This window comes from Equus asinus, chromosome 4, assembly GCF_041296235.1.
Source record: "Equus asinus isolate D_3611 breed Donkey chromosome 4, EquAss-T2T_v2, whole genome shotgun sequence".
Taxonomy (NCBI): domain Eukaryota; kingdom Metazoa; phylum Chordata; class Mammalia; order Perissodactyla; family Equidae; genus Equus; species Equus asinus.
Window position 1 is genome coordinate 58,219,485 of NC_091793.1, and position 70,309 is coordinate 58,289,793.

A 70,309-nucleotide genomic window follows, 5' to 3' on the forward strand; every position below is an offset into this window, starting at 1 on the left:
CCCTTCTCATTAAAGGCATTTCAGTATTTAATGAGACTATTCCTGCTTAACTATCGTTAAGGGCTTCTTGAGTAAATTTAGTCAGATCTTCCATATGTAATAATGACATCTTTTAGCTCCAAAGGAGCAAATATGGCTGCAAATACAGCCATACTAGTGGAGCACTGAACAAGCCCATCCGGCCTTAAAGAGAGGGAGATTGGCAACAGGTTTTAACTCAGCCTGACTCCTTCCCTGCTTTTAAAGGAAACTCGGGGTGCAATGTTTTAGCCATCCAGGCAGTAGCCAAGGCCAAAGATTTGTTCCACATAACCACTGAGTTCCATTAGGAGTCACTCGATAAATTCCTGGCCTTCAAGACCAGTCTGTTCCAAATTAATCACTTTAAGTATGATAGGATTCCAAACAATTATAAAATAGGTATACAGTTTAAGCATAACAAAGGTTTAAATGAGGAGATATAAGGTTGGGAATACAGGCCTGGTCCGGAGTCTTGGGACAGCTGTCTACAACAGATGTCGTCTTCTTCTCCTCCTGGTATTGTCCTTTTCAACAGGGCTGCAAAGAGTCTTATTTGATGTCTCTTTCAATAAATAAATTCTTCAGGTTACAGTCCATGATCCTAAAGTTCTGGGACTTCTCTGTGAAAGAATCAGCTACAAATCTTTCATTTCTTTTAAGCACCACAATAAGACCATGAAAACAATGTAATACATCCCTTAAGCAAACCTGGTTTATATATTTCTTCATTTAATTGCATAGGCTGTTGTATTATTTAAAAAGGAGACAGCCGATGTTTACAAAAAGTATAGATCTAAGATTAAAGAGCACTAGCATAAGAGCTTTTGGCCGTGAGAGAGTAAATGTTTCTGAAAGCTTGCCAATTAACTTTTGGTTGTGCCATTAGTTCCTTTTACCAATACTGAGGATTGAGGATGGTAGGCACAGTAGAAATGCTGCAATATTGGCCAAACGTTACAAATAGATTTGAGTTTCCCCAGTCACTGTGTAACTCGGGAGGAATTCCTCAAACAGGAATTTATTCTTTTTGATAATAATTTACCTAAAGCCATCGCTCTTCTGCTAGGAAAGGCCTCAAAACAATGTGAGAACATACAGATCATTACAAGATATGTTTATCCTTGAGATGGTGGCATTTGGACAAAGTCCAATTGTCATACCTCAAAGGGTCCCTTAGGAAGGGAAAGTGGCCTTGTGACCCATGGAGTGGGTTTCTTATTGGGCCCGAACCACATCTGCGAGGGGGTGTCAAAAATTCCCCCTTTTGACTGCCACATCTGTTTCTCTTGTTCTGTGGCAATTTCTTGAGCCTGTAGAAGGAAATCTTTTACTGGGTTAGCAGAGTTAACAGAAAGTAGCAGGCATTCTTGAGGCTGGACAGTGGAACATCCTCACCTACACTTAAGTAAGACTCATTTGTAAACCAAATTAAACAATAGAATGCAGTCGTGGTCTTCTCTCCCTTGTGATGTTGGAAGGTAACAAGGTTAATGGTTGGAGCAAATTATAAATTTGTTCCTGCGTCCAGGGGGCAGGCAGTCAAGAAGACTTCTAGATGTCAGAGTCAAAGCATCTTTTTGCAGCTTGAAATGTCTGATGATGTCATCGGGCATTCAGGTATCTTTTTGAGTGGCTTACAGCTTACACAGCAACAGACAGGAATCTCTCTTAAGTTTCTATCAAGTTGTTCAGCTTCAGTTTGCAAGGTTTCAGGAAAAAGAGCATGATCAATTCTCAATGATTCCAGATGAAAATGAGGTAAAAATTGAAAACATTAGTTTGGAAGTTTGTAACCAGATATTTCAGTAGAATTCAGGACGCAGTTCAGTTCACAGGTAGAAAAAGGCTCAAAGACAATTAACAGAACTAGGATCTAATATCCACAAATGCGTATTATAATTTTTCACTGAAACAATTCTTCTCTCTAAAATCACCCTCATTTTTACCAAAGATAGTCAAGTTAAGACTAATTGGTTTGCCAAAATAAGTTTAGTTTCAAGAAACTTGGCCCAATTATTTACATAAGTGCAGCAAGAATAGCAATTGATCATATAGGTTCTTAAATCTGCTTTGCTGGAATTTTTCATGAGGAATCTCAGATTGAACTTTAAAGACTTCTTGAGGCCAGAAAAGCCAAGCCAAGGATTTGTGCCATGAGGCCTTGCCTGCAATACCTTAGATTTGGGTGACTTCTCTCCTTTCTTGAGATTCCCCAGAATATTTGAAGTTCATTGCACCTGCCAGATAAGCAAGCTTCCTTACTTACCAGGTAAGATTGCTGGAATCTCTCTCTGTAAAGCAAGGTACCAGGCCCATATTTCCAAGTGGCTTTATTTCCAGAAAGTCAACCTTATTCCTCAAAGGCAGTATTGTCATATCTGAGTCTGTATCTTTCTCTCAAACATGACATTCCAGTCAAAGTTTTGGTAAGATAACAAATGTGTACTGTTAAAGGAGAACAGATTCTTATTGAACTTATGCAAATAACTATATTGCCAAGAAATAGCCATACTCACTCACAAAGAGTTTCCAAATTCTGGAGGGATCAGGTAGGGAGAAAAAGACAAATGTTTCAGTTTTGCTCACAAAGGTATAATTTCACTGATTGCTATAAGACATGGTTAGCATAAGAGAAAAGATTTCCTTAAATCTGAGAAAACAAAACAACACATCAAAAACAATATTCCAAACAAAAGTTGTAAAAAAAATTATAATCATCCTCAGTTCATTCAGTCCTGTATAACTGGTTCTTGATCTTAATCTGTTAGCAGATTTGTTTTTTAACATTAAAACTCATTTGCTTAATTGGATTTACTTTAATCTCAGTCTATGTGACCAAGCATAAAACTCCTTTCAGAATTTCTCCTTCACAAACCTTCTACAACTTTCTTTTTGCCTTCAGAATTTGTCCCATGCTTTCTTTCTTCTCTTCTAGTACATTAGGACAAATTTATCTTTCTTAACCAACCAAACAAAAATATTTCCATTCTTTATACCTTCTTTACTGAAAACTTACATTTTAACTTTCCTTGAATGCAGAGCTGTTTTCCTTATTAATTTCCAATGGCTTTAATTACATATGTTAATTAGAACTTTTAACCATTAACAGACAAAAGGTAAGCAATTATGAATTGTCCTTTATATCAGCATTCTAAACACTTCATAATTTCTAGGAACACATCACTTTACAGTTAAAAACCCATAGACTTTAGCATCTCTGCAATAAAAACCAAAAGCAGATAAACTTAGATGTTTAGCAACGTTGGTTCTATCCAATCCAAAAATTACCCAGATACTCAGATTTTTATCATTTAACTTGACTTGGCAAAACCAAAAAGAATTTCAAAGGTGTTTTTTTTTTCCAAGTATACAGACCATAAAACAGTTATTGTACCCACTTTTATCTATTTAAACCGTTTGTTTCCAACACTTATGTTCAGATTACCTATGAAAACCTCATGAGACGTGAGACAAAACTGGTCCTCATTTAAAGCTATTATTTTGCTAACGAATTTCTAACAGACAACATGAACTTATTTGACTAGTAAACCCAGGCTGCTTGCCTGCATCGTTATGCAAATACCGACAACTCTGACAACAAGACTATTTTCAATCAAACCAACAAACTTAAACAAGCTTTCATTTACCAAAGGTTAATTCACAAGACGTTAACTTTGAAAGATACTGGGTTAATTTCTACTACATTTAGAATTTATGTAAGCACTTACTTTAAGCCAAAACTCTTGATTTCTCAGAAACTGGGTTTTAACTCAAATTACATTCCAGGTTGATCTACCTGTCCAACTGCATCACAAAGGCACAGAGAAACCCAAGTTTTCGATTTTACAGAAGGTCCAGTTTCTGGTCAGGTCCAGCCTGAACTTAACCTCGACTTGGTGACAACAGAAGAGATGATGAGCAAAACAGACAAAGAAAAGAAGAGATGAGATCAGACCTCGCCCTCATGGCCTCTTCCAGAGGGTTATCAAGATAAGAGTGACACAACAGTTCCCATGCTGGGCACACAACCCCAGCAGGACAGTTCACAGAATAAATCACAGGTCTCCTACCCTTATAACTGACTCAGTAGGTGACTAAAATACTCAATGAGTCAACTGTCAAGAGAGGGCACCCCACTTAGGGTTGCTGGGGTGATCAGGCCCAGAAACCCAAAGTTGGGGCTCCCAGGGGTGGAGCTTTTTACTCCTTAAAGATTTGTTTCCCGGTTGCAAAGCTAAAAAGGAGGCGAAAATGGCCATTGTAACTCTGAGAGAGATGAAGACATTTGGGTTAGTTCTATTCAGAAAAACTTTTTGTAAGCGCTTACTTTAATAGAAGGAATAGAGCTCTTTAGAAAAGAAGGAGATGAGCTCTGAGATTCCAAAGGCAGCTGCAGAGGAGATGGAAGGGATAAACGGAGTGGGACAGTTTCTGAATTCTTATCCTTTTTTAATTCAGTTACAGTCTCTGCCAATTTACGGTTAGTCTCCTGTAAAGAATTCACTTTCTCATTATTACGTTTTGAAGCCTCTAAATGCCAATCATAATAAGCTTCCCATTCTTTTGCTTTAGTTTTAGAGCCGGCTCTTTCTACTCGTGCGCACAAATACAGTTTTGAGATATCGAACGTTCCCCACTTTGGCCACTTAAGTCATTCTTAGTTAATCCTTCCCATTTTGTTAGATACTTGCAAGCATTGTTTCCATACAGCAAACCAGCTGGAGTTCCATTGGGAGGTCATCCATCCGGGAGCTGGCCGGCTTTAAAAAGCACGGTTTTCCCATTTTCTTTTTGCTTGTCTGTTTTTTTTTTTTTTAATAAAGTCTGAACAACTTCTAAGGACAGTGTAGTGGGTCAGAAGTGTGCTGCTTGTGAGTGTTACTCCCCATAGAAAGGTCATAAACACTCTTACGTGCCTCGGTTTTTCCCTCCGGCCGCCTAATACTGCCGTGGGAGCTCGGAGCGCAGGTGACCAGCCCTTATGTGCGCGTCCCCGGACAAGCCTGTAATTAATTACCGTGAATGAGAGTGGAGTTCCCTATGGGACCGCTGCACGTCGCGAGGATTGATCCTCTGACACTCCCGCTGAGGTCCTTAGTCACCTAAGGGCGCCTTTTGGTAAAGGCTGGGAGGAGCAAGTGTCCCTTTTCTTCGGAGCTGAAGACATTCAGTCTCTCATTTCTCTATCAAGCAGTTTGTTCAGACTCTATAAACACAATTCTTTCAAATTCAAAGCCAAATTAAAAGGACAACCAACCCAGCTCACTCCAAGCTCCTCTAAGCCCCTGAGGCTTAGGAATTCTCTCTAGGTTTTTCTCCACCTAGGAACTGTACCGGTACCCCTCAAAACCTCTAGTCTTAAGACCTTACCCAGCTCATATAAACTCTTGGACCATCGACTTAAAATAAGGAGGTCCGGGATTCAGGAGAACTCACCAAGGTCACCTGAAGAATGCAGTGATCCGGGGGGCTCAATGGGCCCTCATTGGTACCGAATGCCGGTTCAGTGTAGATTCCAGGTGGCCTCCGGTGGGTTTCTCTGAAATCCTGCCGCGACTACGCCAAGAACTGTCGACGAAAATAATCCATAACCAATCTATAAATGAAAATTTGGGTGAGTTTATTCTGAGCTTAAATCTGAGGATTATAACCCGGGAGAGTCTTTCCACAAAGGAACAGAGCACTCCAAAGAAGTGGGGGTATAAGGGTGGTTATATACCCTCAAAGAGGGTGTTTCACATATGATTGAAATGTCCCTCCCACAACAGTCACAAGACTGCCCTGTCGGCACAGCGATTGATGGAAATAGCAGGTAGGTCTTCTGTCTCTGTGAACACAGCCGGGTGGCAGTCTGTTGTCTCCAGCTGGGTGGTCACAGGTGAGCTGGGAGGTGAGTGCAGCAATCAGTTCCTAGCCTAAGGAAAAATGCTTATCCCTAAGGAAATGCTAATGTGGGGGAAAGTTGCACCTTTATCTCAAGGGCCTTTGTTCTGGCCATAGGAAATGTCTAAGTAGATATGCAATGCGTGCTCAATAGCCACAGTCAGGCCCTTTTGGAAAAAAAAAAAGTCAGGCCGAATTAGGTTTATACCAAATGGCTTCCTCATATACTCCAATATATCCTATTGCTTGCCATTTTTATTTGTCATTTCCCCCTTTTGATCTCTAATCTTTCGATAGAAAGCATTGATGATCAAAATATTGTCCCTCGGCGCCAGGGTGGTTGCTGCCTGCCCTGGGTCCATCATGTCCCTCGGTGCTAGGCTTTTATTTCATTTATTTGCCTAGTTGTCCACGTTGGGGGGAAATAGTGGACAAGCATGGAAGTATATTTATTAACAGAGGAAGCATTTCATATGTTATGTAATTAATTTAGATTGTTGCACAAACATTGCATATGCGCTTTTCTATGACACCTTGCATTTACATTGTATATGATTATAGAACAAGTACAGTAACGATAATAACAGCATTTTTGAAAGGATTAGTCTGAAATGCATTCTTAGTCATAGTCTCTAGCAGAAAAGGAAATTTGTCCAGGGTTATAAGACAGATCAACCATCTCAAGCCGTCGAGCAATCATTACTCTAGTTTCTATGCTACTCTTACAACACTGAGTAAAGAAAATAACAATTAGTTTGAATATTATGCTAGTACAAGAATTCCAAGAAGTAGTAGAAATAGGAATTCCAATCTGGATTGGAAAAGGGAACTGATACCGGAAGGGAGCTAACCAAACAACTCAAGACTGGGTGTTGGATCGCATAAGGCATCCACTTGCTTCTTCAGAGATGACACATTGGAAGATTCATGACGTATAAAAGCACAGCATTCAGTCTGAATGATTGTCTATGTACCACCTTGGGATGCAGTAAGAATATCTAAAGCCATTCTGTTTTGAATGACAGCCCTTCTCATTAAAGGCATTTCAGTATTTAATGAGACTATTCCTGCTTAACTATCGTTAAGGGCTTCTTGAGTAAATTTAGTCAGATCTTCCATATGTAATAATGACATCTTTTAGCTCCAAAGGAGCAAATATGGCTGCAAATACAGCCATACTAGTGGAGCACTGAACAAGCCCATCCGGCCTTAAAGAGAGGGAGATTGGCAACAGGTTTTAACTCAGCCTGACTCCTTCCCTGCTTTTAAAGGAAACTCGGGGTGCAATGTTTTAGCCATCCAGGCAGTAGCCAAGGCCAAAGATTTGTTCCACATAACCACTGAGTTCCATTAGGAGTCACTCGATAAATTCCTGGCCTTCAAGACCAGTCTGTTCCAAATTAATCACTTTAAGTATGATAGGATTCCAAACAATTATAAAATAGGTATACAGTTTAAGCATAACAAAGGTTTAAATGAGGAGATATAAGGTTGGGAATACAGGCCTGGTCCGGAGTCTTGGGACAGCTGTCTACAACAGATGTCGTCTTCTTCTCCTCCTGGTATTGTCCTTTTCAACAGGGCTGCAAAGAGTCTTATTTGATGTCTCTTTCAATAAATAAATTCTTCAGGTTACAGTCCATGATCCTAAAGTTCTGGGACTTCTCTGTGAAAGAATCAGCTACAAATCTTTCATTTCTTTTAAGCACCACAATAAGACCATGAAAACAATGTAATACATCCCTTAAGCAAACCTGGTTTATATATTTCTTCATTTAATTGCATAGGCTGTTGTATTATTTAAAAAGGAGACAGCCGATGTTTACAAAAAGTATAGATCTAAGATTAAAGAGCACTAGCATAAGAGCTTTTGGCCGTGAGAGAGTAAATGTTTCTGAAAGCTTGCCAATTAACTTTTGGTTGTGCCATTAGTTCCTTTTACCAATACTGAGGATTGAGGATGGTAGGCACAGTAGAAATGCTGCAATATTGGCCAAACGTTACAAATAGATTTGAGTTTCCCCAGTCACTGTGTAACTCGGGAGGAATTCCTCAAACAGGAATTTATTCTTTTTGATAATAATTTACCTAAAGCCATCGCTCTTCTGCTAGGAAAGGCCTCAAAACAATGTGAGAACATACAGATCATTACAAGATATGTTTATCCTTGAGATGGTGGCATTTGGACAAAGTCCAATTGTCATACCTCAAAGGGTCCCTTAGGAAGGGAAAGTGGCCTTGTGACCCATGGAGTGGGTTTCTTATTGGGCCCGAACCACATCTGCGAGGGGGTGTCAAAAATTCCCCCTTTTGACTGCCACATCTGTTTCTCTTGTTCTGTGGCAATTTCTTGAGCCTGTAGAAGGAAATCTTTTACTGGGTTAGCAGAGTTAACAGAAAGTAGCAGGCATTCTTGAGGCTGGACAGTGGAACATCCTCACCTACACTTAAGTAAGACTCATTTGTAAACCAAATTAAACAATAGAATGCAGTCGTGGTCTTCTCTCCCTTGTGATGTTGGAAGGTAACAAGGTTAATGGTTGGAGCAAATTATAAATTTGTTCCTGCGTCCAGGGGGCAGGCAGTCAAGAAGACTTCTAGATGTCAGAGTCAAAGCATCTTTTTGCAGCTTGAAATGTCTGATGATGTCATCGGGCATTCAGGTATCTTTTTGAGTGGCTTACAGCTTACACAGCAACAGACAGGAATCTCTCTTAAGTTTCTATCAAGTTGTTCAGCTTCAGTTTGCAAGGTTTCAGGAAAAAGAGCATGATCAATTCTCAATGATTCCAGATGAAAATGAGGTAAAAATTGAAAACATTAGTTTGGAAGTTTGTAACCAGATATTTCAGTAGAATTCAGGACGCAGTTCAGTTCACAGGTAGAAAAAGGCTCAAAGACAATTAACAGAACTAGGATCTAATATCCACAAATGCGTATTATAATTTTTCACTGAAACAATTCTTCTCTCTAAAATCACCCTCATTTTTACCAAAGATAGTCAAGTTAAGACTAATTGGTTTGCCAAAATAAGTTTAGTTTCAAGAAACTTGGCCCAATTATTTACATAAGTGCAGCAAGAATAGCAATTGATCATATAGGTTCTTAAATCTGCTTTGCTGGAATTTTTCATGAGGAATCTCAGATTGAACTTTAAAGACTTCTTGAGGCCAGAAAAGCCAAGCCAAGGATTTGTGCCATGAGGCCTTGCCTGCAATACCTTAGATTTGGGTGACTTCTCTCCTTTCTTGAGATTCCCCAGAATATTTGAAGTTCATTGCACCTGCCAGATAAGCAAGCTTCCTTACTTACCAGGTAAGATTGCTGGAATCTCTCTCTGTAAAGCAAGGTACCAGGCCCATATTTCCAAGTGGCTTTATTTCCAGAAAGTCAACCTTATTCCTCAAAGGCAGTATTGTCATATCTGAGTCTGTATCTTTCTCTCAAACATGACATTCCAGTCAAAGTTTTGGTAAGATAACAAATGTGTACTGTTAAAGGAGAACAGATTCTTATTGAACTTATGCAAATAACTATATTGCCAAGAAATAGCCATACTCACTCACAAAGAGTTTCCAAATTCTGGAGGGATCAGGTAGGGAGAAAAAGACAAATGTTTCAGTTTTGCTCACAAAGGTATAATTTCACTGATTGCTATAAGACATGGTTAGCATAAGAGAAAAGATTTCCTTAAATCTGAGAAAACAAAACAACACATCAAAAACAATATTCCAAACAAAAGTTGTAAAAAAAATTATAATCATCCTCAGTTCATTCAGTCCTGTATAACTGGTTCTTGATCTTAATCTGTTAGCAGATTTGTTTTTTAACATTAAAACTCATTTGCTTAATTGGATTTACTTTAATCTCAGTCTATGTGACCAAGCATAAAACTCCTTTCAGAATTTCTCCTTCACAAACCTTCTACAACTTTCTTTTTGCCTTCAGAATTTGTCCCATGCTTTCTTTCTTCTCTTCTAGTACATTAGGACAAATTTATCTTTCTTAACCAACCAAACAAAAATATTTCCATTCTTTATACCTTCTTTACTGAAAACTTACATTTTAACTTTCCTTGAATGCAGAGCTGTTTTCCTTATTAATTTCCAATGGCTTTAATTACATATGTTAATTAGAACTTTTAACCATTAACAGACAAAAGGTAAGCAATTATGAATTGTCCTTTATATCAGCATTCTAAACACTTCATAATTTCTAGGAACACATCACTTTACAGTTAAAAACCCATAGACTTTAGCATCTCTGCAATAAAAACCAAAAGCAGATAAACTTAGATGTTTAGCAACGTTGGTTCTATCCAATCCAAAAATTACCCAGATACTCAGATTTTTATCATTTAACTTGACTTGGCAAAACCAAAAAGAATTTCAAAGGTGTTTTTTTTTTCCAAGTATACAGACCATAAAACAGTTATTGTACCCACTTTTATCTATTTAAACCGTTTGTTTCCAACACTTATGTTCAGATTACCTATGAAAACCTCATGAGACGTGAGACAAAACTGGTCCTCATTTAAAGCTATTATTTTGCTAACGAATTTCTAACAGACAACATGAACTTATTTGACTAGTAAACCCAGGCTGCTTGCCTGCATCGTTATGCAAATACCGACAACTCTGACAACAAGACTATTTTCAATCAAACCAACAAACTTAAACAAGCTTTCATTTACCAAAGGTTAATTCACAAGACGTTAACTTTGAAAGATACTGGGTTAATTTCTACTACATTTAGAATTTATGTAAGCACTTACTTTAAGCCAAAACTCTTGATTTCTCAGAAACTGGGTTTTAACTCAAATTACATTCCAGGTTGATCTACCTGTCCAACTGCATCACAAAGGCACAGAGAAACCCAAGTTTTCGATTTTACAGAAGGTCCAGTTTCTGGTCAGGTCCAGCCTGAACTTAACCTCGACTTGGTGACAACAGAAGAGATGATGAGCAAAACAGACAAAGAAAAGAAGAGATGAGATCAGACCTCGCCCTCATGGCCTCTTCCAGAGGGTTATCAAGATAAGAGTGACACAACAGTTCCCATGCTGGGCACACAACCCCAGCAGGACAGTTCACAGAATAAATCACAGGTCTCCTACCCTTATAACTGACTCAGTAGGTGACTAAAATACTCAATGAGTCAACTGTCAAGAGAGGGCACCCCACTTAGGGTTGCTGGGGTGATCAGGCCCAGAAACCCAAAGTTGGGGCTCCCAGGGGTGGAGCTTTTTACTCCTTAAAGATTTGTTTCCCGGTTGCAAAGCTAAAAAGGAGGCGAAAATGGCCATTGTAACTCTGAGAGAGATGAAGACATTTGGGTTAGTTCTATTCAGAAAAACTTTTTGTAAGCGCTTACTTTAATAGAAGGAATAGAGCTCTTTAGAAAAGAAGGAGATGAGCTCTGAGATTCCAAAGGCAGCTGCAGAGGAGATGGAAGGGATAAACGGAGTGGGACAGTTTCTGAATTCTTATCCTTTTTTAATTCAGTTACAGTCTCTGCCAATTTACGGTTAGTCTCCTGTAAAGAATTCACTTTCTCATTATTACGTTTTGAAGCCTCTAAATGCCAATCATAATAAGCTTCCCATTCTTTTGCTTTAGTTTTAGAGCCGGCTCTTTCTACTCGTGCGCACAAATACAGTTTTGAGATATCGAACGTTCCCCACTTTGGCCACTTAAGTCATTCTTAGTTAATCCTTCCCATTTTGTTAGATACTTGCAAGCATTGTTTCCATACAGCAAACCAGCTGGAGTTCCATTGGGAGGTCATCCATCCGGGAGCTGGCCGGCTTTAAAAAGCACGGTTTTCCCATTTTCTTTTTGCTTGTCTGTTTTTTTTTTTTTTAATAAAGTCTGAACAACTTCTAAGGACAGTGTAGTGGGTCAGAAGTGTGCTGCTTGTGAGTGTTACTCCCCATAGAAAGGTCATAAACACTCTTACGTGCCTCGGTTTTTCCCTCCGGCCGCCTAATACTGCCGTGGGAGCTCGGAGCGCAGGTGACCAGCCCTTATGTGCGCGTCCCCGGACAAGCCTGTAATTAATTACCGTGAATGAGAGTGGAGTTCCCTATGGGACCGCTGCACGTCGCGAGGATTGATCCTCTGACACTCCCGCTGAGGTCCTTAGTCACCTAAGGGCGCCTTTTGGTAAAGGCTGGGAGGAGCAAGTGTCCCTTTTCTTCGGAGCTGAAGACATTCAGTCTCTCATTTCTCTATCAAGCAGTTTGTTCAGACTCTATAAACACAATTCTTTCAAATTCAAAGCCAAATTAAAAGGACAACCAACCCAGCTCACTCCAAGCTCCTCTAAGCCCCTGAGGCTTAGGAATTCTCTCTAGGTTTTTCTCCACCTAGGAACTGTACCGGTACCCCTCAAAACCTCTAGTCTTAAGACCTTACCCAGCTCATATAAACTCTTGGACCATCGACTTAAAATAAGGAGGTCCGGGATTCAGGAGAACTCACCAAGGTCACCTGAAGAATGCAGTGATCCGGGGGGCTCAATGGGCCCTCATTGGTACCGAATGCCGGTTCAGTGTAGATTCCAGGTGGCCTCCGGTGGGTTTCTCTGAAATCCTGCCGCGACTACGCCAAGAACTGTCGACGAAAATAATCCATAACCAATCTATAAATGAAAATTTGGGTGAGTTTATTCTGAGCTTAAATCTGAGGATTATAACCCGGGAGAGTCTTTCCACAAAGGAACAGAGCACTCCAAAGAAGTGGGGGTATAAGGGTGGTTATATACCCTCAAAGAGGGTGTTTCACATATGATTGAAATGTCCCTCCCACAACAGTCACAAGACTGCCCTGTCGGCACAGCGATTGATGGAAATAGCAGGTAGGTCTTCTGTCTCTGTGAACACAGCAGGGTGGCAGTCTGTTGTCTCCAGCTGGGTGGTCACAGGTGAGCTGGGAGGTGAGTGCAGCAATCAGTTCCTAGCCTAAGGAAAAATGCTTATCCCTAAGGAAATGCTAATGTGGGGGAAAGTTGCACCTTTATCTCAAGGGCCTTTGTTCTGGCCATAGGAAATGTCTAAGTAGATATGCAATGCGTGCTCAATAGCCACAGTCAGGCCCTTTTGGAAAAAAAAAAGGCCGAATTAGGTTTATACCAAATGGCTTCCTCATATACTCCAATATATCCTATTGCTTGCCATTTTTATTTGTCACTATATTGCTACGAAATAACCATACTCACTCACAAAGAGTTTCCAAATTCTGGAGGGATCAGGTAGGGAGAAAAAGATAAATGTTTCAGTTTTGCTCATAAAGGTATAATTTCACTAATTGCTGTAAGTCATAGTTAGCATAAGAGAAAAGATTTTCTTAAATCTGAGAAAACAAAACAACACATCAAAAACAATATTTCAAACAAAAGTCGTAAAAAAAAATTATAATCATCCTCAGTTCATTCAGTCTTGCATAACCGGTTCTTGATCTTAATCTTCCGTTAGCAGTTTTATGAGGTCATCAGTTTCTCCATTAGATTTCTGTAATTTCTTACCCAGAGTTCAGTCCTATGATCTGAAAGTTTATCAGAAAACTGTGTTCCAGAGTGTCAGAGTCCTTTCCATGAATCCCTCTGAAGATGAGACATATTTGCAAAAGCAAAGAGCATCAGAGTAAAACAACTGACTGTAAACAATACAAGACTTAAAAATAGCAATTGAGGAAGAAACTTATTATTTCTGTGATATACAACACCTTAAACTAATAATTAGAATTATGACTGATAACCAGGACAGATCAGAATTTTAGGAATGTTATATAATTTTCAGAACACTTATATCAATAACATTTACCCACATAATACCAACTAAGAAAGATTATCATCACTTATCTGACCATGCTTCCAATGTAATTTAACAGACAAAATAAGCCTGATTAGTTTAGAATCTTCCACCTTATAGGAAGAGAGAGCAAGTTTTCTCTGTGAAGTCTCAGGGGCCCTCTGAAAATCCTCAGAGAAATTCTCTTCCTTCATTCAGGTCAAAGGAAAACCTTTATTTAGGACTTGAATATTTTTTTTGTTGTTAGAGAAGCCTGTCAAAAATATCAAAAGGTTTTTAAAACACTTATTTAAACAATGCTCACTGTGAAACAATGCTTAGGTATCAACAGCGAAAAAAAAAAAACCTTAATAGAGAGACCTCTGTCTTTTGCACCTAGGAAACATAAACATAGATACAACAAAACATAGACCTTTTGTAAACTTACTCAGAAGGAAAAACCTTTTATAATCTCGTTATGAAGAGCAGACTAAGAGTTTAAGAAAATTATCCTTTTAAGAGAGAGCCAAATTCTAATTTTTGTACCAGTTTACCTTTTTTCATATTAAAACCCATTTACTTAATTAGATTCATTTCAATCTTAACCAACTTGACCAGGTACAAAACTCTTTCAGAATTTCTTTCACAAACCTTCTATAACTTTCTTTTTGCCTTCAGAATTTGTCCCATGCTTTCTTTCTTCCCTTCTAGTACATTAGGACAAATTTATCTTTCTTAACCAACCAAACAAAAATATTTCCATTCTTTATACCTTCTTTACTGAAAACTTACATTTTAACTTTCCTTGAATGCAGAGCTGTTTTCCTTATTAATTTCCAATAGCTTTAATTATCTACGTTAATTAGAACTTTTAACCATTAACAGACTCTAGTAAACACTAAAAAGGCAAGCAATTATGAATTGTCTTTTATATCAGCATTCTAAACACTTCATAATTTCTAGGAACACATCACTTTACAGTAAAAGATCCAAAGACTTTTAGCATCTCTGCAATAAAAACCAAAAGCAGATAAACTTAGATGTTTAGCAACGTTTGTACTATCCAATCCAAAAATTACCCATATACTCAGATTTTTATCACTTAACTTAGCAGAACTCAAGATTGCTACCAAAAAGAATTTGGAAGCTGTTTTTTCCTCCCCCCAACCCTTTTTCTTTTCTTCAGTCTTAGGAATTAGTGATGGGCTAGGTACTAGTTCCTGGAGAGGGGAGATGATAATCCTTTTTGAGATAAAGGAACTGGGTGGAATCTGAACTGCCTCTAGAGCAGTATTTCCAGTCTTGCAAGGATTTTCTAAGGACAGTTGCTCTTGATTTCCCAGAAACTGGATTGTAACTCAAATTACATTCCAGGTTGATCTACCTGTCCAACTGCATCACAAAGGCACAGAGAAACCCAAGTTTTCGATTTTACAGAAGGTCCAGGTTCTGGTCAGGTCCATCCTGAACTTAACCTCGACTTGGTGACAACAGAAGAGATGATAAGCAAAACAGACAAAGAAAAGAAGAGATGAGATCAGACCTCGCCCTCATGGCCTCTTCCAGAGGGTTATCAAGATAAGAGTGACACAACAGTTCCTATGCTGGGCACACAACCCCAGCAGGACAGTTCACAGAATAAATCACAGGTCTCCTACCCTTATAACTGACTCAGTAGGTGACTAAAATACTCAATGAGTCAACTGTCAAGAGAGGGCACCCCACTTAGGGTTGCTGGGGTGATCAGGCCCAGAAACCCAAAGTTGGGGCTCCCAGGGGTGGAGCCTTTGACTCTTTAAAGATTTCTTTGTTTCTCGGTTGCAAAGCTCAAAAGGAGATGAAAATGGCCATTGTAACTCTAAGAGAGATGAAGACATTTGGGTTAGTTCTACTCAGAAAAACCTTTTGTAAGGGCTTACTTTAAGTCAATGGAATAGAGCTCTTTAGAAAAGAAGGAGATGAGCTCTGAGATTCCAAAGGCAGCTGCAGAGGAGATGGAAGGGATAAGCGGGCTGGGATGGTTTCTGACTTCTTATCCTTTTTTTTAATTCAGATACAGTCTCTGCCAATTTACGGTTAGTCTCCTGTAAAGAATTCACTTTCTCATTATTACGTTTTGAAGCCTCTAAATGCCAATCATAATAAGCTTCCCATTCTTTTGCTTTAGTTTTAGAGCCGGCTCTTTCTACTTGTGCACGCAAATACAGTAGCTTTGAGATATCGAACGTTCCCCACTTTGGCCACTTAAGTCATCTTAGTTAATCCTTCCCATTTTGTTAGATACTTGCAAGCATTGTTTCCATACAGCAAACCAGCTGGAGTTCCATTGGGAGGTTGTCCATCTGGGAGCTGGCTGGCTTTAAAAGCACAGTTTTCCCATTTTCTTTTTGCTTGTCTGTTTTTTTGTTTGTTTGTTTAAATAAAGTCTGAACAACTTCTAAGGACAGTGTAGTGGGTCAGAAGTGTGCTGCTTGTGAGTGTTACTCCCTATAGAAAGGTCGTAAACACTCTCTTACGCCCCTCAGTTTTTCCTCTGACAGTCTAAAACCACCGTGGGTCTTGGAAGCGCGGGTGACCAGCCCTTATGTTCGCGTCCCCGGACGAGCCTGTAATTAATTACGGTGAATGAGAGTGGAGTTCCCTATGGGACCGCTGCACAGTCGTGAGGATTGATCCTCTGACACTCCCGCTGAGGTCCTTAGTCACCTAAGGGCGCCTTTTGGTAAAGGCTGGGAGGAGCAAGTGTCCCTTTTCTTCGGAGCTGAACACGTTCAGTCTCTCATTTCTCTATCAAGCAGTTTGTTCAGACCTTATAAACACAATTCTTTCCAATTTAAAGCCAAACTAAAAGGACAACCTCACTCCAAGCTCCTCTAAGCTCCCATGGCTTAGGAATTCTCTCTAGGTTTTTCTCCATCTAGGAAATGTACCGGTACCCCTCAAAACCTCTAGTCTTAAGACCTTACCCAGCTCATATAAACTCTTGGACCATCAACTTAAAGTAAGGAGGTCCAGGTTTCAGGAGAACTCACCAGGCTCAATGGGCCCTTATTGGTACCAAATGCCAGTTCAGTGTAGATTCCAGGTGGCCTCCAGTGGGTTTCTCTGAAATCCTGCTGGGACTACGCCAAGAACTCTGGATGAAAATAATCCATAACCAATATATAAATGAAAATTTGGGTGAGTTTATTCTGAGCTTAAATCTGAGGATTATAACCTGGGGCCTTTCTTCCCGAAGGAAGAAAGGGCACGAAGGAAGAAAGGGCACGAAAGAAGTGGGGTGCACAGAGTGGTTATATACCCCCAGAGAGGATGTTTCACATAGGATTGAAATGTCCCTTTTACAATAGTCGCGAGACTGCTCTGTCCGCACAGCCATTGATGGAAACAGCAGGGTGGCAGTCTGTTGTCTCCAGCTGACTGGTCACAGGTGAGCTGGGTGGTCAAAGATGAGTGCAGCAATCAGTTCCCAGCCTAAGGAAAAATGCTTATCCCTAAGGAAATGCTAATGTGGGGGGAAGTGCACCTTTATCTCAAGGCCTTTGTTCTTGCCATAGGAAATGTCTAAGCAGATATACAATGCATGCTCAACAGCCACAGTCAGGCCGAATTAGGTTTATACCAAATGGCTTCTTCATATCCTCCAATATATCTTATTGCTTGCCATTTTTATTTGTCAAGTGTAACATCATTCCAGTGCTCCTGGAGAAAGGTGATGTGGTTAAGATCCTGTCTTCAAAGAGTGTGTGTGATGGCAAAACTGTGGGGAACCCCACGGGCAGCCTGGAAAGAGTATATTGTGTCCCTTTGGACAAGAGGCAAACTGCAGGTGAGAGTCTGCTGAAATAGGCAATGAACATAACATGTTAGCCAAACCCGTAATAGTAAAATATTTACTGGTTGTTGATTGGATGGAGTCAGTAATTTTAATTACATTGGGTACTAGGTACAGGATACCTACTGGATGAGGCCACAGCATTAAGGTTGCAGTCATCCACCATGAGGCACACATGCCTTTTTGTTATTGTTTAAAATCAGGCAAAATTAGGCTGTTAAATGGAGAGGCAGTGGGGATAACTACTTCTTTATTAATTAGGTCTTATATAATAAGTTTTAGTCCTTAAAGTCTCCGTCTTACCCTACACTGGGCCATATTAAGTATTTTAACTGGGGCTATATGGGGCTCCCATTCTACCAAGCCAATTTGTAAATGTCAACGGCCAAATTTAATTTTAATTTACTACTCATTGTGCTAGAGGGTCTATATCCAATATGGGATATTTTAGGGCAATGGATACCATGACTATGGAAAATTGAGGCAAGGCTATATAAAGTGAGGTGTACCTACTTTACTCCATTTTATATTTAGTTACTTTTGTAAGATTATAGGGAATACAATGTTTAAATTTAGTGGGATCCCCAGCTATAACTGTAATTCAAGGCCAAGCATCAAGACCATGAAGCTTTGTCAAATGGTGCATTTTAGCAGATATTAAAGTTAATTTAGAACCTACTGAGGCACAAAAGCCAATCAGTGCCCCTTTTATCTTTTTTGTTATATAAATTCTTTTAGTAAATTTTTCATTTATAATCGAGTCAAATTATGGAGCTTTATACACACACACATATATAAAATTCAGTTGTTTACTTTTTATTCTCTACCCTCTATCTAGGTTGGTTTGTGGGTTTTTTTGAGGAAGATGAGCCCTGAGCTAACATCCGTGCCCATCTTCCACTACTTTACATGTGGGAAGCCTGCCACAGCAGGGCTTGACAAGCGGCACCATGTCCACACCTGGGATCAGAACCAGCGAACCCCAGGTTGCCAAAGCAGAACATGTGAACTTAACTGCTGAGCCACTGGGCCAGCCCTGTTCATTTGTCTTTTTTTCTTTTTCTTTCCCTTTTTTTTGTTTATCTGTTCATTCATTTTAGGCTATTAGCTTCCTGAGTCCATGGTTTCTAGTTTCTGTCTCTGGCTAATAACACTGTGTGGACACGCTGGGTGATCACAGCAGAAGCAGGGGAGAGGAAGAGCGCCCTTTTCTCTCTCCAAGGCTCCCCATCCACCTCCCAGGGATTGAGGGATTGAGGCACTCAGAGGCTATCACAACCTCTTCTTGGGATAGTGCATTTAGCCCCTGGTCTGAAGTACAAGTCCCTTTTCATTGTCTTTTTGGATAAAATCTTTTAGAATGGCTTATATCTCTAGGCAGGTGAAAATTCTAGTTTCTGTTTTAGTCTTTTGTATGTCCCAAACTATTTTGACTCTTTGAGTGTTTATCAGGTAAACTCTTTGTGATCCCAAGTGGTCCTGTCTGTAGGTGGTGGCCTCCCTCTCCAGGATGTCCCAAGTCACCTCTGAGGGCTCTAGATCCACTTCCAGGAGAGCCACAGTGGCCTTATCTGTATTTTCAGGCTCCAGGTTTTGAGCATAATGTCCTTAGCTGGTAAGCTGCTACGCTCAGAAAGGCCCATGAGAGTTGTCCAGGGTTTTACGTTCCTGAATCAATGGCACGACTTCCCTGTCAGGGGTCTTAGGCAAGGTAGGAATAGTGTCCTCTCCTTTCCTTTTTCATTAAGCTTTGTGTCACCAGTCTCCATTCACGTAGTCCCTCCTACCTCACTGGGTCAGGCAGCTAGACAGACAACAAAATAACAATCGTGACCTTTATCACAGGACCTGTGTGACGCCCTGGTCACTGGGATGCCCTCACATTGACCCCATGAATGGCTCAAGACAGAGCAGTCTCACGTAGTCTCCTAGCATAGTGTGGAACAGGCCAAAGAAAACGACTCTGTTACAGAATACAATGACTCTATTGGCCCCACTACTCGTCAGTCTTGCCGGGTGGGCTGTTCAGACCCATCCCACGGCACTTGGATGGGGTTACCCCTCACTCCCTTCAGGAGTCTTTCAACAATCAAAAGTAGCCAATTAATTAGAGCTGCCCCCAGGTGCTCTGTCCTGGACACTGGACACCTTGACTTAGACAGAAATGTGGGGAGGACTCTGTTTCCAAGTTCCATAGTTAGTGGCAGGGATTCACAGCGACACTTGGTAGAGGCAACGAAAAGCAGCTGTGACCACAGCACCAACATGCCAGGAAGCAGTGCCCCTGCCCACGTTGCTGCTGCCATCTAGAAGAGCCTGTTAGTAAGTCAAGAGCAGTCTAGCAGCATGTCATTCAGTGTGGGACCACACCACCCTGATTACTGGGACAAATTGTTTCAATGGGCTTTATTTTTATTTAGATATGGTAAAGCCAACAGATCAGGAGACAAGTGCCACTGAAAGGAGCTAATTTTACTCAAAGTTCCCAGGAGAGGGAATACACATTATTTGGGGGCAGAAGAGTAGAGGACCAAGAAGGACTGAGATGGAGATCAAGAGGCAGAGGGAGGAACTGTCAGCAAAAGCCTTCATGGTAGTTTCCTGGGGAATGAATGGATGAGGTGGGGCAAATGGTGTGTGGGAGGAGTTTAGGATTGGTTGGTTTGCATAATTTCAGTGGGCTCAAGGACACAGTGCTGTCCCTGGCTGGCTGGTACCTGGCCCCTGGGTGATCAGGGCAAGTGCCTTGTCACCCAGAGTGTGAGAGCCTGATAAAGGAGGTGGCTGGGGATGTGGATTTAATTGGCTACTCATGAAGGGGAACTGACTTGCTTCTAGCCAGAGCCTCAAAACTAAGTCGAGAAAGCACTTATAAAAACTATAAGAATCCATTAGTCTTGCAATTTGTTCCACCATGAGCTCTGTAGTGGGTTGAATAGTGTCCTCCCCTGAATTCACGTCCACCTGCAACCTCAGAGTATGATCTTATTTGGAAATAGGATCTTCGAAGATGCAATTATGATGCCATACTGGATCAGAGTGGGCACCATAGCCAATGACTTATCCTTATAGGAAGAGGCCACACAGAGGGAAGAAGACCATATGAAGATGGAGGCAGAGATCGAGGCATGCAGCTACAACCGAAGGAATACCAAGGATTACCAGAAGCTAGGAAGAGGCAAGGAAGGAATTTTCCCTGGAGCCTTTGGAGGACAACTGGTAGCCCTGGCAACCACTTGATTTCAGACTTCTGGCCTCCAGAACTGTGAGATAATAATTTATCAAGTTTGTGGTACTTTATAATGGCAGCCCTAGGAAACTAATACAGATTTTGATACCACAAAGTACGGTACGCCTGTAACGAATACTTTAAAATGTAGAATGTGGTTTTGGAATTGGGTAATGGATAGAGGTTGGAAGAATTTTGAGGCACATGAGAGAAAAAGCCTAGAATCTCTTGAAGAGGTGGTTGGTAGAAGTAAATACAGACGTTAAAGGTAATTCTGGTAAAAGCTAAAAAGGAAGTGAGGAGCACTGTAGGAAATGCTTCTCTCCTCTGAGACACTAGATACATTGTGAACAGAATGTGAGCAGAAACATGGATGTTAAAGCTGCTCCTAATGAGGACTTAGAAGCAAATGAGGAACATGTTCTTGGACCCTGGAGGAAAAGCAATCCTTGTTATAAAATGGTAGAGAATTTGGCTAAATTGTGTTGGAGTAAAAGTAGACTTGGAAGCAATGAACTAGGATATTTAACTGAGATTTCCAAGCGAAGCGCTGCAAGCACAGCTGTTTCTCCTTGATGCTCGTAGTAAAATATAAGAGGAAAGAAGTAAAGTGAGGAAGGGACAGTCAAGCAAAAAGGAGCCTTCTCCGTCCCCTGCCCTCCTCCACACCCTGGGGTGTGTGGGAAGAGGCAGGCAGGGTTGGCCATCCCCTTTGGAGTTTGACGATAAACTTTGAATATTTAAATACTTATAATACTATTCACATCTATAATGTATACGGTATCTAATATAATCAATAAGTTACTGACAGAGAAAACTAATCATGTGATGAAAACTGACGCTTAGATCAAAAGACAGAACAATGATGCCCAGAGTTTCTCCGGCCTTAGTTACTCCAGGTTTAAATGGAAAGAAACACCCAATTAGACCTGAGTCGTTCTGCCGGCGAGAAGCCCAAATTCTGTTAAATATTTCCAACTTTAAGGAAAAGAAAGTGCCGGTTGTTCCCATACCGGGAGTCGAACCCGGGCCGCCTGGGTGAAAACCAGGAATCCTAACCGCTAGACCATATGGGAACCGCTAGGTGGCCCGTCACTTGTCTGTATACCCATCGCCCGCGTCAGCGTCCCCATACAGCAGCTGCGCCCACAGGCGCGCTCCGCCCCCGCGGAAGTTCCTCCCGATTTGCTGCTGCTTCAATACCGGGGACCCCTTCCCCCAACCGGGCCGCGGCGGGAACACCCGGGCCTCTCCTGCTCCGGGAAGTCTCCAAATCGCCAGTGCCAGGCGGGTTGCTGAGCAGATTCGGGAAAGGCCACGCTCAAACCCAAAGTGAAGCCTTAAAGGAAGGAAGGCTATTGCTCGACCTTGACATCTAAAATAAAGGGCCGGAGTTCCACCTGAATCTCTGCCGCAAAAAGCAAAAAGGGAATGTGTTCTGTTTTACACTTTTTGGCTTCAAAATCTCCCTGGTTGGTACTTTGTTGATCGCAGGATTTTGCTCTGAAATTCACCCTTTGTGGGGAAGGCTGTCCTTTTTCCCTCCAGTCACGGGGTTTCCCTTTAAGAGCTTCCATTAGGCTTGTCACTGACAACTCGAGCTCAACGTGTCAAAGAAAATGGATTCCCCCAATCCAGCCGCAAATCTGCCCTACTGCGACCGAAGTATATGTTAAAGTCTCCAGAATCAAAATAGCGTAGTACCTGTGTGTTTACTGACAGTAAGATCAATGAGACAGAATGGAAGCTGCAAAAAAGGGCACGGTATACACTGGGATTAAGCAAACGGCAAAGGTGGCATCTCAAACCTGCGGTAAGGGTGGACCTGTGGTAGAAAGGCGAAGGTGCAGGCGAGACTCACGTCATACCTCATCTGAGACCACCAAAGTTCTGGAGGAAACACTGAAGAATTCCCTTACCACATTGAGTACCACCCCAAATCCAGAAATCATCAAACAGCTGATTGATAAATTCAACTCTGCTAAGAAAATTGACTAAAACCCCCAAGAGCCAGGTGACGGTGCCTTGCACATGCATTAAGCTCTTCAACTGCTCTGCGCAGTTCTGTGGAACGTTTTATTTTACAATAAAAAGTTGATTTTACAGTAAAAATAAAACCACCATAAGCAAAGGTAAAAGACAAACTGGGAAAAAATACTTACATCTCATATTATGAACAAAGGAGTAATTTCCCCCAAACATAAAGATTAGCTCCTAGAAACTGCTAAAAATACCAACAACTCAGTAGGAAAGGAAGCAAGCACACAGAGTTCCCACAACTGGAAACACAATTGGCCCTTCAACAAATTAAAAGAGGCTCAGTCACTCCTGGAAAGATAAAAGCGGGTTTTTAAAAACCTGAAAGGTCGCTTCGAGTTCCCTTGAAAAGCTACGTCAGATCTTTTTTACCTTCTGGCTTAAAAGCTGCCAAAGGCCACCCATCTACTCAGACATTTGTGCTTTCACTTCTGCGGAATCATGCTGTCCTGATGTTAGCCATGTATGGTTTTCCTCCAAAGTCTGTTCTGAGTGTCTGGTGAAACGGAAGGGCTACTTCTTGCGCTTCCCTGCCACTGCCCGTGCGGGAGTTCATCCTGTAAGGCAACCACATCTGCCTCATCCAGGAGCTTGTTCTACCTGTTCACAAAGAACTACCAACCGAACAGCTCTGCACCAGCACCACGTGTCCTAGCGGAACACAAGCCTAGAGGTGGTTTCACAGTAGTGATTTTCAACATTACTGAGTTTGCCTCTTTAAACTTTCACACCTAACAAAGTTGGCAACATGCAGACCCGAGAAATTCTACAGAGGGAGGATTTTCTGGGGTGGGAGTGGGGGCAGAGGAAATCTGTGAAGGATGAAGGCCTGAGATGAGGCAGCCACGTCGAAGAACAGCTGTGCTCACTGCCCTGCCTCTGTGGTCACAGGCTGGGCAGCCCCTGGCTCGAGCTGCTTGAGTTTCTCCTGGAGCCCCCGGAGCTGGCTTCGACCCCAGTCAACCCGGATCTGAAGGGTGGCCATGTCTGCAGCCAGCTGCAGGCCTAGAGGAAAAGGAGAGATTGTCAACATGGTATCTGAGTTGTGAGACAGGACTCAGGGGGCTCTGGACATCCCCAGACACTGGAAAGGCTCCAGGCCTCTCTAGTCTGTACTATTCCTAAAATATTTCAGGTACAGCCTTGCATTGAACTTCACTGGACCCACAGCCTCACCTCTTTGCTAAAATGTCATCTCCTAAGAAGACTTCTTTGATTCTCCCTTCTATCACCCACCAGGAACTAAAAACTCACAGATCATGACACTGTCTCCTGTGCTTGTTTCCTTCCTTCTTCTCTCCATGATCACAGTCCCTCACTACTCTCACCCCCTCTCCTTCTACTGTCTTCTCTGCCCCCGAGAGTGGTCCACACCCTGGATCCACCTCTAGGTGGCTTTTCCCTGATGCCTCTGCTGGAACGGCTACTGTCAAGTCCTCTGGGCCCTCCACGCTGCCCAATCCACTAGCTAGTCCCATCTTCAGCGTACCTGCCTGGCAGCAGAGCTCGCCACATGTCTGATCACCCCCCTCCAGGAAACACTGTTGCCTCTTGGCTTCTGGGACACCTCACCCTCTGGGTGCTGCTGCTGCCTCACTGCTGCTTCTCAGGCGCCTCAACTGGCTTCTCCCCTTCCACTCCCTCACCTCCTGTCCAGTCCTAGGCCCTCTGCTGATCTTATCCCATCTGAGCTTTAATGCCTTATCTGTGTTGGCAACTTGGGAATTTAAACACCAGTGTTATGTGGTGGGCTCCCAAATCTGTGTCTCTAGCCCAGGCCTCTTTCAAACTCCAGATGCATGTGGCCAACCACCTGCTCAGCATCTCCACCACACAGCACTAGGAGCACAGGACACCCAACTCCTGACTTCCCCTCTGCTGCTGCTGTGCAGCCTTCTCACACCAGGCGAGGGCCGCTCCATCCTGCCAGGCGGTCTGGCTGGAGACTATGGGCTCATCCTTCACTCCTCTCCTTTTCTTACTCCCAAATTGATCTGTCAGCAAATCCTGTGGCTTCAACTCTCAAAACGTGCAGGTTCCCACCACTTACCCCTCCACCACTGCCTCCACCTGTCTCTCACACCTGCCTGCTCCCTGGCACCTGCTTCTTCCTTCTGTTCTCGTCTTTTTCCAGCCAGCACCCACAGGAATTCTGTCACTTTGCAAGTCCAACTGGAGCTCCCTCTGCTCAGAGCTACCCCATCACTCCCAAAGTCCTCATCAGGGCCTACCTAGCCCTCAAATCACCTGGGGGGCCCAGCCCCCTCTGACCTCAGCTCCTGGCACTCCCCACTGCCCCAACTCCAGTCCAGCCCAGTGGCCTCCTCTCTGGCATGCCAGACATGATCTCACCTTAGGGCTTTTGCCCTGGCTGGTCCATCTGCCTAGAACACCATTCCCCCAGATCACCCACAAAGCTCTCTCCTCCATCTCTTCAGAGAGGCCTTTCCAGGCCATGCTTCATAAAATAGTTCCCTCAGCCCACTGCATCCACCACACCTTATCTTATCTTCTCATAACAATTCTCTACCTGGCATTATATTTAGACCCTACTTATTTATTTGCATGTTCTCTTTCTCCCCTCAATAAACATTCCATGAGGAGTGTTCATCCTTCTTATTTCCAGTTGTAACTCCAGCACCTAGCATGAGCCTGGAACACTGCCAAGAACCAATAAATGTAAACGCTCTTTGAAAAAAACAGCAAGTGTGCAACACAAGTCTGCAACAGAGAAAATCTGCAAAAGCCCTTTGCAGACTAACCCCAGCCCTGGCATTAGTGCTCAAGTTCTCCCTGTAGATAAAGGGTCTAAACTTGGCTCAGGGCCACAATGCTGACTAGCAGGGTCTACTCACCCTCCCGGAAGCTGGCTTGGGCCTGTCGCAAACTGTGAGGAACCAGGATTCCAAACCAGTTCAGAGGGTCCCGGGGGGCTTGGGAGGACTCCAGCTCTGCGGTCCTGGTGAGACCCTTGCGCCTGCGCAGACCTGGAGAAAGAAAGGTCCTAGGCTGGGGGTCTTATTACCTGGCCCTTGTGTTCTCAGTGACAACGTTGAACTTGATCTGAGCTCGTGATCCTGGAAAATACTGATGGTTGGGAAACACCGACTACCTTTTGTTTCAGAAAGCAGCTTACCACAAAGAATCACCCTTCCCCTTGTGATTCACATGCGAGTTTCTGTCCACTCTTTCTCACAACTCTTAAAAGACCAGCAGACGACCCCCTTGTTTACCTGTGACACAGCCACACACTGACCTTTCCCATTTTGCCTGAATATGGTGAAAGGTCAGACAGACCCTCCTCCTCCCTGTTGTCCCATGAATGACTGAGAGAAGTCTGTCCCCTTGAAACTAGCTAGACAAAGAGAAACATTTTCTGTTCAGCTCAGATTTCCCCTGATTGCAAAGCAATCCAAGTGTGAAAGCCCTCACTATAAACTTGTCTGTGTCTCCCTATAAAACTCCAAGGCAACAGACCACCCTGCGGAGACATTCCGATCTTCAGATCCGCGGCGTTCCGTCTATCGCAAGAGCCCGAATAAAATCATGTCAGTCCCGTGCGTTCCGTCTCTCACATTGGGAAAGGGTCTGACGGAAAGAAGGGGGGCTCACCTGCCTCGCGGGGCCCCACCTCCTCTGGAGTCTGGGCGCCGGCTCTCGCCACCCAGAACCTCTGGAGTCCGTCCTGGGCCTCGCTGAAGAACAAGAGAGGGGATGGACCTTTGGCCGCCCGCTGGACCCCGCCCGCCTACCCGCTCCAGCATGCAAGGCTCCTCACCCGGTGCACACGCAGACCTGCGGCTCCATGCGGGAGGCGTACTGCAGGGGCCCCACGGCCTTGGCGCCCATGGCGTAACGAGCTTGGGAGAGCGCGAGCCAGCCCTGCGGACAGAGGGGAGCGGACGCCCCGTGAACCCCCGCGCGCGCCGCCGCCGCCGTGAAGCCACCCGCCGCCCGCGCCCACCTGCTCCACGCGGGCGTTCAGCGCTGCGCGCTTGGCCTCCAGGTCCTCCAGGTCCCCGAGCAGCTGCAGCAGCCGGGAGTCCAGCTCGGCGCGCAGCTCCGCGGCCGCCATGGCCCCACTGCGATCCGAGCCCGCCTCCTTCGGGTCGCCCGGCCCCGCCCACCGGGCCGGCGGTGTGTCTGCGGGAGGCCGAGGCGCTTCTGGAAGCGGCCGCGCTGAAAAAGTGGGGCCGTCGCTGCGGCGACGGGAGGAGGCGGAGCTGCACGGCCGCCGCTTTAAGGGAGGAGCGGCTTTAACGTTAATTCCGGACGGAGCCGGCGGGCGGCCCTGCGGTCAGTCATTGCGCTGCTTTTGCTGTCGCTGGACCGTTTCGAGTAGCCAGTTATGATTCTTTTAGCCGCTCGTCGTTACACACTGGGCGCCCTGCGTGGGGAGCTGGCGGTGAAGCCTCGGCTGACGTCTGTCCTAACGGCTGTCGTAAGCCAAGTGACGACATCTTAACCCGCAGCCTATTGGTTGCTCCAGTGGGCGTGTGCTTCCGGACTGGCCGGTCGCCTTGCGACTCCCACCCACCGTTCGCCATCTTAACGTTGGGCACTCTCCAGGGCAGCAAAGCCTCGTGAAGCTGCTAGAGATCCTCTTGGTTGAGGGCAGCAGCAAGGGCTGCGCTGCGCCGGCGCGGCGCTCAGAGTCGGCGGGAGCCACGTGGGAGCGGTGTTCAGCATGGTAGGGGAGAGGCTCGAGCCCCGGTCTTGGAGGTGGGGGGCTTGCGTTGGGCTGGGGCTGGCCTCTGGGCTCTGGGCGGGTGGTGCCCCGGCGTGCGTGGCGAAAGAGGGGCTGAGCAGACCGCCGTTCCGCAGCTGCGCCGGGAGGCCCGCCTTCGCCGCGAGTACCTGTACCGCAAGGCCCGCGAGGAGGCGCAGCGCGCCGCGCACGAGCGGAAGGAGAAGCTGCGACGCGCGCTCGAAGGTAGGCCGGCCCCGCCCAGGCCGTCTGGGAGCCCCGCGGAGGGAAGCGCGGGGCGCTGGCCGGGTGGTCGGGTTCGCGCTCCGCTTCGGCGGCCCGCGGGTCGGATCCGGCGCCGACCCAGCGCCGCTGGTCAAGCCGCGCTGCGGCGGCGTCCGGCGGAGAATGGACGGGGACGGGCGCAGATGGCAGCTCAGCCACAGTCTTCCTCAAGCAGGAGAAGGAGGATTGGCAGTATTCCTCACCAAAAACGCGTTGAATTAGCGTTTCTTTGTGTTAGTGTGGCTGAACTTCTTTTCACGTATTCAGGTTTTCCTGTTGGTTTGCAGATGTCCCTCCATTTGATGATGTGAATTACTTCCCATTTATGTTGCAGTGTTCAGATTTTACAGTTTGTGTGTTAATTTTGTTTACAGTTTGTCTAGTTCTTCCCAAATTTTAAGTTTTTACAGTGGTCCTATAGATTGTTTTCCTCCCCTGGTTTTTCTTCTTGTTACCTTCTTCAGTACAAGGTAACAAGAATGTTTTCCTGTCTTTTAGCGCTATTAGGATTCCCTTGCACTTTTAAACTGTTAGCCCTGTAGAAGTAAATTTTATTCGCGTCATAAATTAGGAATCTGACTTTGCAATATTTTCCCCACTTTTCATTTGCCTTACTAATGACGAGTCTGTCACACATGCCTGATTGGAAATGCCATATTTATCACTATTATGTTGCATCCTCTGTCAGTGGAGCATTGTTCCTATCTGATGGCACATAAACGCGATACCTCTGATTATTTTAAATTCACTTTAATGTTCCCAGGTTTTAAATACATAAAATGTATGTGGTATGTGTGTATATATTTATGTTAAGCATAATGTTAAACACCTGTGACCTATCTGCCCACTTTAAGAAATGAAAAATGATCAACATACTGAAATTCAGGAATATTTTCCGCAACTTAGATAACCACTATATTGAATATTGTTTAAAAATAACTCATTTCCTTGTTTTTCTTTGTGCTTGTGTCATACTTGTTTGTATCCCTAAATCGTATTGGTTAATTTTTAGTTTAAATGTAGTATTGGGTTATATGCATTATTTTGCAACTTTGTCTTTTGGTTCAGCTTTGTTTCTGAGAGCCATTGAGTGTAATGGGGGGCTCCCTCAGGTGAATATTCCACAGTCTTAATCCATTCCCCTGTTGGTGGTGTTGGGCTTATTCTTAGTTTGGGGGAATTAGGAATGGCACTGCTGCTATGAACATTCTCTTCTATGTGCAAGAGTTCCTCCAGGGCATATTGGAGAGAAGTGCTGGATCCAAGGGCATGCTCCTGTTCAGCTCTATACTCCGAAGTCAGCATACCCACAGCCCCAACACCTGTGCTAGGTCCACTTTAGTTCACAGAGGAAACCTCTGACCTGGAGAGTCATGATTAATGGTTTTGTTAGAGGGTTTCATGATTTCTAATCCACTTCATACAGAAAGAGAAATCTCTATTTGTTCTCTTTTTTTTTTGGAGGAACACTAGCCCTGAACTAACATCTGCTGCCAATTGTCCTCTTTTTGCTGAGGAAGACTGGCCCTGAGCTAACACTCTGTGCCCATCTTCCTCCACTTTATATGTGGGACACCTACCACAGCACGGCTTGCCAAGTGATGCCATGTCCACACCTGGGATCTGAACCAGCGAACCCTGGGCCGCCAAAGCGGAACGTGTGCACTCAACCGCTGCGCTACCGGGCCGGCCCCTCTATTTATTCTTTTAAAAATTAGTTTGTTAACTTTTTTTGTAACTACAAAAGCAATACATATTTGTGATTAAGTATCTTAGAAAGTCCTCAAGTCATAGGGCTCAGGAACCATAGAAAATAAAGTCTCTTGTAACCACTGTTAACAGATTGGCATATAGACAGAAATAAATTGTTTTGTCATCCCTCCCCCCTTCACCGCCCAGTAATCACGTATCACCTCTCTGCTTAGAAAGGAGAGAGAAAGGTATTTTTCCACTGTTGAAAAACAAAATCCAGCTGAGTAACTTTTAAAGATCTCATTGGCTTTATTCAGTGATTCATGAATCGAGCAGCATCCCATCCAGCAGATAGAAAGGAGCTCCGAGGAGCTGGACAAAATGAAAGACTTAGAGGCAGAAGAGGACGAGAGAGGGGAGTTACACTAGACAAAAACATGGATTGGTTGTGGCAAGCTCACTTGCCTTTGGGGGATGGCAGGGGTCCATCAGGCAGATGCCCTCACTAGTGCTGACCAGGCGGTTCCTGGCTGGCTGGTTTAAGAGTCCATTTCTGGGAGAACCAAAATTGTAATTAAGTGTCGGTTTGGTGATGTGGAGCTTAGCATAAGTGACTCCATTTGGGGCCTGTGTTCTGTTTTTAACACGTCAGGTTTGTACAGGTTTGTAACCCGCAGTGCTGTCTAAGCTGAGGGCTCCGCGCGTCTCTCACTCAGCTTCTGTCTTCTCCTGCAGAGAACCGCCTGATTCCCACCGAGTTGCGCCGGGAGGCTCTAGCGCTGCAGGGCTCGCTGGAGTTTGACGATGCTGGTGGTGAAGGTGACCTTCCTCCACACTGTGGGCCAACTCCTCTACCTGCCCTCAAGTCCGCTGGCCTCTACGTCCTTCCTCAGATCCCTTGAGGACAGGCTCTGTGGCTCCTGCTCCTGCAGCCGTCCTGCGGGTGCCAGCATGGTTCTGCACAGGTGGCACCTCAGGAGAGCTCTCCCTGAGTGCTCACAATCCATTTATGATGCACATAGTTTTACCCCACTTACTCTCTGCTTTGCTTCATCTCTTAATTGTCCCCCTCACTAGAATGTGAGCTCTGCCAGGGCAGGACAGTGTCCATTTTGTTCACTGCCATGTCCCCAGTTCCCAGCACTTCATTGACAGCCAGTTGTTTCATTCATTGCATTATTCGATGAATATGAAAGGGGTGACAAACATATAAGTATTTATGAGAGAAAGGGGTCTGTTACCTTTGGCCTTAACAGAATCTGGAGTTGTGCTAACACGATAGCCACGAGCCCATGTGATTAATACAGCTTGAATGAGCTAAACTTAAATCACATGTAAACATTCAGTTCCTCGTTTGCGCTTGTACTTAGAGCCAGTCTGGCTGGCAGCCACCTTGTTGCCCATTGTGGGTATGGAGCGTTTCCATCGGTGAAGGTACTGGCAGACGGTGCTGCCCCCAACTTAGCATTTCACTTTCCAAGACAGTGTCGCCTTGCCCCTCATGCTCCTGACAGGTGTGACCAACCACGTGGATGACGAATATCGATGGGCAGGGGTCGAGGATCCCAAGATCATGATCACTACCTCCCGTGACCCCAGTTCACGCCTCAAGATGTTTGCAAAGGTACCAGTAGCGGGGAGTGAGTGGGAGATGCTCAGATGCCTGTGGCCCCAGTTCTAACTGGAGTATGTTCATGTGCAGGAGCTGAAGTTGATTTTCCCAGGAGCCCAGCGCATGAACCGTGGCCGACATGAGGTAGGGGCATTGGTGCGAGCCTGCAAAGCTAATGGGGTCACCGACCTGCTGGTTGTCCATGAGCATCGAGGCACACCTGGTAAGGCTGGTGTCGGGGAGCAGGGTGTCTGCCAGGGTGGTCGTCTGAGAGGAGACGGGGTCTCTGACGGCCTTCCTGGCCCCACCAGTGGGGTTCATCGTTAGCCACCTGCCCTTCGGCCCCACTGCTTACTTCACACTGTGCAATGTGGTCATGCGGCATGACATCCCCGACCTGGGCACTGTGTCAGAGGCCAAGCCTCATCTCATCATGCATGGCTTCTCTTCCCGCCTGGGCAAGCGGGTGAGTCTGGGGCCACTGGGTGAGGGCTGGGGGCAGGGGGTGCCAAGCCGGGCATTTTTCCCCACTCTCCTTACCTCTGCCACAGGTCTCTGACATACTCCGTTACCTCTTCCCTGTGCCCAAAGATGACAGCCACCGGGTTATCACATTTGCGAACCAAGATGACTACATTTCCTTCCGGTGGGTCTGTGGGCTGGCCCTGGGATGCCTTCCTGACCTTTGTGCTGTTGCTGACCGCAGCTGCTCCCTGCCTCCCCTTGCCTCAGGCACCACGTGTACAGGAAGACTGACCACCGCAACGTGGAGCTGACCGAAGTCGGGCCTCGCTTTGAGCTCAAGTGTGAGTTTGGGGCTTTATCCCATGATAAAGTGGGCATGGTGGGATAATGCTGGCTGTGTAGGTGACAACGTCCCTGTCCCCTTCCCCCAGTGTACATGATCCGCCTGGGCACCCTGGAACAGGAGGCCACAGCAGACGTGGAGTGGCGCTGGCATCCCTACACCAACACCGCACGCAAGCGGGTCTTCCTGAGTGCCCAGTGAGCCTCCTGCTGGTCAGGACGTGGACCCGGACCCAGGACTGAAGGGGTTAGAATAAAGTCTGTGTGCCACACCACCCCTTTTGCCTCTTAGTGGTCCAGTCAGGCCTGTTGTCTGGCTGAACGTGAAGACCAATGTCCATGGGGTCTCCTCAGGTGGGGACCTGCCAGCTCTGGGACGTTCTCAGGCCTGGTGTCGCCATTGTGTCTAGGACCAGGCAGGCCCGACATGCTGGCTTGGCCTTAGCCATAGGGAGGGTTTGGTGCTACCCCTGAGAGATTTGGTGCTGTTGTCATCATCTGGGATGGGTACATTTGCAGGGCATGTCACATTTGCTCTGAACAACTGTGAGACTTGGGGGCCTGGCACAGAGAAGGCAGGACCCGCTCCGTGCTCAGCAGGATCCTTCAGTCCGCCTCAGGCACACCTTAAGTCCATTGATTGAGGACACGGTGACGCTTTAGGGACCGCCTGCTGCACACAGCTCCAGCTCTCTCGTCAGGGCAGGGTTTATCTGAAGTCACACAGGGAGAGCCACTGCTGCCCAGAAGAGGCTGAGCTCTCCCCCTGGCTCCATACTCATCCCCTTTGCCCTCTTCTCTCTACCCACTTTCCTATGTACCCAAGGGCCCTGGTTTTATACAGAATGGGTGTCAAGACCCTACAGAAGAGAGACAGGTTGACATGGAGTAGAGTGATGATGATAAGAAAGAAATCCATCACACTGGGTGGGACAGGCCTATGAAGAAACAAGGCAGGCAGGGGGATGGAGAATGGGGAGGCCTCTGCAGGTGCCCTGAGGGCTACACGATGGCAGAAGGATGCAGGGGCCACCTGGATGACCCATGCAAAGACCCTGAGGTGGACAGTGCTCATAAAGATTCCAGGAACAGGAGTGGCCCAGTAAGAGGCTGTCCTCAGGGAGAACAGGGGACCCACAGGACCCATTGGGCCACAGCATTCAGAGAGCAGGGGATAGGCCTTCATGGGACGTCTATGACTTAGGGTCCCAATCCTGTGAATCCAGTTCCTTCTGCAGCACCTTCCAGGGCCTCTCCCAGCTTCACAAATGAAGAACGTGCGATTACCGTTTTTTTGTAAGTTATGGAAATTCCAAAATACATACAAAAATACAGTAGTATGATGTTCTGTGTTAGTTTCCTTGGGCTGCCACAACAAATTGCCACAAACTGAGTGCCTTAATACAACAGACATTTATTCTCTCACAGTTCAGGAGGCCAGAAATCGAAGATTAAGGTGTCGGTTCCCCCAACCCCTCCTCTGTTCCTTGCCTCTTCCAGTTTCTGGTCTGCCAACAATCCTTGGTGTTCCTTGGCTTGTAACTGCATTACTCTAGTCGCTGCTTTTCTCTTCATGTGGCCTTCCTCTCCAGTCTGTCAAGTCTCTGTATGTCTCTTAGGACACTTGTTGCTAGATTTGTGGCCCATCAGAAAATCCAGGATGACCTCTTCATTTCAAGGTGCTAAACTTAGTCACATCGGCAAAGTCCTTATTTTCCAAATAAGATCATGTTCACAGGGTCCAGGGATTGGGCTATGGACACGTGTGTTGGGGGCCACCATTCATCCAACTGCGTGACCCCATCCAGAAGGTGAGCCTCAGTCAGTGTGGGTGCTCCTGCCCTTCCTGTTTTGGGTACCTCCTACATACACTTATCACAGGCATGATGAGGATGACCCTTGCTGACCAAGCATCTTCCCAGGTGAGCTCCACGAGGCCTAAGGCTCTCTCCACTGTTTCCCCAGCACAGAGCAGGCCCTTAGTCACTCATGTTTTGTTTTTTAATAATGTGAGCACATAAGTCTCGCTTAGAGCAGGGCTTGGCACTGGGGGCCAGCTCTTAGCCAGAGACAGACAGAAAATAAGCAAGATGTGAACCATTTATTATTCACTTCACATCCTCTGTGCTGAAGAAGCCTGTGAGTATAATTCCCTGAAGTTCCTCAGAGAACCCAGCACATCAGGGATACCTGCCGTGGAGGGCTTGATTGAAGGACAGTTGCATCCACATTTTGCTCATCAGCTGTGTTTAGCTGTTGGGGTGGGTGCTATCTACTGTTTGTGGCGCTCTGGGGAAACAGGATACTGTGCTGGTGGAAGAATCTGTGGGTAAAGGCTTTGCAGATGGCAGTTTGGCAGGGTTTTTTAACATTTCAAATGTGGTTCTACTTGAGTCTTCATCCTAGGATCAGAAGTGGTTGCTGGGATGCTGCTGGGGACGGCTTGGGCACAGCTTTGTCTGCATGTTTGAGCAAGCTGGGAAAATGTCCACTGGCACAGAGAACGTCCTGAGGACTCGCGGGAAGCCTTGGACTAGAGGGGCGGTGCAGTGCTAAAGGGCTATTGGTGCATCTGCTGTTTGACTTTTCTAGGAAGAAATCAGTCAGTACTTGTGTAACTGTAAATTGTAAAGGACAAGGGAGGAGATGGACGTGGACCTGGTCCCTGGTGCTCAGTGCGAGCAGCTCCAGGCAGAGCGCGGCAGCCCTGGGAGAAGCCTGCATCGCCGCTGCACCTGAGTCTTGTGCTCTAGGATTCTCCTCAGTACTCAGAAATGCTGACAAGTGGGGAATCCACGTGAAGGGCATGCGGGAGATCTGTGCAGTATTTTTGCAGCTTTTATATAAACGTGACATTATTTCAAAATAAAGCATTATTGAAGTTTTAAAGGAATTGTTAATCTTGTTGGGTGACTTGGCATTAGGATTACTTTAGGAAACGTCTTTAGGTGTTAGAGCTATGGTGAAGTATTTGGGTGTGAAATAGCAGCCTGGTACTTGAAAATGCTTCAGCAGATGGGGAAAAAAGTTGCTGGAGCAAAATACTAACTGTCAGATTTAGGTGATGTAGACGGGTTTTGTTGTAATATTCTACTTTGATGTGTGTTTTAAATTTTTCGTAATAGAGGATTAAAAGGAAAATAATTACAAATGCCTTCCATTGTTATGAAAGAGGCTTTCATATTTCTGTTTCGTTTTAAATTATTAAAAACCTTCAAATAAAAAGATCTAGAAGAAGACATGCCAACCGTCAATGGTGGTTCAAAGCCATTTACAGTTAAGGCCAAAGGATGATGGAGAAGTTTATTCCACATCTGTGTATTTGAAATTTTTAGCAGAGAATATATCCATTTTTTGCTTACACAAAAAGGTAAGACTTTAAGCACCAGACGAAGTGCATTTTAGGCTCAGGTCCATGAACCAGGCTGCACTGAACATCTTGCCCACTACCCTTTGTTTTTTTCTTAGGGTACATTCCTAGAAATGGAATTTCTGATTGAAGGAGATGTACAAGTCTAAGCCTTTTGCTGTTTACTACAGAAAGTTTGAGGCAAGAGACCATTTTTATCTATCAGATTGACAAAGATGAAAAATTCGAATATGATTGGTAAGGATATGGGGGGTTGGGTTTTGTATGTAATAGGTGCAGAACTTTGGAGGTAAATTTTGTAATATCCCCAAAAGTAATAATATGCCTCTCTCCTCAGTCCAGTAGACAGATGTGCAATCCAGATGTGCCTGACATGCACACTCTAACTTGTGCACAGTGGTGGCAGTGCCAGGATCTGTACTGTTGTTTGTAGCAGCAAAAGCGGGGTAACAGCCTAGCTGTTGACTAACAGGACTGCAGGTCCCTACATTAGGAGGCATCCACGGAGTGGAACACTGCAGTCATTGAAAAGAACCTCAAGATAGAGTATTAAATAAAAGGAAGTGTGGTGTGAAGTGCTATCTGTGATATGTTCCCGCTGTGCAGGAGAAAGGAGAGGAGGGCCCACGCTCACGTGTGGACTACATTCTTTCTGGAGGGGTGCACATGCCGCCGCTGGTGCCTTGGGGTAGGGAACGGGTACACCCGGATCCAGGCAGCAGGGAGACTTCAATGCTAGTGTGGGTAAATGCTTCATTTACTTGTTGACCATTTTTGGGAGCTGCCTTCTGGGTTCTCTGCCCATTTTTCTTTGGAGTGCAGGGGAGGCACTTGGATATTGTTTGTTGGCTTTCGAGAGTTTAAAGATGTTGCGTCTATTTCTGCAATACAGTCATGCGCCACATAACGACATTTCAGTGAATGACGGACTGCGTATATGACGGCGGTCCCACAAGATTAGTACCACAGAGCCTAGGTGTGTAGTGGGCTATACCATCTAGGTTTGTGTAAGTGGACACTGATGGTCACACAGTGATGAAATCACGTAACGATTAATTTCTCAGAACATGGCCCCGTCAAGTGACACATGGTTGTACTGCTATTTCAAACGTACAGAAGTAGACCCAGTGACAAATAAATCACCTTCCTCCTCCCCGCATCCTCAGCAGTCCCTCCAGAGGCTACTGACTTTTTAAAAAATCTGGTCAGATATTTTTCTATTCATGGTATTATTATTTTTTTTTTTTTAACACAAAAGGGATCGAACTATGCACACCGTTCTGGAACTTGCCATCTTTCCCTGTAGTGATCTCGCTAGGAGACCCCTGGGTTACCAAGGGTATCCTTAGGTTTTCTAGGATATCTCATACATGTGGATCCACCTCCAGTTTAACGGCTGCACATTCAAGTTGTTTCCTATTTTTGCTCCCACAAACATTGCTTCAGACACATCACTGAGCATACCTCTGTGTATAATTATGAAATGTGTCTGAGGAATAAATTCCTACCAGTGGAATTTTGTCTTTAAAGTGATCATAAATGCTGCTGAATTGTCCTCCGAGTGGCTGTCCATCCCAGCCACTGTCAGTGGATCTGAGTGCCTGTTTATGTCCTTGCCAGCACTGGGCACTATCAGACTCTTCATCTTCACCAAACTCTAGGTGCAAGATGGTTCCCCAGTGAATTTACATTTCTTTAATCATAATGGAGGTTGTGCACCTTTTGAAATACTTATTGGCCATTTGTGTGTGTGTTTGTTCTCTGTGACCTGTTTGCTCTCTTGATAGAAACGATTGTTCGCCTCTATATTGGTTGATTGTTTTACATCTTTTGTTTTTTTTTAAAGATTGGCACCTGAGCTAACATCTGTTGCCAGTCTTCTGTTTTGTTTTGTTTCGTTTGTTCTTCTCCCCAAAGTGCCCGAGTACATAGTTGTATATTCTAGTTGTAGGTCCTTCTGGTTGTGCTAAGTGGGACGCTGCCTCAGTATGGCCTGATGAGCGGTTCTAGGTCTGCACCCAGGATCCGAACCCAGGATCCAAACCGGTGAAGCGCTGAGCCACCCGAGAGGAGTGTGTGAACTTAACCACTCGGCCACAGGGCCGGCCCCTGTTTTACATCTTGTGGAAAATTTCACACACACAGGAGCAGAGAGGACTGTACAGTGAGTGCATGAGCCTGTCTCAATGTTGACTGGTCTGGTTTCTTTCGTAGCCCCACTCACTCCCTATATCCACTCATTTATTTTTAAGCAAATCCCAGACACCATACTATTTCATCTATAAATATTTCCATGTATGTCTCTAAAAGATAAGGATCTAGTAAAAATAGGAATACCCCATTATCACACTTAAAAAATCAACAATTACTCCAAATACATTATTTCAAATAGTTACTTAGTGTTCAGTTTTCCCAGATTACAGTATGTTTGTTTGAACTAGGATCTAAATTAGGTCTATTCATTACAAATGATTGACAAGTTTCTCGTCGTCTTTTTTAAAACAGTTTTATAGAGCTAGAATTCACATATCACACAGTTCACCCACTGAAAGTGTACAATTAAATTTTTTTATCATATTTACAAGGTTCTATAATCATCTCCATAACCTAAGTTTAGAACATTCTTGTCCCTCCTAAAAGAAACCCCATACCCACTAGCTGTCACTCCCCATTCTCCTCCAACCATCCCCCCCACCCTCAGCCCCTTGCACACCACTAATCTCCTTTTGGTCTCTATGTATAGACTTGCCTGTTTTGGACTTTTCATATGAATAGAATCATATGGGATGTTTTTGATGGGATTCTCTCAGTTAGCGTTATTTCCAAAATTTATCCATGTTGTAGCATGTATCCGTATTTCATTTTTTTAATTGCTGAATAATATTCCATTGTATACGTACCATACTCATAAAATTAGAGTTGTTTCCACTTTGGGGCTATTATGAGTAATATGCTGCTGTGAGCATTTGTGTGTAAGTCCTAAGTCTCTTTCAACCTATGGGATTCTCTCTTTTTTTATTTTTCTTTCTATTTTATTCAATTAGGAAACTGGTTTATTTGCCTTGTGGTTTCCACAGTCTGGATGTTTCTGATCCTGTGGTGTTATTTAACACTTGCCTGTGCCCTTGTATTTCCTCTGAATTAATATCTAGAACTAGAGGTACAGATACAATTTTAAACTTTTTTGGTAGAAATGCTTGATGAAGTGGTGTGTTCTCTCACCAGGAGGGTCATAATGTCTGGATGTCATTTTTGTGATGTTAGCAGACATTAATATCATTGCTTAGTTCCATTAATTCACTAGCAATGTGAAACTTGGTGCCTGTTTTTCATGAAATCTGTTTGGCATTCGAGTTTCAAATTCATTATTGCTTGTATATAGGAAAGTGATTTTTGTGTGTATTTGTGTGATGTGTGTGTATTATATTTTAACTAGATACCTTATTAAATTTTCTTCTAAGTTCTTACAGTTTTTCATAAGATTTTCTAAAACTTTCCAGCTGACTATGCCATATGCCAGTTAGTGTTTTTGACAGACCCCTCTTCTTTTTTCCTTGCCACAGTGCATTGGCTAGGACTTCAGAACACCCAGCAGCAGCAGGTGTTCTGGTGAGATGCCCTCTGCCCTCAGTCTCATTACAGGAATCCTCCCAGAGATGTTAATGCTTACCCAGACACCGATGTGCACTTACTTCTCTCTGGTTTTATAGTTGAGTGGCAGAAGCCGATGCAGACAGTTCCATACCTCCCTTTGGCTGTTGTGATGCCCTTGGCTTGCATTCAGTACCCACAACAGGGCCCTGAGCTGTGCAGGATCCCAGCCAGCCTAAGCTTAAAAGAATGTGGCCAGTTGGTGTTTTCCAAATAAAGCACCACACACACAGGTGTGCTTGTGCCGAGCTAAAATTGGGTATAGAAACTGCAAGCCAAGGATGCAAGGCAGCCTAACAAGAGGCCCCACTATGCTACCAACATCACCATCGGAGCATTTGTTTGCCTGGAGCTCACAGGAGCCTGAGCTGTTAGCTCAGAGCCCAAGGCTGAGTTTATTTCCTCCAAAGGCACGTTCTAGCATCTGGAGCTTGCTCTGCGCGATGGTGATGCCCAGGCTGTGCTCTGCAAGATGTGGGGCCAGCCAGGGGACAAGCTGGTATGAACATTTTAAGGATGTCATTTTTTTCTGAGTTCCCAACTTGTTTTTTTCCTAAGATTGGCCCTGAGCTAACATCTGTTGCCAATCTTCCTCTTTTTTTTTGTTTTCTCCCCAAAGACCCAGTACATAGTTGTATATCCTAGTTGTAGGTCATTCTAGTTCTATGTGGGATGCCACCACAACATGAGCGGTGTGTAGGTGCATGCCCAAGATCCAAACCGGGGAACCCTGGGCTGCTGAAGCAGAGCGTGCAAACTTAACCACTCAGCCACAGGACCGGCCCCAGGATGTCATTTTTTAAAGTTGGGGAAAAGGGCTTTCCCTCTCCCTCCCTGAAGCAGAACTGCAGGGCAGTTCCCGAGGGCAGAAATCCAGCCTTCACAGAGGTGGGGTTGTGGGGGTTGGCAGCAGGACTGAGAAGTAGTGTGGCTTTCTCCTTGGGCATGTTCCCCTAGCTCTGAGCTGCTGACCTTTTGCCATAAAGGGACCGGGGGAATCTTCAATTCAAAATGCTGAAAACCAGAACCCCGGAAGAGAGTTAGAGGAGACTAAAAAGCCCTTCCAAAGGCAGCTAGTGCCAGTCCCTGGTGCATGCAAGCTGCCACTTGTAACTGGAATGAGTGGCATTTTTCCTATTTGCCAGATGCCAGATTTGTGGATGGGTCAATAGGTCAGTCCATCCAGCCTGCAGCTTCTTAACAGAGTGGAGCAGTGAGAGAATTTTTTTTAATTTCTTCTGCCCTTTGGCCTAGCAAAAAAGGAAACTAGAGAGGAACTGTATAATAGGGATGTCAGTAGCCTCAAAGTATCTTCCCACAAGATCCCTGGGTATTGGAGGAGGTCACCTAGAGGATGTCACTGCTGGTTGACCTGTGAGCTGGACCCTGGCAATCAGAGGCTCCTCACCCCCTCCCCTGTCCTTGGAATGTACGCTCTGCCCACTGTTCCCAGAGCAGGAGCTGCTCCAAGGACACAGCCTTGAGAGAGTAATGTGGTGTTGAGACCATCTGGACCATGTACATGACTGAACCCAGGTAAGGCCTCTGTATAAACTTTTAAGATTCTGGTGGGCAGGTGTGGAAATCTACGCGTCTTGCAGCTGCCCAAGACAAGCCTCATAAGTTCCCTTGTTTATTAAACCTGCCACCTACCAATCTGGAGTGGACTGCCTCATTCTTCAGTCTCTCCTTGCCCTCCGTGTAGAGGGAAGCTGGTTTCAGATTACATTGGGATGACACTCCTGAGGTTGTGAACCAACACACCGTTGAGGTAGCGTCTGCCAGCTTTCTCCACTGTAAAGTTAGGATTTTCTCCTTTGCAACATCAGCACAGACTGGGTTCCTCACAGCTTTGCAAAAGCTTCCCCAAGCACCCTCCAGCACTCAGTCCATTTGGCTCTTGAGTGGCCAATTCAGCAAGCACTCCGAGCTGGCAAGCAGGTGGCAGACTGGCACGTGGCCTGTGGGCGTTACGGTGCTCAGGATCTGCAGGAGCAGTGCCAGCTGCTCTTGCTGCACAGGATTTCCACCAGTAGGGTGAACAAGAGGGCCACCAGCAGCAGCGAGTCCCATTTGAGGAACACAGCTTGCAGTCCTCTGGGAGAAGGGGGAGAAGTGGGGTGGGCCAGGGCTGCTGGAGGAGGTCTTGGGGTCTGCGTATCCCCCACACCCAGCCTGAGCTGAGTGGAGGACAAGCCTGGAGAGTGTGGATGTTTGGAGAGACATGGAGGGATGGTCAGTGTCAGGAGGGCAGGCAGCTTAAACAATGAGATGGGGGCATGAGTTGGGGTGGACATGCAGCCAGGATACCCAACCCGGCTGGAAGCACAAGAGATGAACCATAACCTCAGCCACTTCTGTTCATAGGCCATAAGATCTCAGCCAGATAGGCAGAAAAATACCCAGACAGACTTCTAGATGGACAGAATCCTAGGGAGACAAACAGACTCCAGTGGGACAGCCAGACAGACTAATGGACTGATTATTGCACAGATGGGAAGATGCCCAGCCAGATATCCAGAAAGACCTGTCGCCAGACATACAGACACTCTCCACTCCAGCCAATTGGAAGGTGACTGCAGCCAACCAAAAGACAATACCTCAAGGACAGACAGAACCCCCCCAACTGGACAATAAGATGTTACCCAAGCGGAAAGACACCCCACCCACCTAGTCAATTAGCCACCCAAACTTTCAGCCTGACAGACTTACCCTCTGCCAGTAAGACAGACCCCAGCCTATGAGAAAGTTAGGCCTTCAGCAGGATGGACAGACAAGATCCTTCCTAGTCAGCTGGGTAGACAGACCCTCAAGCCAGGTGAACAGACAGACAGATACATGCCTCCCCCCCTCCCCCCCCCGGCAAATCAGACAGACCCTAGCTGGACAGAAGGTCCCCAGCTAGCCAGACCCCAGTCACCACCAAAGATGATATGGACAGTCCACTGACCCCTCAGTGTTGTCTTTGCTCCCCAGGTACCACCAGTTTCCAGTGACTATTGACCTCTAATGACATCCACTACCACTAGGGTCCACAAAGACCTTTCATGACCCGTCAGAGACTCTTTCCTGTTTAGTCTGGTATCCACTCACCCGAATGACTACCATTAGTATCCATGAGTACTAAGGAACTTAAGAGTCTCCATATTTTCTCAGAGATCTCTGATATTTCTGTATCCCACCTGAGTCTCCAACAACCCATGACCATTCATGAAATCTCAGTGATTCCACATTTCACTATCATGCCCTGAGTGGGAGCCCTCAATGACCTTCCCTTCTTTTGACCCTTCAGTTAAAGTAACACTCCAAATCCCAATGGCTCCTCAGTTACTTTCGCTCTCTCTCACTGACCTCCCAAAGACTGCCATTAACATCCACCGACAGTCCCTCATGAACGCCCAAGGAACTCCCACTACCTGCAATGAATTCACTATCAATGTCCATCCTCAGTGAGCACTACTGATCACCTTTGAACTCTCAAAGATGAAACTGATAAACACTGAGTCCACAGTGACCCCCACTAGCCCTCAATAAATGAAACATCCCCACTCAGCCACTTTAAGTGACCCCTGTCACTTAAATCCGGGTCAGCAAACTACAGCCTGCAGGTCACATATACATACATATATATAAATGTGACTCGAAAATTACATGAAATTAAAATTTTAGTGTCCACAGAGTTTTACTGGAACAAAGCCACATGCATTCTTTTACATAGTGCCTATCGCTTCTTTCACACTGCCAAGGCAGAGCTGAGTAGCTGGGACAGAGACTAGAGACCAAAGCCCTTTAAGAGTTTGCCCATCCCTGCCTCAACACTGATGACAGCCTAATGAATTCAGTCCACAACCTGAACCAATGACCTTGTAGACTCCTCACTGACCGAAAGTACACCTCATCCATTGGTCACACCTCAACGACCTCAAACTAGACTCCCCAGACGACACGCTATCCAAAGAGACCCCACCTCGAAATTCATTCCCTGACCCACCCGGGTGAGTGGTGGGCGAGACCACCTCCCAGGCCGGTCCGCGGCCGGGCCTTTAGGTTCTCTCCTCTCTCCAGCCTTCGCTTGGTAACCCTGGAGCAGCAGTTGTCCTCCAGCCTTTTCCTGCACAGAAGAAAAGAGAAGCTCTTTAAAAGGGTTGAGAACATCTTGTCTCCTGGAACCTACTTGCGGGGCCTCAGTTTTCAGTTTCCCGGCAGGTTTCTGCGGGTTGAGACCCTCAAATTAGGACTGGATCTCGGCGCCCGCACCTCCTCCCAGCCTGACCCGGAAAAAGAAGGAAGCTCAGGAAATACAGATACCTAGGCACCCGCTTCCACTCGGTCTTTCTCAAGGCGCCGGTGCCCGAGCGTCATTTTTCCCGGCGGCTACCCGCCCTGACCTCCCTCCGACCCCGCACAGCGCGGGACCCCACCCACTCGGGGTCCCCGAGGCAGGAGTTGCAGCTCGATCTCGGCGACCGTCTCCACTCCCAGCTGCCGCGCCAGCCCGGCTCGGACGCCGACCCAGCCTAGCTCCCAGGACACAGGCTGGGAGGCCAGGCGAGCGCACGCGGCCATCCACCCAGTGCCGGGCTCGGAGGGAGGCCGGCCCCTGGCGTGAATCCCGGGCCCAAGCGTGAGGAAGCGTCGTAGGGCTGTGCGGACTCAGCCTGCCGGCGCGGCGGCCACAAAAAGGGAAGCGCCCGCAGGGGACCTACTGCCCAGTTACAGCGGGAGAGGACCCAGGCTTCTGGCACCGCCAGGGTCCGGACGCCTGCGGGTGGGGCTGGGATGGGCTCTCAAATGTCATTGGCCGAGGGGCGCGCCGTGCCGGCCGCTGCACGCTTCCATTGGTTGGCGAGACAGGAGGCGGTCCTCCTCCAGCACTGTCTACACTAGCTGAGAGCACCGAGCGCAGCGGCTGAACCTGACCTCGCTGGCCAGCGGCACCATGAGCCGAAGCTTGGATGCGGCACGGAGCTTCGTGGAGCAGCTGGAGGCGCGGGGCGGACAGGAGGGGGCGATCCTTGCCGGCGAGTTCAGCGTGAGTGGGCGAGTGTAGACGGCGGCGCAGTGCGCTCTGGCTCCTCGCCCTGGCCTGTCCCGACGTCTGTCCTGTGCGCCCTGCTGCGCTTGCCTCTCTCTTGGAGTCTAGCGGCATCTCCTCGCCTCGAGGTCTATTTTTCTCTCCCCCGCACCTCTCTCTGTTGTGCTCTCTCCCTGTCTTCACGGTCTGCCCGCAGAGCCCCAGAGGGCGAAGTCCAGGGCCGGGCTGGGCGGGGCTGCACACACCCTCGGATCCCCGTGCCCTCGTCGCGCTCAGGACAATCCCGCTGCTGGGCGCCGCGGGGGAGGGCGGACGCCGCAGGCGGGGGCGGGCGCGCCCCTGCGCTCCGGGCGACCCGGCGGTCACCGCTGAGGTCTTGGGGAGGAAGGGGCTGGGAGAAGAGGAACCAGCCGAGGGGTGTGGACACCGGCCTCTCGTCGGCTTTGTGGCTCGGAACAGATTACCCAGCCCCTCTGGCCTCGGTTTCTTTTTGAGTCTAAAGTGGCCTAAGGATTAAATAACTGAGGTGGGTAAAAAAGCGCTTAGCACATCTTGAGCGCTCACTTTGTAGGAGCCTTTGTCGTTAGTTATAAATATTGTAAACATTACAGAGAGGTTGTGTAAGCCGTGTCTGAGGAATGATAATGCAGCGTCATAGGCACCACATACTGTGCCTGAGATGTTTTAAATATAGTAACTTTGTAACAAATATAGACACATACTATGCAAGTATGTAAATACAATATATGGTGACATCAAATTTAGAAATATGTGACATAATAAATATATAAAAATAAATTTAATAAATATGATATAAATACTTTATATAATAAATGAGTTTATTTAATCACTAAGTACAATAAAAATAGATAACAACCAAACTTATTAAATAATTTTATTAAGTATAAAATATAGTGAGTATGTGAAATTAATATGATTTTAAAGTACAACTTACACAATAAACATTTGACTTAATAAAACAATAAATAAACGTAAATACAGCATATAAAATTGTAGTTTATAAAATAAGGAGTTATTCAATAAGTTCCTAAGTAAATATAAAATGTGTAACGAATAGGTAAAAGTACTACAATATAAATCTAATTTACACAAATATAAAAATAGATCTTTTATGTAAGAAATGTATAATAAATGCAAAATATATCATTTATTCAATATGAAAATGTATATAATACCCAGGTGGTATATAATGTCATGCCCATCTGGGTCTTGTCCCATCTGGGACAGTGAGCCATGCTGAGGACCCCTTATGCCGAAGACTGGGTGGTGAGCAGTGCCTGCACTCACAGGAGTCTAGGCCTCGCTAGGCCTTGTTTTCCTCATCTGTATAGCAGAAATATTAATAGTGGTCCCCACTACACTAGGGTGTCCAGGAGTTTTTAAATGACAGGATGGGCATAAGTAAAGCACTTAGAATGGTGACTCACACCCAGTGGTGGCTTGGTGTTACTTATTATCACCATGACTATGAATAACTGATGATGATGATAATATACTATTCACTAATTATAATAATCTAACAGTATAAAGTCCTTATAGTATCTTGTTACGTAAGTAATGTTATACATTATAATTCATATACATTGTATATTGTCATATATATCTTACCATGTTTGTTATATTAAATACATAATACATTACAATTAGTCTTTACAATACAATGCAATACGGATTGAGTGTACAGAGAGCAGATGCTGAGAGGTCTGAGTGCTACCCTCACTGTGCCCCTTCCGCTTTGGGTGGGACTTTCTGCAAGTCGCTCAACCATGTGGTGCCCCAGCTTTCTCACCTGGCACAATGGGGACGGCAATGATTGAACCCACTTCAGAGGGACCTTGTGATGATTCAGTGCCCTTAACACAGAGCCTGCCACAGAGAAGGCGGTCTGAGGCGCTGTGATCGTTGTATCGTTGCAATTAGCCAGGATTCTCACTTGGCTCCTCTCTCCTCCCGGGTCGCTCACGGGGCCTCCCACCAGGACATTCGGGCCCGCTCAGCCGCCTGGAAGACTGACAGTGTGTGCTCCACCGAGGCTGGCAGTCGGCCCGGGAACGTGAGAAAGAACCGCTACAAGGATGTGCTGCCATGTAAGTCGAGGGGCTTCCGAGGGAGTCCGTGCGGCGCCGCACACGCCCCCACCCGGTGGCTGTCCAGGGTGGCCATCCACTGCAGCGCTCTCCCTCGCAGACCTCTGCCGTGGCTGCCTTTCTCCCGAGCAGCCCCGGAGTGCACGTCGGTGGCACCCCTGCGAGGTGTGCCACTCCCCTGCTGGCTTTCATTCAGGAGGCTGTCAGGGCCTTGATGCCCCTGTCATCCCCAAACTCCGTGTTTCTCACCTTGCGCACCGGCAGATGATCAGACAAGAGTGATCCTCTCTCTGCTTCAGGAGGAGGGACACGGCGACTACATCAATGGCAACTTCATCCGGGTCAGGCTGGGAGTCAGGAAAGGGGCGGCTGTGGTGGGGGCAACAGCGGGATCTCGGTAGTGAACTTAGCCTTTACCAGGGCACAGATGGAAGCCCGGCCTACATCGCCACACAAGGACCCCTGCCTCACACCTTGCTAGACTTCTGGCGCATGGTCTGGGAGTTCGGAGTCAAGGTCAGCTTTCGGGGAGTGTGAGGTGGGGCCAGCCTTCTAAGTCCTTCCTTGGCCCCATTTCTCCCAAACCCAACCCCAAATCACCTCCCTCTCCCCGGACCCCTCTTGTCTAGGTGATCCTGATGGCATGTCGAGAGACGGAAAATGGGCGGGTAGGTGTCCTCAGCCCCCTAGAATGCCTTTCTTTGTGCAGGGAAGAGGCAGAGGAATCTTGGTAGCTCCTCCCTGAGGCCGGGACTCAAGGGCCCGCTTCTTGGAGCCCCCGCACTGTAGCTTTATTGAAAGCCCACTATTGCTCTCTTTAATTTGCTGTGGATCTTTTTCCTTTTATCCATGCAGGGCCTCCCTCCAGTGCTGGCAACCTCTGCTGCCTGTCTTCGCACCCCATACCACACCACAGGCATAAGGCCCTATGCTGTGGCTTCCCTGGGTCAGCTCTGATCTGTCTCTCCGCCTGTTCCCCTTTATTCTCTCCACTCTAACTACTCTGGCTTTGCCGTTCCTCAGATGCCAGGGATCACTCTGCCCACCTCAGCTGTTCCCTCTGCCTGGGACCTTTTTCTCTTGGCTTGCTCCATCTCTGCCTTCAGGTCTGCTCAAATGCTACTTCCTCAGTGAGACCTTCCTGGATCTCACACCATTTAATACTCCCAGCACTCCTACGCTCCTTCCCTTCTCCTGCTTTACTTTTTTCTTCACAGTTCTTACCAACTTCTAACATAATCTGCTAATGTATTGTGTACGTTGTTTATTCTGTCTCCCTGACGAAAAGATAAGCTCAATGAGGGCAGGGATCTTTGTTTTTCCTGTTAGCGTTAATTAGTTACTAAATGGATGTCAACACTGAAGGCACAGGGTTTCTGCATCCTGGACTGCCCCACAGACGGAGTTAGGAGTGGGCGAAGTATCGTCCTGGGGGGACTGGCTGATCGTGGAGTCTGCACAGTCTGTACTGATGCCTATTTTTCATTCCAGATTTTGGTAATTTGTGGTCTGTCTGTCCCTCTCTTTCCCACATCAGTCTGGCTAGAGTAAAGATGGACAAACTTTAGCTTTTATGCTAAATCTGTCCTGCTGCCTGTTTTGGTAAATAAACGTTTCAGAACACAGCCACACACATTTGTTTCCATATTGTCTACACCAGCTTTCAGGCAACCATGTCAGAGTTCAGTAGTTGTAAGTTAGGTAGATTGCATGGCTTGCAAAATCTAAAATATTTATTATCTGGCCCTTTATAGAAAATGTTAGCCAATCTCTGAGCTAGAGGTTTATCAATTTTATTATTTTTTCAAAGAACCAGCTTTGGGTTTTTTTCATTTTCTCCATTGTTTTTATTTATTTTCTATTTCATTAATTGCTTCTCTTATCTTTATCATTTCCTTCCTTGTAGTGTTTTAGGTTTTACTTGCTCTTCTTTTTCTAGTTTCTTAAACGTAAATAATTGATTTGAGGTTTTTGTTTTTTCAGATATAAGCACTTAATGTTATTCATTTTTCTCTAAGCCTTGCTTTAGCTGCAACTGACAAACTTGATTTTCAATTAGTTGAAAATATGTTCTAATTTCCCTTGTGATTTCTTCTTTGACCCATGGTATTTTAAAACTCTACAATTAGTGTGTATACAGTTAGGGTTATGTTTCCCCCATGAATCAGTCCCTTTTCCAACATGTAGTGTCCCTCTTTATCTCTCATAATATTCCTTTTTCTGAAGTGACTTTGATATTAATAGAGCCATTTAAATTTCTCTAGCTTAGAGTGTGCATGATATATCTTTTTCCATTCTTTTGCTATCTGTCTATATTTATCTTTATTTTTAAAGTGTGTTTCTTGTAGGTGGCATATTGTAGGGACCTACTTTTGTATCGAGTCTGACAATCTCTGCCTTTAATTGTAGTATTTAGTCTTTAATGTAATGATCAATAATGATCTAAATCTACTATCTTGCTATTTGTTTTCTTTCTTTCTTTCTCTTTTGGGGAAAGGGTCTTTTTTTAAATTGAAGTACAGTATTATATTAGTTTCAGATGTACAACATAGTGATGCAATATTTTTATACATTATAAATGATGACCACAATATGTTTAGTTACCATGTGACATCATACAAACTTATGACAATATTATTGACTATATTTTCTATGCTGTATATTATATCCTCATGGCTTATTTATTTTATAACTGGAGGTTTGTACCTCTTAATCCTTTTCCCCTATTTTGTCCAACCCCCCAACCCTTTCCTTCTGGCAACCACTAATTTTTTCTCTGTATGTATGAGTCTATTTCTGTTTTGTTTTGTTATTTTGTTTTGTTTTTTTAGATTCCATATATAAGTGAGATCATGTAGTATTTGTCTTTATCTGACTTATTTTGCTTAACATAGTGCCCTAAAGGGACATCCATGTTATCATAAATAGCAAGATTTCATTCTTTTTCATGGCTGAGTAGTATTCCGTGTGTGTGTGTGTGCATGTGTGCATGCACGCCACATCTTTATCCATTCATCCATTGATGGGCACTCAGGTTGTTTCCATGTCTTGGCTGTTGTAAATAATGCTGCAATGAACATAGGGGTGCATGTATCTTTTCAAATTAGTGTTTTTGTTTTCTTTGGATAAATACCTAGAAGTAGAATTGCTGGATCATATGGTAGTGCTGTTTCTTTTCTATTTGTTCCATCTGTTCTTTGTTCCTTTCTTCTTCTTTTCTATTTTCTTTCAGATTGAGGATTTTCATGAGTCAGTTTCATAGTCATTATTCACTTATTAGTTAAATAAAATGTGGTAGATCCATTCAATGGAATATGATTCCATTGAATAATAATCCCTCTTGGTAGTATATGCTTAGTGGTGGGTTAGGGTTTATAATACACACCTTTAAGTTATTACAGTCTACGTTCAAATAATATCATCCCATTTCATGTACAATATGAGAACTTTACAATAGTCTATTTCAGTTTTCCCTTTCCATGCTTTATGCTATTGTCATACGTTTTAATTCCAAATATAAAATATACTCCACAATACACTGCTATTATTTTTGCTTTAGATTATCTGTTTTTTAAAAACAGCTTTATTGAGTTGCAATTCACCCATTTAAAGTGTGCAATTCAACTGTTTTTGGTATATTCCTGAGTTATGCAACTATCACCGCAATAAATTTTAGACTATTTTTATCATTCCATAAAGAAACGCTGTATCCATTAGCAGCGTTTCCCCATTTCCCACCAGTCTCCACCCTAACCCTAATCTATTTTTGGTCTCTATAGCTTTGCCTACCCTGGACTTTTCATATAACACAATCACATAGTATGTTGTCTTTTGTGACTGACTTCTTTCACTTAGCATAATGTTTTTAAAGTCCATGTATGTTATAGCATACATCAGTACTTCACTTCCTTTTATTGCTGAATAATATTCTGTTGAATGGCTCTACTACATTTTATTCATTCATTAATCAGTTTCTAGAATTTGAGCTGTTTCCACTTTGGAGCTATCATGAATAATGCTGCTATGAACCTTCGCATGCAAGTTTTTATGTAGATGTATGTTTTCATTTCTCTTGGGTATACACCTAGAGGTGAAATGGCTGCGTCATATGGTAACTCTATTTTTAACATTTTTGAGGAACTGCCAGACTGTTTTCTGCAGTGACGACATCGTTTTTCATTCCAGCCAGCAATGTATGAGGGTTCCAATTTCTTCACATCCTTATTAACAGTTGTTATTGTCTGTTTTTTTTTATTATAGCCATCATACTAGGTGTAAAGTGGTATTTCATTATGTCTTTTTTTTTCCAATTGTGGTAAAATATACATAACATAAAATTTGCCATTTTAACTATTTCAAATGTATAACTCAGAACCATTAAGTACATTCACAATGTTGTACAACCATCACCACTATCTGTTTCCAGAACTTGTTCATCATCCCAAAAAGAAACTCTCTACCCACTTAACAATTACTCCCTATTCCCCCTTTACCTGCTCCTGGTAGCCTTTATTGTACTTTCTGTCTCTGTTAATTTGCCTATTCTAGGTACCTAGAATCATAAAATATTTGCCCTTTTGTGTCTAGCTTATTTCACTTACAATGTTTTCATGGTTCATCCATGTTGTAGCATGTATCAGAATGTCGTTCTTTTTAAGGCTGAATAATATTCCATTGTATGAACATACCACATTTTGTGTATCCACTCATCTGTTAATGGATATTTGGGTTGTTTCTACCTTTTGGCTACTGTGAGTAATGCTGCAATGAGCATTGGTATATGTATCTGTTTTGAGTCCCTGTTTTCAATTCTTGGGAGTATATAGCTAGAAGGAGAATTGCTGAATCATATGGAAATTCTCTGTTTAATTTTTGGGTTGTTTTCCACAGTGGCTGCACCATTTTACAGCCTCATCAGCAATGCACAAGGGTTCCACTTTCTCCATACACTCACCAACGCTTGTTATTTTCTGTTTTTGTTTTTATTTTTATTTTTATTAGCCATCCTAATGGGTGGGAAGGGGTATCTCATTGTGGTTTTAGTTTGTATTTACCTAATGATGTGAACATCTTTTCATGTGCTTATTTTTCCATTTGTATATCTTCTTTGGACAAATATCTGTTCAGATCCTTTGCCCATTTTTTAATTAGGTTGTCTTTTTATTACTGAGTTGTAAGAATTCTTCTGGATACAAGTCCCTTATCAGTGTATGATTTACAAATATTTTTCCCATTCTGTGGGTTGTCTTTTCATTTTCTTTTTTAATAATTTTTCTTTTTAAAGATTGGCCCTGAGTTAACATCTGTTGCCAATCTTCCTCTTTTCTTTTTTTTTCTTCTCCCCAAAGCCCCCCAGTACATAGTTGTATATTCTAGTTGTAGGTCCTTCTCGTTCTACTATGTGGGACACCACCTCACCTCAGCACGGCTTGATGAGCAGTGCTAGGTCTGTACCCAGGATCTGAACCAGTGAAACCCTGGGCTGCTGAAGCGGAGTGCACAAACTTAGCCACTTGGGCATGGGGCTGGCCCCAGTCTTTTCATTTTTCTGATAGTGTCCTTTGAAGCCCACTTAGTAATTCTGAGGAATTCCAGTCTATAATTGTTTGGCTTGTACTTTTGGCATTGTATCTAAGAAGTCATTGTCTAACCAAAGGTCATAAAGATTTACTCTATGTTTTCTTCTAAGTTTTTCAAAGTTTTATTTCTTACACTTAGGTCTCTGATTCATTTTAGGTTAATTTTTGTGTATGATGTGAGGTAGGGGTCCAAATTCATTCTTTTGTATGTAGCTATTCAGTTCTCCCAGCACCATTTGTTGAAAAGACTGTGCTTTCCCCATCAATAGTCTTGGTATCCTTATTGAAAATCAATTGACCATAAATGTAAAGGTTTACTTCTGGATTCTCAATTCTATTCCATTGATTGATATATCTATATTTGTGCCAGTACTACAGGTTTTTTTTTATTATTGTAGCTTTGTAGTTAGTTTTGAAAACAAGAAGTGTGAGTTCTCCAAATTTGTTCTTTTTCAAGATTGTTTTGGCTATTCTGAGTCACTTGCTGTGCAGAAAAGAGTTAGCGGAGCAGGCTCAACTGCTTATGCTTAAAAAGGCCTTCCTTCAAGGTTGGCTCTTGGCTGGAAATTGGATTTTTTTTTTTTTTTTTGAGGGAGATTAGCCCTGAGCTAACATCTGCCGCCAATCCTCCTCTTTTTGCTGAGGAAGACTGGCCCTGAGCTCACATCCGTGCCCATCTTCCTCTACTTTATACGTGGGACGCCTGCCACAGCATGGCTTGCCAAGCGGTGCCATGTCCACACCCGGGATCCAAACCGGCAAACCCCGGGCTGCCGAGAATTGGAACGTGCACACTTAACCGCTGCGCCACCGGGCCGGCCCCTGGAAACTGAATTTCTTATAAGAGTGGCTCACTATGCCTAAACTGTTTATACAAACAATATGGTTTAGGTGAACACCTGCTTTCCTTCTGGGAGTCTGAAGTTTGGGTACATACTAATCAGAGGCTGCCTACATATTACATAGAGTGCCCCAATAAAAACCCTGGGCACTGAGTCCCTAATGAGCCTCCCTGTGGACTTTTCACACATGTTATCACAACTCATTGCTGGGGGAATTAAGCACATCCTGTGCAGCTCCACTGGGAGAAGATGAAACTGGAGCCTTATTTCCTGTAACTTCGCCCTAGGCACCTTTTCCCTTTGCAGATTTTCTTTTGTATGCTGCCATTGTAATAAGTCACAGCCATGAGTACAACTGTGTGAGTCCTGCTGGTGAATCATCAAAACTGAGGGTGCTCTTGGGTATCCGCGACACACTTATCAATGTTAGCGTATTAATGTTAAGATCAGCTTCCCAAAAAGCCTTCTGAGATTTTTATAAGGATTGTAGTGAATTTATCTATTTGGGGGCTACTGCCATCCTAACAACATTGCCTTCCAATCCATGAACATGGATGTCTTTTCATTTATCTAGGTCCTCTTTAATTTCTTTCAGCAATGTTTTATAGTGTTTAGGTTAGAAGTCTTGTACTTTGTTAAATTTATTCCTAAGTAGTTTATACTTTTTGATGCTACTGTAAACGGAGTGGTTTTCTTAATTTCATTTTCAGTTTGCTTATTGCAAACCAAATAGTTTTCGCTATATAGAAATACAATTGATTTTTATGTATTCATCTTATATCTTGCAACCTTGCTGAACTTGTTTATTAGCTCTAATAGTGTGTGTATATTCTTCAGAGTTTTCTATATATAACATCATGTCATCCGCAAACTGAAACCTTTCCACTCTGAATACCGTCCCTCCTTCCCTCCCTCCCTATCTTCCATTCTCACTCTTCCCTTCTTCCTTCCTCCCTCCCTCCTTTCCTTCCTTTCTTTTTTCCTAATTGCACTGGCTAGAACTTCCAGTACAAAGCTGAAGAGAAGTGGCAAGAGCAAACACCCTTGTCTTGTTCCTGATCTTAAGGGCAAAATATTCAGATATCCATCATTAGGTATGAGCTTAGCTATGGAGGTTTTTTGTAGATGTGGGGTTTTTTTAATCATGCTGAGAAATTTCCTTTCTACTTCTAGCTTCTTTTGTGTTTTCATCATGAAAAGGTGTTGGATTTTGTTCAAAAATTTTTTCATTATCTATTCAGATGATTGTGTGTTTTGGCTTTATTTTCTATTAATATGACTTATCACATTGATTTTCATATATTGAACCAATTTTGCATTCCTGGGATTAATTCCTGTTGGTCATGGTATATAATCCTTTGCTACTATTTTGTTGAGAATTTTTGTGTTTATATTCTTGAAACATTGGTTAGTAGTTTTCTTTCCTTTGATGTCCATGTCTGGTTTTGGTATCAGAGTAATAGTAGCCTCATAAAATATGTTGGGAAATGTTCCTTCTTTGATTTTTTTTTAAAAGTTTATGAAGAATTGCTATTCTTCCTTGCTTGGTAAAATTCATTAGATTATTTTTTAAAGATGTTAAAAAATGAGAAATACCTTTTATATTTAGCCACATATTTACTTTTTCTCTACTATTCATTCTTTTTGTGTGGACCCACATTCCATTTGGTATCATGTTCCTTTTATATGAAGAGCTTACTTTAATATTTCTCATAGTTCAGGATTGCTTGTGATAAATTCTCTCAGCTTTTGTTTGTCTAAAAGTTTTGTGTTTTTTAAAAAATTTCAGCCTTTTTAGGATACCACATCATTGACCAGTGGCTTGCAGAGTTTCTGACAAAATTCTTCATCATTCTTATCTTTGTACTTCAGTATGTAATGTGTCTTTCTTGTGTGATACTTTAATATTTTCTCTTTATCATTTTTTTCAGCAGTTTGATCATGATCCACGTTGGTGTGGCTTTATGTTTATTCTCCCTATGGTTCATTGACCTTCTTGGATGTGTGGGTTCATAGCTTCATCAAATTTGGATAATTTTCCAGCTGTTATTCAGATATAGTTTCTGTTCTTCCCTCTCTCTCCTCTTGCTCCAGACTCAAAGTGCATATATACTAGACTACTTGATATATTTTCACAGGTAACTGATTCTCCATTCATTTTTTCCCAGTCATTTTTTTCTCTTTTTCATTTTGAATAGTTTCTATTGCTGTGTCTTCGTGTTCACTTATATTTTCTTCTGGTATTAGACAGTGAATGTTTCATTTCATGTATTTTATTTTTCCTCTGTAGAAGTTCCCTTTAGGTCTTTTTTATATCTTTCATTTCACTTTTCACCAGGTTTATGATTCCTTTTCATCTTGGAATATACTTACAATATTTATAAAAGCTGTTTTCAGGTCTGCTTCTTTCCTTATCTCTATCAAGTATGTTTCTATTGACTGATTTTTCTCCTGGTTATGGGTCACGTTTTCTTGCTTCTTTTTATGTCCAGTAAATTTTTATTGGATGCTTATTCTTAATTTTACACAGGTTAAGTGTGCATCTTACAGGTCCCTAGTTATTACTCTTTCATGGAATGTTATTCTTGCCTGGCCTCATGGGCTTTCACGTTATATGTGTTCAGATTATCATTCAGCTAAAGACTCAAGGGGACCTCCATGCAGACTTACGGAGCTTTTGCTTTTGTTTGCATGGCTCTGTTCTTTCAGGACTCTGCCTTTGAAATTCTGGCTCCCTTGGCCTCCCTGAGCCCTGATGTCTGGCTCCTCAACTCAGTGGGATCATTGCACTCTTTGTGTCCTTCAGCCTCTAGGCAATAAGCTGGGTGCTCATAGGGTTTGACTCATGTGTTTCCCTCCATTCAGTGATCAGTCCTGCAATGCCTGTGCCAACATCTGAAAATGTGGCTCATATATTTTGTCCAGTTTTTTAAGTTGCTTACAGTAGGAGAATATCCTGGAGTGTCTCCCTCCTGCACAGTCAGAAGCTCAAAGTCTCCACTGAGTCTGTGTGTGTTCAAGCTCTGCCAGCTGGCCCCCTTTACAGCTGCAGCTGCCTGTGCTTCCACCAGCAGTACCTGGGGAGTCCTGTGGGAGTGTGGACATGCTGAGCTGAACTCTGGAGCAGATACCCCTCTTCAGTCCCTGCTCTTTCTCCTTTGCCTTCTGCAGAAAAAGTGTGAGCGCTACTGGGCCCAAGAACAGGAGCCATTGCAGATTGGGCTTTTTTGCATCACCCTGGTGAGCTGGGGCAGGGATGGGAACAGAGTTCATGGAGTCTTGGATGTTGTGGAAGGTTTCACAGAAGATTCTCAGAGTGGAAAGTGTGGGGGATCAGAATTGGCCACCCCAAAATGTGTCTCTTTGCCTTACCTTGGTTATTTTTAAGAAAAAAAGACTGAAAGAAACTTTGACTTCCTCCCCTAACTGCCTAAAGGAATTTAAGATAAAGCCTGGTGGCCAGGACAGGCCATCAACATAGATAACTCTGGGTTCCAGGGAGCCTGGGAGGATCCTTGCTAAGCCCACTCTTATCAAAGCTCTATTTACCACATTTGCTTTTCCATCTCCATGTGAATTGCCTTCCTCCCCTTTGAGTCCCAAACCACTACCCCCAACACTCTCCTTTTTTGTTTAGCTAAAGATGCTATTTAAGGTGACAACTTTGGCCATTTTGGTGAGTTACTCAGCTTTCCTGGGTTTCTGCCATGTATACATGTTATAAAGCTTTGTTTGATTTTCTCCTGTTATTCTGCCTCATGTCAGTTTAATTCATGGGCCAGCCGGAAAGACCAGAGGGTAGAGGATTTGTCTTCCTCCCTTACAAAAGCTTTTGGTTCAGGCCTGAAAGGATCAAGCTTCCCACATCCCCTCACCCTGCAGGGAGCTCTCTGCTACTCACAGGCAGACAGTCAGAACTCAACATATGCACTGCTTTTGCATTTTAACTAAGATCATGGTTTTATCTCTGTAATATCAATGTGCCTGGTTAGGTTCTTAAAATCCTTATTTCCTTACCATTTTAAAAGAACTCGAGAAAATCTCTCACCTGAAGTCATACATATAGTTGTTACTTAATACATACAAGAAAACTTTTATTTTAGAACAAAAGAAATCTTTTTCACTATAAATGAGCTTGTCTGAGTTTTTAATCATAGTTCTCTTTCTCCCCTCTGAAATGTTTCATTCACAAAAACTGTGGGGAAGTTTGGGCTAAATGAATATTTAAAAATATGTTGTTTGTATTTGACTTTTAATCAGAAATACTTGTTTTCTATAAATGTGTCTTTTGGCCCTGGTGATCTTGTTCTGCCCTCTTCCTACCTGCCCCACATCTTCAGACCAGGGAGACACGGCTGAATGCAGACACCATGCTCAGGACCCTCCAAGTCACTTTCCAGAAGGTACTGAAAGGGGAGGAGGAGGCTCACAGACTGGAGAGCTGTTTCCTGTCTGTGTTCTCATCTGTAAAATGGGCAGTAATAATAGTACCTATCTCCTCAGTTATCAGTTGGATTTAAATGGAAGATGTTTGGAACTGGGCCTGACATGTAGTAGGTGTTCAATAAATGCTTTTCTTTCTTTTTTTAGTCTTTGCCCCTATTTTCCTGTGTTTCAGGAATCCCGTCCTGTGTACCAGCTGCAGTATATGTCCTGGCCAGACAAAGGGGTCCCTGGCAATCCTGACCACGTGCTCGCCATGGTGGAGGCAGCTCGTCGCCTCCAGGGCTCTGGTCTCAGCCCCCTCTGTGTCCACTGCAGGTGTAGGAGACGGGCTTTATGGGCGTCTGGTGGGGACTGGGACAGAGAGGCAGGGAGGCCAGTGCAGGGCCTTGCAGTTACAGTGCCTTTTCCAGAAGCCCGAGGCCACACTTGCTCACGCGCCCTCGACTGAAATTGTTAGCATTTGTTGAGTACAGACTGCCAGCTAGGGAGTAAGCACACAGTTGATGCTCAACAAATGTAAGCAATTAAAAAGTTTTTCCTTTCAATTATAACCTGGGGATTCTGATTATCAAAAGGTGATGCAAGGGATCCCCTAGGAGGGTCCTCATCCCCAATTCTAAATGCCCTGTTTAGAAGGGGTTGTGGGCAGACCCTGACCGAGCTTGCTGATTCTCCCTTGTCAGCGCGGGCTGTGGGCGAACAGGCGTCCTGTGCACAGTGGATTATGTGAGGCAGCTGCTCCTGACCCAGGTATGAAGAGGGCACGTGTGCAGTGTGGGTCCCATGCCCACGAGGTCCTGCTCATGTTCCCTGTCTTTCTAACCCAGATGATTCCACCTAACTTCAGCCTCTTCGACGTTGTTCTTGAGATGCGGAAGCAGCGGCCTGCGGCTGTACAGACAGAGGTGCGAGCCTCAGCCTCCTTATTGCAAGAACAAGTCCCTCCTCCTCTTCTCTGCCCTTCCTGACGACCCCTCTTCCCCCACCAGGAGCAGTACAAGTTCCTGTACCACACGGTGGCTCAGATGTTCTTCTCAGCACTGCGGAACTCTAGCCCCCATTACCAGAACCTAAAGGAGGTACCAAGGTCCCCTTCCTACTCTCTTCCTGTCCACCATCAACACCTTCAGAGACCAGGAGCCAGAGCAGAAGTCTATGACCACCACTATCACAGTATCCAGCCCCTGGATTCCTTCTGGAAGCACGGACTGACTCACTCTGATATCTACCTTTGTCTTCCTCTTTGCTCCCTTATCAGACTGTCCCCACTGAGCTCACTTCACAGAGCCCATTGTGATCCCCATCATGGGCCTGGCCAGTTCCCCCCAAAACTCATGCCCTTCCCCTTCTGTCTTTCCCCAGAATCGTGCCCCACTCTTCGATGATGCCCTCTCCCTCCGGACTTCCCAGACCCTTCCTGCCACACCCCGCCTACCTGGGGGGGTCCTCAGGTACCCAGCTCCCTCCTCTCATTCTTCCCTTTCCAATTGCTCATGCTCAGAAGCTAACCTTTTTCTCACCCTTGAAATACCAGCCCCTTCATTGCTGTTCAGTTCATCAAATATTCACTGGCCTTTTGTTTGAATTCAGCTCTGGGAACCTGCCCCAAGATGACTCTTTAACCCCAGACATCCCGCTGCCTCTGCCTCGAAGGCTAGTCCTACATTCCGATGTTAGCTCTTTCCTTGCCCCCCAGTCATAAATTCAGCAAATATTTCTTGATGCCGCGCACTTGTCAGGCCTCAGGTTGGGTGCTGCGGACACGGAACTGACTCTCCTTTGCCGCAGAGATTTCACCCCCTCATCCTTGAGACTAGCTCTCCATTTTGAGGCTATCCCTTCCTCCCCTTTCGATGCCACTTCCTCCACTCACTTACTCAATAAACAATTACACAGAAATGACCACCCCTCAATACCAATGCTCCGCCCCGTTCACCTACCGAGCTGGCCTCTGACCTCTTTCATCTCCTTAACTTGCTGGGCGCTAGGGACAGAGAAACCAGATCCCCGAACCCAGAGACCCCTCCTCCTCTCTGAGAGCCGCCCGCCTCCTCCCTCCTTAACTGGGGAAGGAAGCCTGTGGTTTGCGCGCTGAGCACGCTGCCCACCCCCTGCCTCCCTCCCTCCCTCGGCGCCGCCGTTTCACTTCCTCCCCGCCCTCCCCACCGCAGGAGCATCTCGGTACCCGGGCCCCCGGCCCTCGCCATGGCCGACACGTACGCGGTGGTGCAGAAGCGCGGGGCGCTGGCGGGCCCCGGGCCGGGGTCGGGGGCGCGCGGCACGGAGGAGGCGCCGCTCTACAGCCAGGTGGCGCCGCGCGCCCGGCGGCCCCAGGCGCCCGCGGAGGACGCGCAGGGGGCGCCGCCGGGCCGCGGTGAGTTGAGGCCGGGTGGGGCGCGGGGCTGGGGGGTCTGGCGCCCACCTGCTCCTGCTGGGGTCGGGAAGGCCCTGGCGGCCACGAGGACCCCCGCCCACAGGTGTGGCTTGGTCATGCCCTGAGGCGGACGTCCGTGCGTCCCTAGCCACGCCTCTGGGACTGTCGCCCGCGGTGTGGTCACGCCCGGAAGTGTCACAGGCGGACTCGCGGGGCCGGGCCGGGTGGGCTTCGCTGTGGAGGTCTCGCTCTGGGCCCGCCACGCCCACCTCGGCGGGCTCCCGGAGGAGGCGTCTCCGCCCGGATCGGGGCCGGCGCTTGGCGGGGCGGCCTGAGCTGATTCGTGGGGTGGTTTCCTGCTCGCAGCTCCTGCTGACCGAAGCGCTGCTGCGCCTGGCGCCTACGAGGACGTGGCGGATGGAGCTCAGACCGGTGGGCTAGGTAAGTCCCCCAAAGGCTGGGTCGCTGGGACTCTGCAGCTTTGACTGAATCCCAGAGTTTGGGGTTTAGGCATGGCGGCATGGGACCCATGCCCTCAGAGTCCTGTGGGTGTGGCTGCAGTAAACCAGGAGGGTCTGGAGGCTTGAGGATGGCCTTCCACAGTTTGCCTACCTCTCCACGTCTCAGCTTCTCCGTAAGACCCATGGTTCCCCTCCTTTCTCAGGCTTCAACCTACGCATTGGAAGGCCTAAAGGACCCCGGGACCCCCCTGTGGAGTGGACCCGGGTGTGAGTGCTGCGCCCCCGCCTGCCTGTTGCTCCCCATGGGCACTTGGACAGCTGACGGCCATGCTCTGCTGCGTGGTAATGCTGGACCTGGATCAAAATAAAAGTTTCTCAGAGTGGGAAATGTGGGGGCTTTGTCCCGGTGATCATAGCGTTCAAGGTTTGGAGCGTGGGAGTAGTTGAGAAATAATGGCTGGTGAGATGGCACTGAGCAGATTCAAGAATAAACATCAGGAGTGGGCCCAACCTTAAAGGGCTGGGCAGGGCCCCCCAGTTGTGAAGGGGAGAATGGACAGGTGGGCTTCTGGAGACTTCGCCATTCATCACATAATACAGTAGTTTATCTCAGTATCTGAGCCTCCCACACTCAGACGCTCAGACACAGAGAGATGGATGGTCCCTGAGAAAGAATGGTGGACCGCCCCCCACCATTAAGACAGATCCAAGCCAGGCATAAAAACAGCCAACCAGACTGATTTCACAGAAAGGTAGAAAGCTCACCAGATGGCCAGACAGACATATGGACCCCCAACCTGAGCAGGCAGCTAGCCATACCCCTAGACAGACCTTCAGAGGGACAGTCCACAGCTGGATGGATGGACCTCTAGCCATAGAGAAAGACCAACCAACAGCCTGACAGACCGTTTCCAGCAAGAGAGGCCACCAAAAAGTCAGGGCCCCTCCCCCAGCTACATAAGCAGACAGACACCAGCCAGATGGACGTCTACCTAGCTGGACAAACTCCCAAACAGATATAAACAGATCCCTAGCTAAACAGATACAGACATTCTCTCAGCTAGACAGACCCCTCAGTTACACAGACCCACCCCCAGGTGGGCAAACTGACAGACCTTCTTGTCAGACAGACTTCCAGCTAGCCAGGTGGACTCAGTCAGACAGATACCAGGCCACACAGACAGACCCTTAATTGCACAGACATCCTAACCTACCGGCCCAACTCCCAACCAGGCAGATAGGTAGACTTCCAGACAGGTGGACAGACCCCACCAACTACACAGAACCCACATTTTGGCAGACAAATTGATGCATCTCCTGCTGGGAAGGTAGCCAGGTGGGCCCCCACTATCCGGGACCATCTCCTAGCTGGGCATACACTGCATATCAGCAGATCCTTGAGACAGACAGACTCCCTGCTACCCAGATGGACCCCCAGCCCCTCAAATAGGTTGGACTCGTTGGATGGTTGAACCCCTAGTTGGACAGATGGACTCCCAGCCGGACAGTGAGACACTATTCTCAGCTGGAGAGATAGGTGGACCCCAAGCCAACTGGCTAGCTAGATCCCAAGCTGGACGGACAGATCCTAAACCAGATAAAGTAGTGGGCCCCCATCTGGACAGATGAATGAACCCCCAGCAAGACAGACCCCCAGCCAGAGAGACAGAAAGACCTTCAACCAGACTGACCCCTAGCTGTTCACATAGGCCCCTGGCCAGAGAGTCCCCCAACCTTGGAGCTGGACAGCAGATGCACACAGACTACCAGCTTGACAGACAAATCTGCAGCCAGTGAGACAGACCTCTAGCCTCACAGATTGTCTGACCCCAGACTGACAGACCAGCCCCTAGCCAGACAGACTGATGAACCTCCAAATAGAGAGACTCAGCCAGACAGACTGACTCCCAGCTTGATAAGACCCTCAGACAAGCCCCTGGCTCGACAGACATGCAGAGCCCCGGTCAGAAAGACAACAGCCAGACAGATCCCCATCTAAACAGGTAGACACTCAGCCAGGAAAATCTCCAGCTGGACAGACAGACAGATGGACTACCCAGCCAGAAAACAGTCCCCCATCCAGACAGACCTTCAAACTGGCCAGAACTCCAGGGAGACAGAAAGACAAGAGTAAATTTGATGCTCCAAAACCCTGATCCTGCTCTGTGAGCTTCCCTCTCAGTGTGGTCTTCCTGACTGTATGTGACATTGTCAGGTTCATCTAGGCAGACTCCCAGGCATCCCTCCCCAAGACGGCACCCTCCCCAGGCTGCTGGAAAGCTGTTCTGTGTCTGTGATGAGCATGGACCACCAAGGCCTCTAGCTGCCACCTGCCCAGCCAGGCCCACATCCCTTATACGCTTACTGTGGGGACCAGTGAAGGAGAGAATGTGAAGACTTAGTTCAGGAGTCTGCCTTGTGCCCAGTAAATGTTAGCCCATAATTATCTCTGGGTCCCTGCGTTTAATATAGGTCCTGTCACAAGTCGTTTGCCCTTTGAATGTTGGTGAAAGGAGGATGAAACATGCCTTCCTTGACCACAACAGTGCTTGCTGGCAGTGCCTTAATTTGTCAAGTGCTGTAAGGTTTTTGCACACGAGGCAGCTCAACCAGCAGAAACCAGGAATTGAAGAGAAATGTAGGGATTCCCCGGCTGAACGGGGAACAGGAAGCCAGCAACATCTAGAGTCCAACCTTTCAGGTGAGAGTTGGAGCTGACCTTGATGGAAGGAGGCAGGAAGCAGGCCCCGGCTGCCGGTAGCAGAGGAGTGTCCGGGTGTCATTTAGACCATAAACCAATCTCAAAGCCAGAAGTATTAAGTTCATTTGGTTCCTGAGACTAGAAGGGGAAAAGCAGCAGTGTCTCAGAGGAAAAGGGGCCATGGCAGAAGGAAGAGGTGTGTCTCCTCCTGGGGGAAGGTAAACCACAGCCAGCTAGAACATGGGTCTCCTGGGGTCTGTGCTGAGGCTGGGGCCCACTCAGCTTAGTTTCCCATCAGAAAACATGACTGGGGGGCTGCAGTAGGCAGACCCAGGTAAGATTCTTTAGTGATTAGATTTGAGGCCAAGCTATTTGCAGTTCTTAGCTGTGCATTCCAGTCAGAATGAAGAGAACAGCGCCCCTGTGACTAGCAGGAAGACACCCAGCAGCACAGAGAAATCCACAGGCTTGCAAGAGCACGCAGGAGAGCACTGGGCCACGCTCTTACATATTTTATCTCGTTTAATTGGTAAAACAATATTTGTAAGTAGGTACTGACACTGCACCCATTTTACGGATGAAAAAGAGGCTCAGAGAAAACAGCTGTTAGTTTGAGATTCAAACCCAGAGCTAGGTCTCAGTGTTCAGTGGTACAGAATATATGGCTCTGAGCGAGAGGCCCTAAATCATTAAGTGATTACAAGCAGCTATCACTGACCAGGTGCTTGGTGCACACGTGGCCTGAGCCATCAGTCTTCAGAGCAACCCCGCGGTAGAGGTGACTTTGTTGTCCCCACTTTGCAGAGGCCAGTGATAACTGTAATGAGTGCAGTGTCATTTAGTGTTTCTTTGAACTAAGTTGGTCTGTATCATGGTGGGTAACAGCTTGGACTCAGTCGCTTACTAGTTTTGTGATCTTGAGCAAGTTTCTTAATTTCCCTCTGGTTCAGATTCCTAGTCTGTCAAATGGGGACAGTAAAGTTGCCTTTATTATAGGATTGCCACGTATACGGTTATTCAGAGCAAGAGTGAATCTGGATTTTTACAATAGACATAGAAAGGAAGATTTCTCATTTTTTCAGGGATTATCTCCAGAATAGCAGGCGTCTATTGAGTTGGAATGATAACATCAAAAGCTCTACCTAAAACATAAATAAATGAAAGTAAGTTTGATTGTCCATTCTGCTGCGTAAAGCCCAATGGCCCTAGTCTTTGATAACGGTTGCATTTTAAATCAGTGGACAGAAAAATGATTTGTTCAATATAGGTTATTAGGATAATTAAGTAGTCATTTAAGAAAAAAGAAGTTTGAGCCATACATCAGACCTTCCAGCAGGATGAATTCCAAATGCATCAAAGATTTAAGTGTAAAATAGTAAACCATAAAAGTTATGGGAAAATTTCTTCATAATCTTGGACTGCAGCAGTCCTTGCTAACTATGGAAAGGCAAGTCGGAAACCCAAAGACATACTGATACATTTTAATGCATAAAAATATTTCAACCTCACAAAAATCACTGTAAGCATAGTCAGAAAATTAATGACAAACTTTAAAAAATTTACAACTGAGATCAAACAAAAGGCTAATTTTCTGAGATGTAAAAAGTTCCTTGGAATCAATAAGTAAAGGCCGAAAACTAAAAAAAAAAAAAATGTGCAAAGATGCCCTATCTCATGTGTAATAAAAAACATGAAAATTAGAATTATACTGAGAGTGCCATTTCACTTATATTAGCAAAGATCAAAAAGTTTAATGACAGTGTGTTGGCTAAGATGTGAGGAAACAAATATCTCATAAAGAGTCAGTGGGTGTATAAATTCATACAACGTCTGTGGCGAGCAGTTTAACAATATCTATTAAAGTTAAAAAAGTACATATTCTCTGAGCTACAAAGTTCATTTCTAGGCATTTATCATACATGGGTACTCACAGAACTCCAGATGACTCTTCCAACAGGTTATTCACTGTGGCTCTGTCTGTAGTAGCGGAAGAGTGGGAATACTTCAATAAAATGTTCTCGGTAGGATCCTGAGTAAATAAATGCTGTGGTGGACTATTAGACAGCTATTAAAAAAAAGGGAGGGTGAGGGGAACACCTCTATGCACTGGTGTGGACCAATCTCCAAATCATGTTGTAAAATGAAAAAAATAAAACAGTATATTAACTTAGGCTAGAAAAAGAAAAATATTTTTATATGAACATACATAAACATGTTTTTTCCTTGGATACCTGTAAAGTATTTTTGAAAAGAAGCACAAGAAATTTGGCAGAGGACAGAAGATCTGGGAGCCCTGTTCTCTGCAGCCCGTGAACTGCTCCAGCCACCCTGCGTTTGTTTCACTTCCTCAGGCCTTCCATGCTCAGGCGTTTGTGTTTGTTGTCCCATCTCCAGAGCCTCGAGTGACCATCTCTGGCCCTTGTGTGCACCCAGGTCCCTACCAGCACTGCTGTGGTGCCCTGGGGTCCCACATCCAGCACTGTCCCGCCCTATTCTGAGTGAGGGCTGGCTTTCTCCTGCTTCCACCTGGCCATGGCCACAATCTTCTTTGACCGGAAGTGCCTTGAAGTGAACTGCCCCCACTTCTGCCCTGGGAGCCTTCGGTCAGCAAATGACAGGGTGATCTGTAAATACCTAGCCGCTGCCCCTCAGCAGGACAACTCTGAGGTGTGTATTTCTCACAGGCTCCCAAAGCTTTCCCTGGGGGAGTGAGCTTCAGCTGTCCACAGTGGGAGCTGGCATCTTATCACACCCTTGACTGGCTGTCTTCTTTTCTCTGTCTCACTTCCCCCTGAACCTGCTGGATAAGCAACTTGCACTCAAACCCTTGTCTCAGTCTGCATCTGGGATCCCACCTCCTGTTCTAGCCACTGCCCTGCCCCATTTCTCTGCTCCCTCAAAAGGGCTGACTCTGTTGTGTCCCGCTCTCTCCTCTTTCCCTTCTTCCCACCGCTCCTGTGCAACTGCTGCTAGTAGGGTCCACAATGTCCTCTGCGGTGCTGAATCCCAGGCCTGTCATACTCATCATTCAGCAGCATTTGACTCTCCTTCTCGAAACACTTGATTCTTCGGGTGTTTGGACCCCCCAGTCACCTCCTTCCTTGCCTCCCCTGTTACGTTTTCTTCATCTCTTGCGGCTTGCTCTCTGCCTCCCTAACTGAGGGCCTGGCCCTTGGCCCTCTTCTCTTTTCTATTCAAACACACACCCTTAGTGTTGGTCCTGCTGTAGGCTCTGAATTCCTTCTGAACACAACTCCAAATTCTTGATCTCTATCACAGATATAAACCACAGAACTCTAAATCTCAGCATCGCCACTTGAACATCCCACACTTAATATTTCCAAAACTGAAGTCCTGATTCCTGCTCTCACTGGCTCCACCGAGATGAGAAAGAAGCTCATGGCAGCTGCCTTCATCCACATCCCATCCAAACCTCGGAGCCATTCTCCTTTGATTCTTTTCTCTCGTATAAGCTGTTGGCAGATCCTATCAGTTCTACCTTCAAAATATGCCCAGAATCTGACCACCTCTCTTGACCTCCTCTCCTGCCACCTGCTCCAACCAGCCCCATCTCCTGCCTGGATGATGCAGTCGCCTTCCTGAACTGATTTCCTGCTCCAAGCCGTGCTTCCCTGAAGTCTGTTCTCACACAGAAGCCGCACTGATTCCTTAATAACTGGAGTCAGGTCATGGGGCTCATCTGCTCAGAACCCTTCTATGGTCCCTCTTCCCTCAGAATCAACACAGAGCTGATGACCGTGGTCTCCACACACAGAAGGGCTCACATCACCTCTCTGGGCTCGCCCTGTGATGCTCTTGCTCCCTGGCATCACTCCACCCACTTTTGGGAGACAATTCTCCTGGCTCTCTCATGTTCCTGCATGTCATGGCAGATGACAGTGGCTAGCTTTCCAAGGCTTACTGAACAGCAAACAGAAGATAATGTCCAGGATGGTAAAGTCCTCTCTCCCTGGAGAGTAGCCTGCATTCCAGGGTAATGTGCCTAGAGACCCTTTTACCTCTCTCCCAGAGATACTTAACTACAAGTAATTTCTCTCTGGAGGAGAGAATGGGCAGGTCATCAGCAGCTCTGATAAAATCTCAAAGCCTCCTAATTTTGAGGTTCCTCTCCTGTGAGGCAAAGCCACTGCATGCACAAGCGACACTCACATCCTTTGTTGTGGTAGGGGCATGGGAAACCAACTCAAGATGCTATTCTGGCTGCTGCTTTCACCCTGACTCCGTCTCTCTGACTTAGAGGTCTGAGGTTGTGTGTGCCTATTTATATGAAGCTGGGCCAGGCTGACCGTTGGCTTGCAGGGAGGGTCAAACCTCAGAGGCTTCACAACTTCTGACTGTACACTGGCCAGCTTCCTTCCTTGTCTAATCACAAGCCCGCTGCTGTCTCAGGCATTGGCACTGGCTATTCTCTTTGCCTAGGAAGCTTTTCTCCCAGATTCCACTTTTAATATGTTAGAAATTTTACCTCTTAATGCTGTTTACTATCTGTCTCTCCTGACTAGAATGTAAGCCCCGTGAGGGCAGGAATGTTTGTTTTGTTAACACATTCCCAGCACCTAGAACAGTGTCTGGCACTTAGATGTGCAAGGTAATTTATCTCACAATAGTTATTCCTAGGCTCCCTAATTTCTAGTAAAATATGATGCCTTGTCTCAAATGTGGTCTTAACTTTTCCATACTTGTTCTTGGCTCATGTTAATCATTGCCTCAGGCTGACACAACAGCTGTCTTCTTGTTAAGAAGACACTCAATGTTGGGAGAGCTGTCCTCTATGGATCTTTTCCTTTCCTACACATTTTGCCAGGTGTAGTGAGCTGAATATTGGCCTCCCCCAAACATATGTCTAAATCCTAACTCTGGGAACCTGTGAAGGTGACCTTATTTGGGAAAACGGTTTTTGCAGATATAATTAAGTTAAGCACCTTGAGATCATCCTGGATTTACGATGCACCCTAAATCCAATGACTGATGTCCTTTGAAGAGAAAGGAGAGGGAGATTTGAGACACAGACACAGAGAGGGGAAGGCCATTGAAGATGGAAGCAGAGATTGGATTGATGTATGTACAAGTCAAGGAACACCAAACATTGCCAGCAAACCACCTGCAGCTAACAGAGGCGAGGAAGAGATTCTCCCTCAGAGCCTCTAAAGGAGCCAACGCCAATGGCACCTTGATTTAAGACCTCTGGACCCCAGACCTATTCTTTCAAACCACCCAGTTCATGGGCATTTGTTATGGCAGCCACAGGAAACTCACACACTGGGCATGCCAAGAATGCAAGGCCTGACCACTCCTTACCCGGGCCATTCTCAGAGCTGTGTGTGCAGCAGGAAACTTTCAGGGAGATGATGTCTCCTTCTGGAATGTTCCCTGAGCTCGGTGTTCCTCAGCTGTGATGCAGCTCATTGTGTGAAAGCCCTCCATCTCTCACGTGCTCCTTTGCCTCTGACCTGGGAGCCTTGCATCTTCTGCTAGCATCCATGAAACAGGAACACACTGAGTTGTCAGTTTCTAAACGGAGTGGTATCGGGTGACACCTCCTCCACACAATTCTTGCTCATTTCTTTGAGCAGGACTTACTCCTCCCTCCTTTCTGTTTTCAACATCTTCTGACTTGACTTCTCTTCTATATTTGGTGTTTGTTGTTTTAGATCGTGAAGTCTCTGAGAGAAAACTAGGCCCTTTCTGTGTCTAGGTTTGTTCTTTTTAATCCCAGTGGTACAGAGGTGTTTTACACAGTGATGAAAACTTTGTTTCAGTTTCCTAGCTCTTAATTCAATGCTCTTTTCACATACCCCCACGCATATATACCCCATTAACTTCAGAAACAAAAACTTGGTACTGAAAGATGCTGCTGGATGTGGGGCAGTGGATATCTGATCTTGTGCAGCAGAAGGAAAGAGAGTGAAGAACGTCCATTCCAAGGGCATTCCAAGGGCTGCTTGGATCCTCAAGGATCTTCTCAAATGTTAACATGCATGAAGTCCCTGAGGTCTGGGGCTGCTGAGAGTCTATCAGCCTTTCATAGCTGGGTCTGCCTGGCTCCCTTTCCCACCTTCTCTTCCCACCTTCCACCCACTGCCACACACAAAGCCAGGGCTCCCAGCAAAATGCACTGACTCCCAGAGGGCTCCATACCCTTCTCCTTCAGTCACAGTCTCCCTCATCCCACAAGACCCAGCTCCCATCTCACCTGCTCTGTGGTGTGGAGCATTCTCTCACCTGCACTACTACACCTCTCCTCTACTCCCCAGAGCACCTGGTGTCAGCCTTTGTCACACTCCTTCCTAGGCTGGCATGATTTGGGGGCTGGAGGAGAGTTCTGTAGGTCAGGGATGTGTCTTGCTCCTTTTTGCTGCCTATCTGGAGCACACCCTGCACAGAGCAGTGCTTGATGAAAGCTCATGGATTTCAATTGGAAAGCCTACATAATGCCAATTGCAGCCTCAGTGAAGGTCATCGAACTCACTAAGCAACTATTCTTCAAGAGTCAATGTTTGATAATAGCTAAATTTAGCCAAAACATCAGGTCAATATATGAATAAATTATCCAATAAGTGGGAATTATTTTATTTACATATTTTAAGGCACATTTCTTTTAGAACATACAAATCACTCCAGAGAACGTGAATCCTTAAGAAAATATGAGATATGCAAGTGTTTGTAAAGCCACATCAGCATTCTAATCAATTTCAGAAGCTTTAAGAGCTGAGAACTGTGTCCAAACATAAACACAGAATGCACTTGAGAAGTGACTTCAATGGGATTCCATAGATCTCAAGCAAATGTATGGCCCTGCAGCCTTCCCTTTGAGGATGACTTCTCCAAGAGGTCTGTCTGTCTGTCTGTCTGGGAATTGATGACTGACAAGGTCAAAAGGCTGACTGTTGTGAAATCTCCAGCCCCCAGCACTTTTTTAAGTACCAGAAATAGAAATTTTCCCATTATCATGTTATCTTGTTGGCCTTAAACAAATGGACAGCCGTTCTTTAAGGACAGTTATTTCTCCAGCAAAAATAGGTTTATTTGGGATCAGCAAAGAATTGCAATTCGGAGTCTGCAACCACGGTGAACCATGTGCATGTCCCCAGTGCAAAGGGTGGAGAAACTCTTTTAGAGAGTGGAAGAGGAAGTTGTGAGGGCTACTGAAGACAAAGAGTCCATTGGAGGAATTAAGAGTTTGATGTGTGGTGGCTTTTCACTGGCTAAGTTGTGACAGTCACTCATTGGCTGAGATTCTTGACAGTCAAAAAGAGGAAGTCTTTCTTCTTCCTATTGGGCTCTGCTATCCACATAGGGCATGAGAGTTCCCTTCTGCCCCCCAATTACACTTTAAATGAGGTTTCTGTTTACTAATTTTTACATTTTCCTCCTTTGATCAAGATCTTTCTCTGAAAGCATCACTGATAAAGAGTTAGGTTTTTCCAGTTTCATTAGCCTTTTGTTCCTGAATGCCAGGAAGGACCTTTCCTGGGTGTCATGTCCCACGTTGGAGGGAAAGTACAAAGATTGGAAACCTATTGAGGCCACATTTGAGTGACAAGGAAAGGTATGAGGGAGAACTCTAAGGCATTTTTCTTTCCTAAAATCCATATGTTATGAAGATCATAGACATTGGAGATCATCTGAGGCAGTCTGTCATCACTAAAGTTTGGCAGAAAAACTTCCAAGGGGCCTGGTCTGGAGATCTTGGGACAGCTACTTCATCAGATGTCATTGGCTTCAATTCTGGGAAATCTTTACTTTCAGATCACCTGAAGGTGTGCAGGTCCACTCAGAGTTCAGTCCTTTCTTTAAGTGTGTCACATGAATCCAAGAGTCTCTTCCCTGGATTTTGGCAGCAC

The 70,309-nt window shown here is 45.3% G+C and overlaps 3 protein-coding genes and 1 non-coding gene across 7 annotated transcripts; 2 read left to right on the forward strand and 2 right to left on the reverse strand.

The window, feature by feature from the left end:
• Nucleotides 1-21,761: 21,761 nt before the first annotated feature.
• On the reverse strand, nt 21,762-21,833 carry TRNAE-UUC (transfer RNA glutamic acid (anticodon UUC)). The gene has a single exon. It is a non-coding gene; the product is annotated as a tRNA-Glu (tRNA).
• Nucleotides 21,834-22,812: 979 nt separating this feature from the next.
• Nucleotides 22,813-26,894, reverse strand: CCDC115 (coiled-coil domain containing 115). The gene is made up of 5 exons (XM_014841850.3): nt 26,759-26,894; nt 26,573-26,676; nt 26,407-26,489; nt 25,650-25,781; nt 22,813-23,799 (listed from the first exon to the last, which is right to left on the reverse strand). The coding sequence occupies exons 1-5, from the start codon at nt 26,867-26,869 to the stop codon at nt 23,660-23,662; spliced, it is 570 nt and encodes a 189-aa protein (XP_014697336.1). The 5' UTR covers nt 26,870-26,894; the 3' UTR covers nt 22,813-23,659.
• Nucleotides 26,895-26,923: 29 nt separating this feature from the next.
• Nucleotides 26,924-34,766, forward strand: IMP4 (IMP U3 small nucleolar ribonucleoprotein 4). Its single transcript, XM_014841849.3, has 9 exons — nt 26,924-27,484; nt 27,619-27,727; nt 30,194-30,277; nt 30,973-31,082; nt 31,161-31,293; nt 31,382-31,536; nt 31,622-31,716; nt 31,803-31,876; nt 31,967-34,766. The coding sequence occupies exons 1-9, from the start codon at nt 27,482-27,484 to the stop codon at nt 32,077-32,079; spliced, it is 876 nt and encodes a 291-aa protein (XP_014697335.1). The 5' UTR covers nt 26,924-27,481; the 3' UTR covers nt 32,080-34,766.
• Nucleotides 34,767-43,712: 8,946 nt separating this feature from the next.
• On the forward strand, nt 43,713-60,131 carry PTPN18 (protein tyrosine phosphatase non-receptor type 18). Of its 4 annotated transcripts, XM_070507331.1 has the most exons (16): nt 43,714-43,930; nt 45,933-46,041; nt 46,306-46,382; nt 46,462-46,557; nt 46,671-46,709; nt 55,634-55,702; nt 56,100-56,138; nt 56,803-56,865; nt 57,081-57,223; nt 57,592-57,658; nt 57,736-57,813; nt 57,898-57,987; nt 58,271-58,359; nt 59,080-59,282; nt 59,649-59,723; nt 59,947-60,131. In XM_070507331.1, exons 1-16 carry the CDS (start codon nt 43,838-43,840, stop codon nt 60,012-60,014), a joined length of 1,398 nt encoding a protein of 465 aa, XP_070363432.1. In that variant the 5' UTR covers nt 43,714-43,837; the 3' UTR covers nt 60,015-60,131. The 4 variants fall into 4 exon arrangements, with proteins under 4 accessions (XP_070363433.1, XP_070363432.1, XP_044625199.1 ...); XM_070507332.1 differs by lacking the exon at nt 46,671-46,709 and having other exon boundaries at nt 43,713-43,930; XM_044769263.2 differs by lacking the exon at nt 56,100-56,138 and having other exon boundaries at nt 43,732-43,930.
• The last annotated feature ends 10,178 nt before the right edge of the window (nt 60,132-70,309 follow it).

Bases quoted from the DNA above. Each gene is read 5' to 3' on its own strand.
- PTPN18 (XM_070507331.1), top strand. From the start codon at position 43,838: ATGAGCCGAAGCTTGGATGCGGCACGGAGCTTCGTGGAGCAGCTGGAG. The intron at 46,383-46,461 runs GTCAGGCTGGGA...AGCCTTTACCAG, and splicing joins TCAATGGCAACTTCATCCGG to GGCACAGATGGAAGCCCGGC. The intron at 57,224-57,591 runs GTGTAGGAGACG...CTCCCTTGTCAG, and splicing joins CCCCTCTGTGTCCACTGCAG to CGCGGGCTGTGGGCGAACAG.
- CCDC115 (XM_014841850.3), bottom strand. From the start codon at position 26,869: ATGGCGGCCGCGGAGCTGCGCGCCGAGCTGGACTCCCGGCTGCTGCAG. The intron at 25,782-26,406 runs GTGAGCCCCCCT...TTCTTTCTCCAG, and splicing joins GGTGGGGCCCCGCGAGGCAG to GTCTGCGCAGGCGCAAGGGT. The intron at 23,800-25,649 runs GTGAGTAGACCC...CTTTTCCTCTAG, and splicing joins CCAAGCCAGCTTCCGGGAGG to GCCTGCAGCTGGCTGCAGAC.
- IMP4 (XM_014841849.3), top strand. The intron at 30,278-30,972 runs GTGACCTTCCTC...TGCTCCTGACAG, and splicing joins TGACGATGCTGGTGGTGAAG to GTGTGACCAACCACGTGGAT. The intron at 31,717-31,802 runs GTGGGTCTGTGG...CCCTTGCCTCAG, and splicing joins GATGACTACATTTCCTTCCG to GCACCACGTGTACAGGAAGA.